Source organism: Aethalodelphis obliquidens, unplaced genomic scaffold, assembly GCF_003676395.1.
Source record: "Aethalodelphis obliquidens isolate GAN/ISIS:26980383/991018 unplaced genomic scaffold, ASM367639v1 scaffold49, whole genome shotgun sequence".
Taxonomy (NCBI): domain Eukaryota; kingdom Metazoa; phylum Chordata; class Mammalia; order Artiodactyla; family Delphinidae; genus Aethalodelphis; species Aethalodelphis obliquidens.
Window position 1 is genome coordinate 11,295,047 of NW_020837993.1, and position 72,089 is coordinate 11,367,135.

Sequence of the window (72,089 nt, forward strand, 5' to 3'; positions counted from 1 at the left end):
AGCTGGGGTACCCAGCACCCCGCGGCTCCATGGAGGGTCGTGGAGGCAGCCACCAGGGCAAGGTGGAGGCCAACCTGGCAGGCTTCCTGCCCCGTGCCCAATCCCCCTTCCCGCACACCCCAACTTCAGCCAGGCAGCTCTGCTCTTGTCTCTTTTATATATTGGAATTCTGAATGAAAGTTCACTGAATTCTTGCTGCTTTAAAAAAAGAGAGAGAAGAAAAATGGATAAATCCTGCATACTGTCTCATTTTACAGGTAAGTGGTACGCCCAAAGCGACTCGGTAAGAGGTATGTTCTGTTCTTCTTCCCAGACTTCAGGGCCTCAGAGAAGTGGAGCCCACGTTTAGTCTCCTTGTGCAGATGACCAGAGCCTGCTGTTTCCATTGCCTAAAAGAAGAGGAAGCTGACTTTCAGGACTGTTAAATCCCCCAAAGACATGCATAGGTTAGAGGGTGACCCGGGCTTGGCGCCCAGATCTACAGGGAGCATTAGGGCACAGAAGAGCCTCAGGGCCACTTAAAGCCTGAGTGACGTCACCCCACCCCCTCCCAGGCTCCTCTGGCTCTCTTGATTCAGATTTGCTCTGTCCACTGTCCATCAGTTGTTGTGGTAGGCAGGCACTGCGCTGGGCACTGGACCAGATGCTGCCCTCCTGGGGCTGAGAGCCCCACAGGGTAGCCAGACAGGGAACGATAGCAGATTTGATTTCACCTTTGATCAGTGCTTCCAAGGAAAAGGGACCCAGGTGGGGCCAGTAGGGACTTACAGTCTGTAGCTCAGGTTGCCCCCACTTCCTGCCCCCACCTGGGACCCCTCTGCCATCTCAAGTTGATAAAATCTGATCCATCTTTCACGTTCCATGGCAAGGCCCACTGCTTCTGGGAGCCTTCCCTGCGCCCGCAACCTCAGGACGCTGCCCCTCCCATGAGGAAGACCCAATTCCGTCTGTCCCCTCACTTTGCAAACTCCCTCTTCCCTGTACATGGGAGGGCCCAACACGCCTTCTGCTACATTGAGCTGCAGCAGGATGAGCCTCTGAGACTAATTTGAGTGTGACCACAGGGACACGTGTAACTTCTCTGGGTCCCCCTTTCCTTGGGTGTAAAATAGGAAGATAGCACCGGAAGGTCTCTCAGTGACCCCAGCCTAACCTCTGCAGCCCTGCACTCTGCCTCCTGTCCAAGCCCCGTTAGCATTTTCTCAGTGCCAGGAGGACCATGCTGTGCTTGGCCCTGGGGAGTGGGGAGAGGGGCTGCGTGCCGGGGCCACCTTCATGGAGGTTGTCAAGTCATAGGCCATGTGGGGACACTGGCGCTTGGGCCAGCTCAGCACCACTGTCTTTGGGAATTGCCTTCTTCCCCACAGAGTGGTTCTGGGGTTCTGCCATCCTAGACAACCCCACCCCCTGCAGCATGAGTACATATGAACAGAGTCCTTCCCTGGTATCTTATCCCCAGCACTAGGCTAGGACTGTAGGAGCTAAAGGCCGAGGGCAGTATGCCTCCTGAGTCTCCCCCGTCCCCTCCTCCCGGGAGAGCTTGTCTGCAGCAGGAGACTGAGGCCCACACGAGGGCGGGAGTGTGAGTCCATGAACCCTGTGTGGTGTGAGTCAGCTCTTAGTAAAGGGGTTTCAACCCTGCTCGCTGCCCATCAGCTTAGCTCTCCCTCCCCAGCCCCTCCCTATATCCACCTTCTCTGCATCTTCCCAGGATGGCGGCCTACCAGGTTTGGAGAGCAACACCCACTGGCTTTTCCGTGTTGCCCACCTCACATGCCCCATGCCAGGGCTCTGCTTTGGATGGCCTGGGCATTGGGCAGCAAGGTGAGACCACCGCCCATGGGAGAGGGACATTTACAGGAAGCAGAGCTGGATGAAGAGATCAGCCCCGCTGCTGCCCAGGCAGCCCCTGGGTCCCAGCCCTGGATGACCAGGGAGGGAGGTGAGATCGGCCACTGCCAAGCAGGAGGGTGTCCTCAGAGCCAGAGACCCCACAGAGCCATCAGGGTGGCCCCTCCCCCTCCCCCACCGGCTCAGTTTCCCAGGCCCCTCCCTATGCACCCACATGACCACTGGTTCTGCCTCCTGTTCCCTGTGCCTCGCTGGTCATGGGAGCACCTGGCATCTGCGCCTTGCCGGGTGGAGCAGGACAGCAGCCAGCCTGCAGCCTGGGCTCTCACCAGAAGCTGCGCTTTCCTGTCTCCTCCAGCTGGGACGGCTTTCTACAGAGAAGGTTCCCCAAGATCTGGAGTCAGGAAGTGAGAAGGTGTGGATGAAGAGTAGTTTCAGCACTGGATTCCTGAGGCCAGGGGCCACAATGGGGCCTGTCCATCCGTCACTGCTTATAAAGGCATGTTCCTAAGAAAATAGCAACCTTGTACTGAGACTTGAAACTTGGGTTTGGCTTCCTCTCGCCTCTTGAAGCACGTTTAGCCAAGTGTGAGTGCTTTCTCACTGGAGCCATCAGCAGCGTCTAACCCTGAACCCCTGAGACTTTTTCCTGAGTCATCCTGGGCCTTTGGGCTGCCTGGAAGGGTCAGGTGGCTAACGCAGGCTGCCCGGCCGCCCCCCGGCTCCACACACTGTGCAGGGGCCCAGGGGCACTGCATGACAGTATTTTATTTTAACATCCAGATTTCCACCCAGCTGCACCAGCTGTGTGATGACCCTCACTGTTAACGTTCACTGTAACGCTGACAGCAGGGCAGCTTCCCGCTTTGGGGATGGAGAGGGTACTGGCGCTGTGATTCCCCTGACTTTATCTTATCCTGACTGACTGCGCAGATATAAAGGTAGACCCTTCATTATTCCCCAAACCCGAGCTGGCCCAACACCGATGTCCCCAGACCCAGGCCGTGGGTCCCCACCTGGGGAGGGTTGGAGGCTCTTGTCCACCTCCCCAGCCCCCCACCCCAGCCTCTAAGAAGTTCTGAAATAATGAAAGGAGTGAAGGTGGGGGAGGTACCCAAAATAAAGGCCTCTGAGGATGAAAGCCCGAATCCAGTCTTTCCACTGAAAAAAGACACCCATTTGTTCTTCGGTAGAGTTTAAAGAACAGAGTATTGTCCTTGTGAAATGGTTTCATTTTAAGCCTTTACTTTGGGGGGTTTGTTCTGGTTTTGTGCTTTCTCTCCTCCCTGTGGCCGCTGCACATGAAAGGCTGGGGTCAGGCCTTTCATGGGTTGGCGGGGGCCAGGAGCTGCCTGTTCCTCTTTGATTTACCCGAGAACAGCAGGATGCTCGTTCTAACTGGAGATGTCTGGCTGTCTCCTTCGGGCCAGTCCTAGACTTTGCTGAGAATAATTCCTCCTTGAAAAAACATAACAATTCCCATTAAATGATTCACTCTGTCCACGCCAAACTCAAAGCTCAGAGAGAGGGCTTTGAAGGCTTTTCACTGAACAAAAATAAAACCCTTCGCAGACGCTGGAGAAATGTTGCTGAAATAACTCTCAGTTATGTGAAAGAGCTGAGATATGTGAGCAGCGGAACAACAGCCCAAGATGGGGAAGGTTTAATGAACAAATGGAAGAAATGAAGAACGTCGCTGGGAGACAGCCTGCTTCCTGGGAGATTTCGGGAGTTTTTGTGATTTTTTTCAACATTGGGCCGATGTTGCCACTGCTGATTACCCCCACTAATGAAGGAAGCAGATAATCCCAAACAATGTGTAATCCCCACAACGGAGGCAACTTCCAACAAGACAGCCCAGGAAGGAGGGGCCCCAGCCCTGGCAGAAACCCCATGGTGATATGGGAGAAGGTCTTCGAGGTAATTCTGAGCCTAGAGCCTAAACCAGACATACCCAAATTCATTCGTTCATTTATTCATTCACTCAGCAAACATTTATTGAGTGTCTACTATATGCCAGGCCTTGTTCTAGGTGCTGTAAATATAGCACTAAGCAAAAAGATTCCTGCCGGCCATGCTCCTGACGTCGGCTTCATGGTCCAATAAACCCAGATGGAACATAAGACTGATTTCTGGGGCGCACTTCTCAAACTGGAACGTGCAGATGAACTACTTGGGACCTTGTTAGAAGCAGAAGGTGATCGAGGAGTTGAGGAGGGATCCGAAGCTCTGCATTTCTAGCAAGCTCCCAGGTGATGGCATTGCTGCTGGTCCATGGGTAGAGCTTCAAGCCAGCTGGGTTCCACCCCAGCTCTTTTGTCTGCTGCGTGAGCTTGGGCAAGCGTTTCAAATACATTCTGCCTCAATTTTCCCATCTATAAAAGAGAGGTTGAAATAGTCCCCAGCATACATTTGCACAGAGTCTCAGTGATGCATCTTTGTAGCTTGCTCTTGTTCTGAATTTGCCTGTCTTTCCTGCCATACAGCTACATCTGCTTGGTTCAGAAGGCTCCTTCCAGACCTGAGAAAGTGGAAGGGTGCACAGCTTTGTGCTCAAATGCTGCCACTTGGGGTAGCTGGGCATGGGGAGTGGAGGGTTCCTCCACAATACTGCAGTGGGGAATCACATCCTGGGAATCACATCTCCCACCTAGCAGCTGGGAAACCAGAGCAGACAGCCGTGGACTGTGGCATCACACAGGCACTGTTGAGATCATCCAGAAAGACGAAGAGCAGAAAGTTATTCAGCACCCAGGATCTGGGGTCAGACTGCATGGGTGCAACTTGTGGCTCTTCCGCTGAAGCTCTGGGTGACCATAGGCAGAGTACTTGGTCTCTCAATGCCTCGTTTCATTCATGGGTAAAATGGATTCATCCTAGTTCCCACTCCCAGACTTGGTTCTTCCTCCATTTCTCTGCTTTCTTGAGATCCAATTTGGAAGCAGGCCCACAAGGAATATGTCGGGAGGCATCTGTCCCAGGCAGGTGGCATTTTGACTTGGGGATGCAACACCCTGAGTGGGTGGGTTCGTGATGTAGATATTGCTGGTCGTGGTCACATGATTACATCATAGGGATTGGCATCTACCTCAGTTCCAGCAGAGATTCGAATGTCTCCATGAGTGATGCTTCCAAAGGTGAAAGAGTACAAAGAGCCTATCACTGTTACACACAGGGCAAGGCAGATACATGTCCAGTGTCTTCATCTGAGCGGCAAGGAGCCTGAGGTCCCAAGTTGAAGTCAGGTGCAGGCAGTGCGGCTGCATCCCCCAGCCTTCAGCATCCTCCCGAGGCCACAGCAGGAGCTCTTGGTCTCCGTGGGCATCCAGACCTGCCACTGACCGGGTGGGCGGCTAAAGAGACTGGGCAATTCGTTCAAGCCCTCTGGTCTCAGGATTTTCTTGCCTAAAATGAGAACATTGGGAGGATGGTTTCTAATACCAGGGAGAAGCCAGTCTCTTGTGGACAAGCATCTGGAATATCATTGCAGCTGGGAGGTGAGGAATCACCTTGGTCCAGCCCCACCCAAAACCTTTGTGCAGGTTTCTTTGTCTGCAGCAACACCATGCAGTATCTGAGACATACTTACACCTAAAAACTATTCATTGTTTATCTGAAAATCAGTTTTAAACCAGCTTCCTATATTTTATCTGGCAGCTCTACCTCAGACCCCGTCTCTTCTCTAGTCTCCATCACTAGCCCCCAGCCCACAGGCACCTCCTAGGTTAGGGGAAGGGGATGTTTTGTCTTCCCTCTATACTATTATTAAGATACAAACTCTGTGCTTATCTTGGGCTTCCTTTTTGATTGCAAAAAGCTATCTTGGATTATTTTTTTAGCACATTGGCTGTTTGTTGCTGTTTTCATTCCCACTATAACTTTCCTTCTTCTGAAAGCAATGAGGGTCCGGCAGCCTCTGACTGACCACTAGGGGAAAGGTAGGGTGTGAGGACGAGGAAAGGAAAAGGATGAATCTTTTGAGACACTGTCTCCCTATGCAATGAACCACAGCAGATGGAGCTCCCATTACCGTGGGGTGGGGGTGGGGAACGGTGAGGGAGGGAATCGAGCTGGGAACCCAAAGGAGTGGACAGGGCTTAAACGTTCAAAGGGCATCTTGTTTGGAGTCTGGCTGTGTGCACCGATGAGGCCCATTTAAATATTTAAAATAATAAGTTTGTTTTTGGAATAGGAAATGCTTGCATGCTATTTTTTAATCCAAACAGTACGAAGTGGAGTTGGGTGCAGCCTCACTCCCACCCCATCCCCAAGCCCTTTATTTACTCCCTGGAGGCCAACACAAGGGCCAGTGCCTTTTGTCCAGCCAGACACAGATCATGCCCCCTTGGGCACATTTGTCCCTTGCCCTTGGGTATGTTTCATGCACGGGCTGGAGCTTATGGGTTGCCCTGTTCTGCTTCCTTCTCTTACCCTCCTATCTTGGAGAGCATTCCCAACCCTCCCAGCTGAGGTCACTCACAACAGCAGGGGAGGTAGGCCTCGGTGTCTGTCCTGGGAGAGGGCCTGTCACCAGATGTCTGCAAAACACTTGGAGAGCCCTTGGGAATACCACCTTCCTCCTGGAACTATAGGTCCAGATCACTAATTAATATTTACAAGAGCAATTCAAAACTTAACTTTGCATTCAGAAGAAAGTCCAGCCAGTGGCATAGCTTTGAGATTCCATCTGATCTTTGTTGATGTATTTAGAGCTGTTTCTACCCATTTTAATTAGTGTATACATGCCAACTTTTGTTTTGCCCCCCTTAATATCACTTCTCATAAACATTTCCCTGTACTAACATAAGATCATATCTTTTTGATTTGCAATGGAAAAACTGTGTCACTATTTTTTCCATCACTCAAGCATCTATGGAGTTGATCTTTTTGCAGTTCTCTCACTGGCGTTTGCATACAGAAAGGAATGTGAAATATGTCATCTGAAAACTGCTGATTAACTATTAAAATGGCTCAGCTCTCATGTGCTACACGTGTAAAGATTAAAATCAATAGTAGTCATGTATCCCCCTCTTCTCTTTCAGGAAAGGGCAAGCGGAGGAACTCCCCACCCCCACCCCATCTTCGCCACACATGCCCTTCCTCGCAGACTATTGGCATGGAAAGGATTAGTAAACTATGTCAAAGGCCAGGAGCCAAAAATCACTCCCCATGCTAGCCAGGAAAACACTCTGCTCCCCAGGCCATGGCCTCATCCCACCGGCTCTGACACCCCGGGCACCTAAAATCATGAGCAGGACAGTGCGTGCTTTGGTGGCCAACTCTCCCCTTCGAGATATTTGCTTAAATACTTACTGGACCAAGTTGGAAAAGGGTGCATGTGGTTCCTCTTTGGAGGATGATACGGCTGAATCTTCTCCAGCACAGATGTCATCAGTAATTTTACTTTAAAGATGAACCTTGAGCTTGGTGCAGACATAGGCAATAAGACATTTGACATCAGAACATTTAACCCGGTAACTGGAGGAGCGACACCCAAACAGAAGACATGGCAGAGAGTGGGCTGTGTTGGATCCTGGAGCCCACATCCTAGGGAAGGGCAAGTGTTAATTCTTTAGATGCTGAGTACCTGGGAGGGGCCCTGGAAAAGGGCTGGGGCACCAACAGTGGTAATTGGGCCATGGTCTGGAAGAATGACTGGGTTTTAACACCCAGTACAGCCATCACTGGAAGTACTGATTGAACACCAGGCGTAAGTATAACCGAAGGTGTGGGCTCCCACAAGTGGCCCTCATCTTCTTTCCATGTCCCCACCCTGGGGCCATCCTCAGTAATCCTCATATTCCTCAGAGAGACCCAACTTCACAGCAGGCTAATAAAAAGGGGTAACCTACTGAAGACTTTGGGGGATCCAGAGGAGATGCCACCCAGCATTCAACAGAAGCGCAACACAATTCCTCAGGAACCATGTCCCTCTCTCCCCATCAGCAGCTCCTTCTATCTTGTCCTCTTCTCCAATGCAGCCTCTAAATACTTTCCTAGGTGTCCTGAGCAACTCAGCCCTGACACAGTGACTGTATAATTTATGGTTTAAACTGGGGTGCTCTGAAAGTGAAAGGGAGGCTATTAACACATCAGGTCCAAAGCCAGCAAACCACTAGCTCTGACTTATGTACCCCACTTGGTGCAGAGCAAGCCAGTGGTTTGCTAAATCGGTTTGCTATTTCCCCCATTCTCCTTGGAAACAGGGACAGATTTCTCTCTGTGGGTCAATTTGGCTGCTAAGAAAATATTTGCTCCCTAGTCTTCCATGTAGGTTGTCAGAGGGAAGAAAGGACATTTTAAAATGGATATTTTATGGGCAGTCTGTGTACCAGGAGCTCCACGTTCAGTCTTATTTAACCTAAGCCTCACAGGCCTGTGGGGAAGGTGGGATCTTCCCCCATTTTGTAGACATGGAGATTGAGACTCAGGGAGGTCCCAGCTGGTTGGTGGCAGGGCCAGGATCCTAACCATCTAACCAGTATTTCTAAATGGGAAGAAGTGAGGTCTATTCAAAAGGCCATATACCCCTGAAATGAGTGTTCTTCATAAAGGACTCAACTTCACACTGGCAACACTTAACCTTTTCATTCACAGGCATTTTCCTTTTTCACGTTGGACCTTTTTGAGATTTTTCATCAGTGGGCTGTTTCTAGCTGGTTTTGATAACTACATTTTTATTTACATGCAAATTCATAGCAAGCAGCTCGCATATAAATATGATACTAATTATTAAACTTCTATGGCTCATCAGAATGCTGTAACCTAATTGGCTTCAAGATTGCTGATAACTTACAATAGCCTGATTTGGAGCCAGACCGGTTGTTGCATCTGCATGATAAAAGGAAGCAGGAGGCTGGGAGAGTGTACCCCTATTTTATATGTGTTTCTGCAAGGTCAAATAATCTTTTATTCCCTTTTCAATCTACATATTCATAAAGACCTTTGTACAATTAATGAGACAGAAGATTAAATGGTTGCAGATTAGGAACAAACCCTACTGTTCTAATTAGAGTAAAAGTTAGTCAGAGTAGAATTCCAAATTCAAACTAGCTAATACAGAGGTATAACAATGCCAACACACACACAGTCCCCCAACCAGCAGCTTGCACCAGCCACTGGATCCTGGGTTGGAAAGTCAGGAGCCCTGGTCATGATTTCTACCTATGCAAGGACCCTTCTCCTGGAGATGCACCCCAGTGACTCAGTGCCCACAATGGTGGAAGAAGGGAGGAGAGGGGATGGAATCCCGCCATATTACAACAAGGCAATGTTCCTTGACCCCCTGGTGGTAGAAGAAGTAATAAGTTCTCCCCATATTGACTGGGTTGTAGATCTTCTCCAGACTCCTCCTTGGGGAACCTTAAGGAGTTTTGACAATCAATGAGACCTAACCAGATGAGGTCTTGGGTCATTGGGGTTGGATGCGGAGAGATTTAAAATGCCATTCCTTTTGCCAGGGAGCTTGCAGCTTCCTTTGGGATGTCAAGACCTGTGTATCTGGAACTGCAGCAAATGGAGATGGGTTTGGAGCAGGGTCCTCACCTGCGCGCCATGGACTCCTCCAGCCGTGTTTCTCAAAGTGTGGTTCTGGAACCTGCATCAGAACAACCTGGGACCTGGGCCAGAGCATAGATTGCTCAGTCCTGCCCCAGATCAGCTGGTAGAGCCTGGATATCTGTGTTTTGGACAAGCCCCAAATGATTCTGATGCACACTATGGAAACCACTGGCTTGGAAGATCCATGGATGGACTTTGGAGAATCCACGCACTCCTAGATACTGAAAACAACATTTTATTTTTACATATGTTTATCTAGGAAGAGGTTGATAGCTTCTACCAGGTTCTCAAAAGTGGCCATGCTTCAGAAAAAGGGTAGTAAACCCTGGGATAGAGGAAAGAGATTAGGAGAGCAGAATTCAGCCAAGCAGCAGACATGGACCACCATATAACCTAGTTTAGAGGCTTCCCCTGTGCCATGAGGTATTGGCAGTTCTTCCCTTCCCATTCCCATGGTGCAGGTGACAGCCCCACAGGAGCTCAGGGGAAAGAGAGAGGATGACAAGATGGCCTGGATGAGCGCTCTTCCTGGCAGAGGAGGGCTCCTCTGATCCACGGAGGAGGGCCATTCGGGTGGGCACGCAGCCTGAGCACTGACACACAGGTGGGGGTCAGCACGGCTGCAGAGGAGCCAGGCGTGGTCTACCAGCCCAGGGAGCACCACCCAGCCAGTCTCCTCCTGTCCTGTGAAGCATGCCCAGTCTCCCCACCAATCCTCCCTTCATTTCCCCAAAATCTGGAGCTTGGTTCTGTTTGCATCTGGAGCAGACGGGGCATCTTCTCTGGCTTTGAGCATCTCCCCCAGCCCCAGGGAGCACAGAGTCCTCCCCCAAATTGATGTACGATCGCTAATGAGATCACATCTGCCTCCCGGGAATGGGCGATTATCCTGCTGCGCTGGGTTATTACCCCTCACAAGTGGCGCTCGGCCTGCCCAGCTGTCTGCCAGCCCCGGGCCACCCACACCTGGCCAGGCCAGGGTGGCTGCCGGGAGCCACTCATTGGCAGCTGGAGACAGCCTTCACAGTGGGCAGAGCTGGGTGGGGGACAACACCTGGGCCTGCCCTGGCCTCGGGGCCAAATCACAGGAGGAGGGTGCACCCCCCCGCTGTGCACCCCACCCCCAGCTCAGCCTGCAGTGGTAGGTGGGGACTCCCCAGGCCCTCAAGGCCAGGGGAGGATCCCCACCCAGGCCGAGGTCCGGGTGTCTCAGAGGGGAAGGGCCCTCATTCCATGGAAGCCCTTGAGCCCCCTGCCCTGCCCTGTATGGAGAACCTCTGTCTCTGCTGGTGGTCACAGGAGCAGTAAAGGGAAGCACTGACAGTCCACACAGGGCTGTCTCCCGAATTTGGTCAGCAGGTCTGTCCTCCACTGAGATCTGTCACTCCTCCAGCACGGGGACTCCAGTCACCACCCTTGAAGACACAACCCAGCCTTCCCAGATTCCCCTGCCTTTCCCTTGGTTTGGTTCGCTCCTACTCTGGGGTCAGGGTTGGGGACAGAGGAAGGGGCACCCAAGAGCATTCTCAGGGTGCGCAGGACATGCCCACCGTCCACAGGAGCCCTGCAGGCCAGGAAGACTGGAAGTGTCAGCGCCAGGACAAGGCTGTCTCTGCCCCATCACCCCTCCCCCACGTTAACCTCCAGCCACCCTTCTGTGCTGCCCACCCAGCATGGGACCCGGGGGGCTACTGGCTTCCTGCACCCCTACATCTGATCTTGTGCAGCTGTCTGCAGGCCCCTGGGGGTCTGTGGGGCCTTTCAGGAGTCCCACGTGGGCGTCCCCGCCCTTGCTTGGTGAAGGACAGGCCCTCACGCTGTGCCTGAGCACCTGTCCTTTGGCTTTGATCTCAGTCCAGACCCAAAGCCTCACATATTATCTTTCAGATCATTCGGTGGGGGGAGGGGAGAGCAGCAAGAGCAGCTGTCTGAAGTTGGGTCATTGTCTTCAGCAGCAGGTAAGGGGTAGACAAGCCACTGAGGTAACCCCACCCTCATGTGAGGCCCAGAGAGTCAGAGGACTGAACTGGACTGCCCAGAGCAGGCCCTTCAGAGCCCCTGCCTTCGTCTGCTGGGGCTGATGTCATAAAACACCACTGGGACCTCAAATGACAGACATCTGTCTTCTCCCAGTTCTAGAGGCTGGAAGTCCATGACTGAGGCATTGGCAGGGTTGGTCCCCTCTCAGGGCTGGGAGGGAAGTGTCTGCTCCAGGCCTCTCTCCTTGGCTTGTAGATGGCTGTCTCCTCCCTGTGTCTTCATGGTGTCTTCCTTTGTCTGTGACTGTGTCCAAATTTCCTCTTCTGATAAGGACACCAGTCAAATTGGATTAGGACCCACTTAATGACCTCATTTTAATTTAATTACCTCTTTAAAAAGTCTATCTCCAAATATGGCTACATTCAGAGGTCCTGGGGGTTAGGACTTCAACACATGAATTTCCAGCTTAGCCCCAAACAGGGTTCCAGGGACTCACAGTCCCTCTGGGGCTTGCCGATCTCAGGGGCAGAGCCTGCAGCCCTCTCCTGGGGACCCCCCACCTCTAGGCTGAGAGTCAGTGGTGGAGGAAGCAAGTATGTATCCAGGCCCAAGGAAAGCCCCTCATTCTTGGAGTTGGGCGACTGTGGATCTGTGAGTTTCAGCCTCCTCTCCAGCAGGCCACCAGTCAATCTTTCTAGTTTATCTGGAGCCTTTAAACCTTCTTTGGGTTGAGATGTGAGGAGGCACCCCAGAGAGAAGCACACACCCTATCCCCACTTTACGGAGTATAAAAGTGAGGGTCACTCAGGAAGCAGGAGAGCTGGGATTGGAACCCAGGCTGTCCAGCCCTGGAGCTCAGGCTCTTATCCAAGGACTTTAGGAAAACATAGGGGATATTTTAAAATCTCAAAATGGGAAAGGCTTTTTAAAGAATGACACAAATCCAGAAACATTAAAAGAAAAGACTGATATATTTAATATCCTACAAGGAAACTCCTTCATGGCCAATAATAATAAAAACAACAACCACCACAAAGCACAAAAATTCAGACAAAAGACAAAGGAAATACCAGGGAAAACCATGTGTAATATATGACAATTAACCATTTTCCTTAAAATGTAATGAGCTCTTCCGAATCAATAAGAAAAAGTCTAATAACCCAAAGCAAAAATGGGAGGGAAAAAGAAAGAAAAGCTATGAATAGACAGCTCACAGAAAAAAATAGAAGTGGCTACTGACACATGAAGAATCACCCAGGGATACTAACAGTTGAAGAAGTGCAAGTCAAACTCTGAATCTCCATTTTTTTCACCTATCAGAGCGGCAAAATGGAAAAGTCTTACAAGTTCAATACTGACGAAAGAGTGGGAAAGGGAAATTTTTCTATATTCTGGGAGGGAGTATAAACTAATGGAACAGGTTTTATAGGTGTCTAGCGTCTGGAAGGATCTAAAGAAAATTGGCATTGCAAATCTCATTCCTCTCAGCAATGCCACCACTAGCTATCTGCCCACAAACAGACTCCCTGATAGATGTCATTGTACCAGTCTTTGAAAATAGTAAAAACCTAGAGACAGCCTAAACGCCTCTGATAGGGCGATGGTTGGACAAATTACGCCCCCTCCCCCTGCAACAGAATTCCACGTACCGTTAGAAGGAATGAGGTTGATTCATAAATTCTGGCATTGGGGTGGGAGTAGGGGTCATTTAGGATATATTGACATTTATTCTGGGAAAAGGTGAAGTGCTGGGCGGTGTGTAGAAGGATATGCTCTCATCTGTGTGAGAATATGAACTGAGAAAGGGAGGAGGAACACGGAGAGCAGGAAGACGTTTACCTTCCATTGTCTCGTCTCTGTGTTCCAGGATTCTCGGGATCCCCTTGAGGGTCTTGTTTAAGCACAGCCTGCCAGGCCCACCCCCAGAGTGCTGATCCAGAAGGTCTGGGGTGGGCCCCTGAATGTACATTTTCAGCAAGTCTCCAGGAGCATCAGCTGGTCCAGGGCCCACATGGAGAACCCCTGCTGTAGTGTTTGAGTTATGGTACCATGCAGGGTACTGGTTTTAAAGTTTTTAGAAAGAATTTATCAAAATAATCCCTGGTCCAGGACCACGGCTAGCCTGCGCTCCTCTTCTCTGCAACATTTGCCCGTGATTAGTCGTCTTCGCCTTGTAGTCAGAAACTACCCACTGTGTCTAAACCCAGTCTCTGCTGCTTTAGTCTGCACCTCCTCTCCCCCAGTGGGGTCAGCAGCTCACAGGAAGGACAAGCCACATTCAGAACAAATCCACCACCACCTGCTGGGAGACAAGGAGCAGACGATGCCCCTCCAGCCGTCTCCTTGCTAAGATCAAAGCCCCAAAGCCCCTCACTGTTAGAACAGCCTTTTTCTGGTTGTGTGATCACAGATCACAGGCTCGGCCTGCCCTCTCTTCCCACCAAGTCAGAGGAATGCAAAAAAGCAAGGTTGACACCTGTCCTAGTAGAAAGGTGCTGACTTCCCTGTGACAAGCAGGAAAACTCTCAAGACGAACTGCCATAAAACGAACAGCAAAGTCCCAGGCTGGGAAGAGAGGCGCTTGCTAGGGAGATGGGGTCATCCTTCAGGTCTGTTCTGTCTGATGAAGGTCATCTGGACCATCTCTGCTGCAATGAGGAGGTCCGGGTCCCCAGGTCACCCCCAGGAGTGGGCGGCAGCAGCGGTGACCCAGATTCCCAGCCCAGATGTTAGTTAGGGTGCCCTCCTCATACCTAATAAATGGGATCTTGTCATGCCCACAGCCCCTCCCTCCCTGCGCCCCTGTGAGGCTGGCAACCACTGAGAGGCACGACCTGCAGAGTGCTCCGAACACCCACCTGACCGCATGCCTGCTGAGTGGAGTGGCCCGTCCTCAGCCACCCCTTCCCCTCGGATGCCCCTCGGAGGCCCCGCCCTGGTGCCTTCAGGGAGCACCCTCATTTCCCTCCCCTCTCTCCTCCTCCCTGGCCACCGAAGCTGTGACCTTGTTCCCTCTCTCGACCTGTCCATTCTTGCTCCATTCTTGTTTTCAAAAGGGGGAAAAAGCATTTTGATATGAAGCATTTCGAGGGCTGTTTAGGTTTGCTGAGTGCTGGGCCTTTTGCTTGCCTTGCCTCCATTATTATCGCCTCCTGACAGGTGAAGAAGTGCTGATGAGGAAGGCCCGCCGCGACCAAGGTCAGACCCCCTGTGAACCCACAGGGTTCGTGGTCAGACCCCACGACCCCATCTCCCCTGCATCGGCAGGCGGACGCTCAACCACTGCGCAACCAGGCCATGGCCACCGTGTGGAGCCTGAGGCAGGCACTCAGGGTGGAGCCCGCAGTGACAAGACCCCAGCCCAGAGGGGCCGGGCTGCCAGGCTGCAGAACCAGGACTGTGAGAGGGAGACACGGGTGCCTGCCAGGAGCCACAGAGGAGAGGAGGATGAGAATGCAAGTCCCACCTGAGCAGGGATGGAGAGATGGTGAGAAACTCTGGAGAGCGAGGCAGGGTTTATTGCCTGGCACTTTGACCGGACTTTTCACCCTTTCACTGTTCCCACAATGATCTCCTCGTTTGATTTGTAGAAGCACCAATGGGCAGGCAGGGAAAGTCATGGAAACCAAGGCTCCAGGGCACAGGGATGTGTTCCAGGACACGTGGCTCATCCATAATGGCCTAAGGGAGCTGTTCCCAGTCGGTGTCTTTATCCAATGGCACGGACCCTCGGGTTGCGTCCTGGGCTTTAGGGGGCCGGGGCATTGGGTGCGGAGGAGCAGGAAGCCCTGTTGTGCCTCTGGGGGTCTGAGTGACCCTGCTGTGGAATAAATGGCCAAGGAGAGGCACACCAGGCAAGTGTCAGAGCCACCAGCCCGGGAGCCCGTGATACCTCTTCCTCCAGCCTCACCCCTGTATTTTGTTCCAGGCAGCCCCTCTCCCCAGCTTCCCCAGCAGCTGGGCCTTGCATGTGATCAAGTTCACCAATGAGTTCCACATGGCAGGGGTCTGGCATGCTGGGGACGGGCTGGTTCCAGACACAGTCACCGCCCTGTCTCCTGGCTGCTTCCTACTCTTCCTGCCTGAATGCAGAAGCGAAGTCCGGCCGGGGGTGGCCATCCGGTGACTCTGAGGATGACAGAGCCCGGAATTCAAAGGATTCTGTATCCCTGGTGTCCCCTCACGCAGCTCCACCAGCCGGTCTGCTTCTGGCCTCGTGCTGGGAGAAAACGAACTCCTATCAGGCTAAGTGGCTGAGGCAGGGGTCAGGCAGGTGCAGCTGAACACAGGAGCCCCAAGTCTCAACAGTTGTGGAGCCCATTGGAAAAGAAGTCTCCTTGATTACCCATGGATTTTGGTCTTGGATGTGGCTCCCAGGACCTCAGGACCTGCCCCTTCCCCCACTGCACACCCCACCACCCGTTCCCGAGGAGCTGCGAGAGACACCCACCCACCCTGATTCTGCTCTTTCAGCCAAGGTTCTATCCACCCAGCTAGGCACTCTGACTAACTGTCAGACTAACTAACTGAGCTCAACTGTCAGGCAGACAGAGGGACACTCCAGCAATTCCTTACCTCTGTCCCACCACCCACAATGGTCAGTCCTGACCGACCATCTCTATGTGGTCTCAGGACAGCCCTGAGGTGACCAGGACAGTCATAGATGAAGTGACAGTTGATGAAGTGACCTGCTGGGGACACGTGGCTGGTGAATGGTGGAGATGGAAATAGAACCTGGTGTTCGTGACCTGAGGTTCTCAGAGGGGCTTCCTCAACCCCACATCCAAATCTCCAGGGACAATGCTCACCAGGTCCTACTCTAGACCTGCTGAATTAGGATCTCTGGGGAAGGTGCCCATGGAATCTGCATCATCTGCACCCCAGAGCCCAGGGACCTCTCCCTCCGCTAAGCTGCCTCCCCAGGTGTAAGGGGCAGAGTTATGAGATGTCAGGTACAGCCTCCACCCAAGGACCGACACTCTGGTCCCAGACAGTGACACTGAGCCACTTTCTAGTGCTTCAGAAAGCAAGTTTTTGGCTGGCAGGCAGCTGAAAATCCTGTTGCCCAGGCTGGACTTCAGACCAATGAAATCTGAATCTCTGGGGGTGGGACACAGGGATGGGCATTTTTTAAAGTTCCCCAGGTGATTCTAAGGCAGAAAACCTCCTGTGTCCATGCTGTGTGGGTCTCTCTCAAACTAGAGGGCATCAGAATCCCCTGGAGAACTGTTAAACACAGCTGGCTGGGCCCCAACCCCAGAATTTCTGATTCATTAGGTCCTGGGAGGGCCCAAGAATTTGTATCTCCAAGTTCCCAGGTGGTGCTGCTGTTGCTGGGCTGGGGACCACACTGTGAGAACCACTGGAGCAAAAGAAAGAAGGGGCAGAGGAAAAGCTAAGAGTGGTTCCCATTTGGCCATTGTCAAGGTGTGACTTGCTCTAGTGAACAGGTCCTAGTAAGTGTTACTTGTGGCTCCCAGAGATATGTTCTCCCAAATGTACCTGCTGAGGATGGAAACCTATCTCTTGTAACATAATTACCACCATTTAGATGGAGAATTGGGACCTTGCACCCAAAGCCCCCAGGGATGGTTGGGCAGGTTGTGCACTACACAAACCCAGGGACCGCCGTTCACATTAATGTGAGCTGTGCTTCCCTGTACTGTCAAGAGTAACAGACTTCCCACTCAAAGCTCAGAGTGTCACCATGGAGATTTTCACACGGTGCCTCAGAAATTCTGCGCCTACATTTGCTTTAACTTGTCTCTCCTCTGCCCCTCAGCGTTTCCACAGGACTCTCCACCTCCCTAGTGGCCACCCACCCCAGGTGACCTGGGCTGGGCCTGATATGACTTGTGCAGTATGGGGCCTCTCCCCTACCCGGGGCCACCAGAAGCCCCCATCCTGGGAGCAGGTGTTCCTGGACCACTGTCTGCTCTGCCTAGCGGACCTTGGCACCAGCCTTGGGCTGGGGCAGGAGCTCCTGGCCTTCCTCCTCTGCCACTTCCTGCTGCTGATTATCCCTCCTCCACAGGAGATAAACCTGCATGAGGAATTTGTTTTCTCTGGTAACACATGCTGCGTCCAATAGAACTGCAGGCTGAGTCACCAGTGCCGGTTTCCTCTGAGCCCACCCCACCCTCCCCTACCCCATCCCCACACCCCGTGGCCTATTGCCTATTCGGGCTTCTCCCTTTCATGAGGCACTTCCTGGCATGACATACGTGTCCTGTGTGTTTCTGTCTTGTGATTCGGACCCAGCTGCCCCCACATTCCTTCCATGACACTTGGCCAGTGTGAGTGGGCACCCATGAGTGGGCTGGGGCATCTTATCGGAGGGTGTTCTGTTTGGGACCCAAACACAGAGAGAGCTTGTGGGCCCAGGAGCCTGGCTGATAGGGGCAGAGGTCCACACCCTGCCTGCCAGCTTGCGACTCTGCAGGGAGAGAGGGCAGGTGGTAGGGGACCCAGGGGAGAGAGCATCCAACACATCACGGGGAGTGGGGCCTCTGCCAGGTATGAAGTAGTTGAGGAAAGAATGTCGGAGCCAGCTGATGCCTCCTATGTTTTTATCTCCAGCCTGGTCCTCTCCCCTGACCTCCAGCCTCGTAAATCCGACTGCCTCCTTCCCAAACTATCACTCCCAATTTCCACCCAAAAGGTACTCCTCCTAATACCTCAGCAACTCCATCCTTTCTTAGCTCAAGCCAAAAACTGTGATGATATCCTTGACACCTCACCTCTTGTAACCAAAGCTTCAGCAAATCCAAACTGCCTTTTTCTTTGCACACCTGAATTTGTCCATGTGACTATGAAATGTCACCAGTGACCCTGGTCAGGGCCATGTGGGCACCATGAGAGGCTCCCCTCCCTTTTTCCTTCTCCCCCATGAACCTACAGTCAGTAGGCTTCTCTCCTGGGAGGAAAACATTGCCCTCCAACCCCATCCACCAGGGCAGAGGCAGCTCGCGGGGGCTTTCATGGTCCTGCTGGGACAGAGGGCTGGCAACATTCTTCTCCAAGCCCTGCACTTCGGGCAAGGCCTGGAGGAGCCCCCTGGCTCGGCCAGCTCCAGAGGCTTCCTGAGAAGGGCACTCATGGAGCTGTGCTCTGGCTGAGAGGGTCATCTTCCGGCAGACCTAGGTCTGGAAAGACCAGACCCCATTGTGGCCTGGACTGGGCAAGGCAGGGCAGCTCACTCAGCCTTAGCTAACTGACCTAGCCAAGCGCTGACAGAGTGACGTCAGTCTCATGTTTGTGAAAAAGCCAATCCTGTAGTTTGCTCAATCCCAGGATGGGAGGTGGGAGTGAAGGGGGGGAGGTGGTGCACAGGTCAGGTCCCTTGGCAGCAGCTGAACATTGGGAGGAGCCACCAGCTTCAATTACTTGCTGCTGCCTTTAATTTCATGTTGAGAAGCCACAGGTGATGGAAAAAGAAATTGGTCCCCATGGGCCGAATGCTTTTCCGATCTGCAGTTATTAGCAGAGCTTCTGAAGGTGTCATGAACTGAACATGAGACAGCTGCCTCTGGAAGTGAGACCCACATGCAGTGTGGGAATGGTGGATGGGGGCTCCGGAGGAGAGATGCTTAGGAAAAAATTTCTGCTAGCAAGGGATCTTTCTTTGAGAGTTCTGAACAGTTTTGTAACTCTCCTCCTCCCCTGGCAACCTCCTCACCTGTCCCTCCTTTCAAATCTCTCTAAAAGAGATGTACGTAATGTACGCAAAATTGAAAAAAATCATTTAGGAGGTCAAGGGAGCCCAGGATGGAGTGCAGACTGTGATGAAGCAATGTAACTGTATTACAAATGTGTAAACAACCTCCATGAAGGGAGGGAAGAAGGTAAATAAGTTTGGAAACAAATGGAAATTTTGTGAGTAAAGGCAAAAAGAACTGTGCATAAGCACTGTACTCTCATCAACGGTTGTTTCCCACAGAGGTATGGTATGGGTTAACAATTCTGAAACAAATATCTATGTATACTGGGCTTGAACAATTAAGTAAATGGATGGTGAGTGTTGGAAGCCAAGTTTCTCACTGTTGGAACGGGAGGTTACAGACAAGCAAGGAAGAAGCCCAGAATGATCCACGGGTGATGGATTAGAGTTGGAGAAAAATCAGTGTAAACTCATGTTTAGCCTAATATTGATACAAGTGGATACATATAGAAATACAGTATTTATAGATATGTGTATGTACACAGGTTAGTACACACAAACAGGTTTTTCTGCTCTCTCAGCTGAGAGGGCCTAGAAGTAATGACATCCCAGGATCATACCTAGTACCCCAATCTTGGTTTCCAGTACCATTCTCCAATACAATTAATATCTTTGAGTCCGTGCTGCTATTTAAAAAAAAAAAAGATTCAATACATAAATAAATGGAGAATACAGACAAATCTCCCATGCAGAAAAATTTCAAATAATTTGTGTAGATACTCTGCCCTCAGGGAGATGGAACATCGCTCCTCACTGGGAATGAGACTGTGCATAATGACTTCCTTTCCAAGAAGGACAGTATGGAAGGGGAGAGGTGGGGGAGAGTAACTTTATAGTGGAGAAACCTGACAAACACCATCTCATCAAGGTGATAAAGGTTAACATCAACAATGAAAGATCATGTTGATAGCATGTACTACTGACATGATGTGATGAGAATGGCACTTTAACTCTGTGATCTTCCTCCCTAAAACCCATAACCCCAATTTAATTATGAGAAAAACATCAGACAAATTCCATTTGAGGGACATCCTACAAAATATCTTACCTGTACTCCTCAAAATTGTCAAGGTCATCAAAAACAAAGAAGGTATGAGAAGTCACAGAGAAGAGAATTCTAAGGAGACATTATGACTAAGTGTAATGTGGTAACCTGAATGGAATCTCAGACAGAAAAAACTAAGGAGATCTGAATAAAGTATAGGCTTTAGTTAATAATAATATATCAGTATTGGTTCATTACCTGTGACAAATATATTATACTAATGTAAGATGTTGGATAATAAGGGAAACTGAGAGTGGGGTATATGGAAACTCTCTTTACTCTCTTCACAACTTTTCGGTAACAGTAAATCTATCCTAAAATAAAAGGTTTATTTTTTAAAAGAAAGCAGGAGTGGTTATATTGTCAGATGAAGTATACCTCAAAGCAAAGGAAATTACCAGACACAGAGAAGCACATTATGTAATGACAAAAAGTTCTCCACCAAAAAGATAACAATCCTAAATGCATATGCATCAAACAAAAGAGCTACAAAAATGTGAAGCAAAAACTGATAGAACTGAGTGGAGAAATAGACAAATCCATAATTACAGTTGGGGAATTTAGCATTCCTCTCTCAAAAATTGATAGAGTAACTAGACATAAATCCAGCAAGAATATGAAAGAACTCATCAACATCATCAACTAACAGGATCTCATTGACATTTAGAAAGCATTCAAAGCCACAACAGCAGAATATACATTCTTTACAATAGTCCATGGGACATACACCAAGATAGACTATATTCTGGGCCATAAAATAAACCTCAACAAAATTAAAATAAGTGAACTTATGTAGAGTGTGCACTGTGACCACAGTGGAATAAAACTCTAAATACAAGAGAAAAAAAACGGAAAAATTGTCAAACGCTTTGAAGTTAAATACATTTTTAAGTAATCCCTGTGTCAAACAGGAAGTTTCAAGGAAAACTAAAACATATATTGAACTAAATAAAAATGAAAATGCAATATTTCAAAATCTGTGCTAAGGCATTGCTGAGAGTGAAATTTGTATAACATTAAATGTTATATTAGATAAAATGAAAAGTCTCAAATCAATAATCTGAACTTCTTTCTCAAGAATATATGAAAAGAATATCAAAATAAACCCAAACCAAGCAGAAGACAGGAAATAAGTTGAGTATAAGCAACGACATTGATAGCAGAAAAACAAAAGAGAAAATGCAGTGAAACCAAAAACCTGATTCTTTTAAAAGATAAGTAAAATTGACCAATTTCTAGCAAGACTGCAAAAGGACAAAAAAAAAAAAAAAAGATGAGACTCGAATTAACAATATCAAGAACAAAGCAGGGGAGACTTTCCTGGTGGTGCAGTGGTTAAGAATCCGCCTGCCAAAGCAGGGGACACAGGTTCGAGCCCTGGGCTGGGAAGATCCTACATGCCATAGAGCAACTAGGCCCGTGCACCACAACTACTGAGCCTGAGCTCTAGACCCCGTGAGCCACAACTACTGAGCCTGCATGCCACAACTACTGAAGCCTGCATGCCTAGAGTCCATGCTCCACAGCAAGAGAAACCACTGCAATGAGAAGCCCGTGCACCACCACAAAGAGTAGCCCCTGCTCGCCGCAACTAGAGAAAGCCCACATGCAGCAACGAAGACCCAACACAGTCAAAAATAAATAAATAAATGAATTTATTAAAAAAACAAAAAGAACAAAGCAGGGAATGTCATTACAAACAATGCAGATATCAAAAGGGATACCACAAACAACACAACAGACATATATTTAACAACTTAGATTAAATGAATCAATTTCTTGAAAAGAACAAATTACTACACCTCATCCAAAGTGAAATAGATCATTTGAATAGTCCTGTAACTATTAAGAAATATGAATTCATAAGTTAAAAATTCTGAAAAAGAAATCTCCATGCCCAGACAGCTTCACAGGGAATTCTATCAGAACTTTAAAGAAGAATTAACACTAATTCTACATAATCTCTTCCAGAAGAGAAGTACACTTTCCAATTCGTTTTATGAACCTAGGACTACCCTGATACCAAAACCAGAAAACGACAGCATAAAAATAAAACTACAAACTAACATCACTCATAAATATAGATGCAAAAATCCTTAACAAAATTTTAGCACATAGAATACAGCAATATAGGAAAAGAATTATATATCATGACCAAAGAGAATTTATTCCAGATATGTAAGCCTGGCTCAATATTTAAATCAATCAATGTTATTCATCATATCATCAGGCTAAAGGAGAAAAATTTTATGGTCACATCAATGGCCTCATAAAAAGCATTTGACAAAATACAATACTCATTCACGATTTTAAGGACTCTCAGAAAACTAGGAATAGAGGGAACTCCCTAAACTTGATAAAAAGCATCTACAGAAAACCTAGAGCTAACATTAATATTTAATTGTGAAAGACTGAATGCTTTCCCTCTAAGATCAGGAAAAAACAAAGGATGTCCACTCTCATCAAGGATATCTCACTTCTTATTCAGCATAGTACTGGAAGTTCTAATCACTGCAATAAGGCAAGAAAAGCAAATGAAAGGCATACAGTTTATAAAGGAAAAAATGAAAGTGTGCCTGACCTAAGAGTATTAAATAAAAGTGACACAACTTAATAATCACAAAAAAAGAAATAAAAATGTTGCTATTTGTTAGAATTTTCTATGTAGAAAATCCCAAGGAATCTACAAAAAAAATCGTCCTAGAACTAATAAATGAGTTTGGCAAGGTTGCAGGATACAAGATAACCATTCAAAAATCAATTGTATTTCTATATACTAGCAATGATCACCAGCAATTAAAAATACAATGCAATTTATAACCACTCAAAAAGTGAAATACAGGTAAATTAAATAAAACATAAGGACTTATTTACTGAAAACTACAAAATTCTAATGAAAGATGTAAAAAATGGAGAGAAAGACTACATTTGGACTGGAATGTAATGGATTGGAAGACTCAAAATAGTAAAGATGTCAATTCTGTTCAATTTGATACACAGGTTTAATGAAATTTCTATCAAAACCTTGTCAAGATATTTTGTAGATATTGACAAAATTATTCTAACATTTATATGGAGAAGCAAAGAACTAGTATAATTAAAACAATTATGAAAAAAAAGAGTAAAGTGAGAAGAACAGTCTGCCTGATTTCCAGACCTGTTATATAACTATAGTAATCAAGACTGTGCAGTATTGGCACAGAGATAGATACAGATCAACAGAACAGAACAGAGGACCAAGAAATAGACTCACACAAAAATGCCCAACTGATTTTTGACAAAGGTGCAAAGGCAATTCAATGGAGGAAGGATAGCCTTTTCAGCAAAGGGTGCTGGAGCAATTGGACATCTAGAGGTGAAAAGTGAACCTGGACCTAAACTTCACACCTAATTCAAAGTGGATCATGGACTTAAATGTGAAATGTAAAACTATAAATCTTTTAGAAAAAAATAAGAGGAAATCTTCAGGATTTAGGGTTAAGCCGAGAGTTTCTAAACTTGATACCAAAAGCACAATCTATGAAAGGGAAAACTGTTAAGTTGGACTTCATCAAAATTTGAAATTTTGCTCTGTAAAATACCCTGTTAAGAAGATGAAAAGACAAACTAGAGACTGGGAGAAAATACTGGCAAACCACATATCTGACAAAGAATCAGTATCCAGAATAATATATAGAGGGCAGAGTCAAGATGGCAGTGGGGGAGGACGCAGAGTTCACGTCTTCCCAAAACTAGGGCGCCTGCCAGATGCTCGTGGGGGAACCTTCATGCCCAAGGAGATGGGAGGAACACCCGAGTGACTGGGTAGGACATGGGGGGAGTGAGGGGGGAGGAGAAGTGGAGGCCGGACAGGACCAGCACCACTGAGGGGTGGCTGGGAGGCAGGGAGGGGTTCCCATGCCTGGAGGGGCCCTTGGGGACTCAGAGAATCAAGCATTTTTCCTGCCCAATTGGCCTGGGAAGCCTGTGGGGCTCCAAGGTCAGATCCCCTGCCCTCTAAGGCCCCCTCAATGCTGCGTTGTTCCTGGGGGCATAGGAGGGAAGCGGGGGGAAGAAGGGGAGGGGAGGATGGGGGAGAGGCCTTCCAGGATTGAGGGGTCGGGGGGGAGCACACCTAGCTTTTTACCCATCCACTCGGGCTCAGTGAGCCTGCTGGGGTCCTCCTGGTCCCCCACCCTCCAGGGCCAGAGGCACTCCTGGGTCCTTCCTGCTGCATTGAGCCTAAGCCTTCCCACCCCGCCAGGGCCTTTTCTGGCACTGTGGGTCCTAAGCATTGGCTCCGCCTACTGCCTAAACCCACCCCTGCCTAAGCCCTGCCCCCCCACAGCCTAGGACTTTTTCAGCTTTTTTTCTTTTTTTTCTCTCCCTCCTCTTTTTTAATGTTGTGGTTCTGTTTTACCTTCCAGTTGTTATTTAATCTATATATTTTTTATTATTATTATTGTTCTGCTCCTTTTTTGTCTTTTCTTTTCTTTTTTTTTTTTTGCACAGCTTACAGAATCTTGGTACATGAGCCAGGGGTCAGGCCAGAGTTTCTGTTGTGGGAGCTCTGAATCTGAACCATTGGACGAACAGACAACCTCAGACCCCAGAGAATATTCATCAGAGTGAGGTCTCCCGGAGGTCCTCAACTCGGCACCAAGACCCAGCTCTACCCAACAGCCTACAAACTCCAGTGAAGGAGCAAGATAAAATCCTACAAGACCAAATAAATGAAGAAGAAATTGACAACCTACCTGGAAAAGAATTCAGAGTACTGATAGTAAAGATGATCCAGATCTCAGAAGTAGAATGGAGGCACAGATTGAGAAACTACAAGAAATGTTTAACAAACATCTAGAAGAACTAAAGAACAAACAAACAGAGATGAACAACACAATAATTGAAAAGAAAAATACACTAGAAGGAATCAATAAGAGAATAACTGAGGCAGAACGAATAAGTGAGCTGGAAGACAGAATGGTGGAAATAACTTCTGAGGAGCAGAATAAATAAAAATGAATGAAAAGAATTGAAGACAATCTCAGAGACCTATGGGACAACACTAAACACACCAACATTTGAATTATAGGGGTCCCAGAAAAAGAAGGGAAAAAGAAAGGGTCTGAGAAAATATTTGAAGAGATTAGAGTCAAAAACTTCCCTAACATGGGAAAGGAATAGTCACTGAAGTCCAGGAAGTACAGAGTCCCATACACAATAAATCCTAGGAGAAACACACCAAGACACATATTAATCAAACTAACAAAAATTTAATTCAAAGAAAAAATATTAAAAGAAGCAAGGGAAAAGCAAAGAATAATATTCAAAGGAATCCCTGTAAGGTTATCAGCTGATTATTCAGCAGAAACTCTGCAAGCCAGAAGGGAGTGGCAGAATATACTTAAAGTGATGAAAAAGAAAAACCTACAACCAAGATTACTCAACCCAGCAAGGATCTCATTCAAATTTGACATAGAAATCAAAAGCTTTACAGACAAGGAAAACCTAAGAGAATTCAGCACCACCAAACCAGCTTTAAAACAAATGCTAAAGGAACTTCCCTAGGCGGAAAACACAAGAAAAGAAAAATACCCACAAAAACAAACCCAAAACAATTAACAAAACGATAATAGGAACATACATATCGATAATCACCTTGAATGTAAATGGATTAAATGCTCCAACCAAAAGACACAGCCTGGCTGAATGGATACAAAAACAAGACATGTATATATGCTGTCTACAAGAGACTCAGTTCAGACTTTGGGACACATAAAAACTGAAAGTAAAGGGATGGAAAAAGATATTCCATGCAAATGGAAATCAAAAGAAATCTGGAGTAGCAATATGTGTATCAGATAAAATAGGCTTTAAAATAAAGACTGTTACAAGAGATAAGGAAGGACACTACATAATGATCAAGGGATCAATTCAAGAAGAAGATATAACAATTATAAATATTGACAGCAGAAGCTAGAAGAACTACAGTCCTGTAGCCTGTGGAACAAAAACCCCATTCACAGAAAGATAGACAAGATGAAAAGGCAGAGGGCTATGTACCAGATGAAGGAACAAGATAAAACCCCAGAAAAACAACTAAATGAAATGGAGATAGGCAACCTTCCAGAAAAAGAATTCAGAATACTGATAGTGAAGATGATCCAGGACCTCGGAAAAAGAATGGAGGCAAAGATCAAGAAGATGCAAGAAATGTTTAACAAAGACCTACAGGAATTAAAGAACAAACAAGCAGAGATGAACAATAAATAACTGAAATGAAAACTACACTAGAAGGACTCAATAGCAGAATAACTGAGGCAGAAGAATGGATAAGTGACCTGGAAGACAGAATGGTGGAATTCACTGCTGTGGAACAGAATAAAGAAAAAGAATGAAAAGAAATGAAGACAGCCTAAGAGACCTCTGGGACAACATTAAACACAACAACATTCACATCACAGGGGTCCCAGAAGGAGAAGAGAGAGAGAAAGGACCAGAGAAAATATTTGAAGAGATTATAGTGGAAAACTTCCCTAACGTGGGAAAGGAAATAGCCACCCAAGTCCAGAAAGTGCAGAGAGTCCCATACAGGATAAACCCAAGGAGAAACATGCCGAGACACATAGTAATCAAATTGGCAAAAATTAAAGACAGAGAAAAATTATTGAAAGCAGCAAGGGAAAAATGACAAATAACATACAAGGGAACTCCCATAAGGTTAACAGCTGATTTCTCAGCAGAAACTCTACAAGCCAGAAGGGAGTGGCATGATATACTTAAAGTGATGAAAGGGAAGAACCTACAACCAAGATTACTCTATCTGGCAAGGATCTTATTCAGATTCGATGGAGAAATCAAAAGCTTTACAGACAAGCAAAAGCTAAGAGAATTCAGCACCACCAAACCAGCTCTACAACAAATGCTAAAGGAATGTCTCTAAGTGGGAAACACAAGAGAAGAAAAGGATCTACAAAAAATAACCCAAAACAATTAAGAAAATGGTAATAGGAACATACATATTGATAATTACCTTAAACATGAATGGATTAAATGCTCCAAGCAAAAGACACAGGCTTGCTGAGTGGATACAAAAACAAGACCCATATATATGCTGTCTACCAGAGACCCACAACAGACCTAGGGACACATTCAAACTGAAAGTGAGGGGATGGAAAAAGATATTCCATGCAAATGGAAATCCAAAGAAAGCTAATGATCAGGGGATCAATCCAAGAAGAAGTTATAACAATCATAAATATATATGCACCCAACATAGGAGCACCTCAGTACATAAGACAACTGCTAACAGCTATAAGAGAGGAAATCGACAGTAACACAAGAGTGGGGGACTTTAACACCTCACTTATGCCAATGGACAGATCAACAAAAATGAAAATAAATAAGGAAACAGAAGCTTTAAATGACACAATAAACCAGATAGATTTAATTTATATTTATAGGACATTCCATCCAAAAACAGCAGATTACACTTTCTTCTCAAGTGCGCACGGAACACCCTCCAGGATAGATCACATCTTGGGTCACAAATCAAGCCTCAGTAAATTTAAGAAATTGAAATCATATCAAGCATCTTTTCTAACCAAAATGCTATGAGATTAGAAATGAATTACTGGGAAAAAAACGTAAAAAACACAAACACATGGAGGCTAAATGATACGTTACTAAATAACCAAGAGATCAGTGAAGAAATCAAAGAGGAAATCAAAAAATACCTAGAGACAAATGACAATGAAAACACAACAATCCAAAACCTATGGGATGCAGCAAAAGCAGTTCTAAGAGGGAAGTTTATAGCTATACAAGCCTATCTCAAGAAACAAGAAAAATCTCAAATAAACCATCTAACCTTACACCTAAAGGAACTAGAAAGAAGAACAAACAAAACCCAGTTAGCAGAAGGAAAGAAATCATAAAGATAAGAGCAGAAATAAATGAAATAGAAACAAAGAAAACTATAACAAAGATGAATAAAACTAAAAGCTGGTTCTTTGAGAAGATAAACAAAATTGATAAATCATTAGCCAGACTCATCAAGAAAAAGAGGGAGAGGACTCAAATCAATAAAATTAGAAATAAAAAGGAGAGGTTGCAACAGACACCACAGAAATACAAAACATCTTAAGAGACTACTACAAGCAACTCTATGCCAATAAATGGACAACCTGGAAGAAATGGGCAAATTCTTAGAAAGGTATAACCTTCCAAGACTGAACCAGGAAGAAATAGAAAATATGAACAGACCAATCACAAGTAACGAAATTGAAACTGTGATTAAAAATCTTCAAACAAACAAAAGTCCAGGACCAGATGGCTTCACAGGTGAATTCTACCAAACATTTAGAGAAGAGCTAACACCCATCCTTCTCAAACTCTTCCAAAAAATTACAGAGGAAGGAACACTCCCAAACTCATTCTATGAGGCCACCATCACCCTGATACCAAAACCAGACAAAGATACTACAAAAAATGAAAATTACAGACCAATATCACTGATGAATATAGATGCAAAAATCCTCAACAAAATACTATCAAACAGAATCCAACAACACATTAAAAGGATCATACACCATGATCAAGTGGGATTTATCCCAGGGATGCAAGGATTCTTCAATATACACAAATCTATCATTGTGATACACCATATTAACAAATTGAAGAATAAAAACCATATGATCATCTCAATAGATGCAGAAAAAGAAAAAGAAATTATAAATATTTATGCACATGACATAGGAGCACATAAGGAATACATAAGGCAAGTGCTAACAGCCATGAAAGGGGAAATTGACAGGAATACAATAATAGTAGGGGACTTTAACACACCACTTACACCATGGAGAGAACATCCAAACAAAAAATAAATAAGGAAACACAAGTTTTAAATGACACAATCGACCAGATAGATTTAATTGATATCTAGATTTAATTGATATCTATAGGACATTCCACCTGAAAGTGGCAGAATACACTTTCTTCTCAAGTGCACACAGAACATTCTCCAGGATAGATCACACCTTGGGTCATAAGTCAAACCTCGGAAAATCTAAGAAAATTGAAATTGTATCAAGCATCTTTTCTGACCACAATGCTATGAGACTGGAAGTCAATTACAGGAAAAAAACTGTGAAAAACACAAATACATGGAGGCTAATCAGTGCACTACAGAATAACCAAGAGATAACTGAAGAAATCAAATAAGAAAAAAAAAAAAAAGAAAAAAAACGTAGAAACAAATGACAGTGAAAACAAGACAACCCAGAACCTATGGGATGCAGCAAAAGCAGTTCTAAGAGGGAAGTTTATAGCAATTCAATCTCACCTCAAGAAACAAGAAAAATCTCAAATAAGCAATCTAAACTTACAACTAAAGCAACTAGAGAAAGAAGAACAAAGATAACCCAAAGTCAGTAGAAGGAAAGAAATCATAAAAATCAGAGCAGAAATAAATGAAATAGAAATGAAGAAAACAATAGCAAAGATCAACAAAACTGAAAGTTGGTTCTTTGAGAAGATAAACATGGTCACCTAATCTATGACAAAGGAGGCAAGAATATACAGTGGAGAAAAGACAGCCTCTTCAATAAGTGGTGCTGGGAAAACTGGACAGATAGATGTAAAAGAATGAAATTAGAACACTTCCTAACACCATACACAAAAATAAACTCCAAATGGATTAAAGACCTAAATGTAAGACCAGACACCATAAAACTCTTAGAGGAAAACGTAGGAAAAACAGTCTTTGACATACACCACAGCAAGATCTTTTTTGACCCACCTCCTAGAGTAATGAAAATAAAAACAAAAATAAACAAATGGGACCTAATTAAACTTAAAATCTTTTGCAGAACACAGGAAACCATAAACAAGACAAAAAGACAACCCTCAGAATGGGAGAAAATATTTGCAAATGAAGCAACCGATAAAGGATTAATCTCCAAAATATACAAACAGCACATGCAGCTCAATATCAGAAAAACAAACAACCTAATTAAAAAATGAGTAGAAGACCTAAATAGACATTTCATTGAAGAAGACATAAATGGCCAAGATGCACATGAAAAGATGCTCAACACCACTAATTATTAGAGAAATGCAAATCAAAACTAAAATGAGGTATCACCACACACCAGTCAGAATGGCCATCACCAAAAAATCTACAAATGATAAATGCTGGAGAGGGTGTGGAGGAAAGGGAACCCTCTTGCACTGTTGGTGGGAATGTAAATTGATGCAGACACTATGGAGAACAGTATGGAGGTTCCTTAAAAAACTACAAATAGAACTACCATATGACCCAGCAATCCCACTACTGGGCATATACCCTGAGAAAACCATAATTCAAAAGGACACATGTACCCCCAATGTTCATTGCAGCACTATTTACAGTAGCCAGGACATGGAAGCAACCTAAGTGTCCATTGACAGATGAATGGATTAAGAAGATGTGGCACATATATACAATGGAATATTACTCAGCCATAAAAAGAAACAAAATTGAGTTATTTGTAGTGAGGTGGATGGACCTAGAGTCTGTCATAAAGAGTGAAGTAAGTCAGAAAGAGAAAAAAAGATACCATATGCTAACACATATATATAGAATCTAAAAAAAATGGTTCTGAAGAACCTAGGGGCAGGACAGGAATAAAGATACAGATGCAGAGAATGGACTTGAGGACACAGGGAGGGGGAAGGGTAAGCTGGGACGATGTGAGAGAGTGGCATGGACATATACACACTACCAAATGTAAAATAGATAGCTAGTGGGAAGCAGCCACATAGTCAGGAGGTCAGCTCGGTGCTTTGTGACCACCTAGAGGGGTGGGATAGGGAGGTTGGGAGGGAGATGCAAGTGGGAGGAGATATGGGGATATATGTATATGTATAGCTGATTCATTCTGTTATAAAGCAGAAACTAACACACCATTGTAAAGCAATTATACTCCAATAAAGATATTAGAAAAAAAAAGATGTGGTACATATATACAATGGAATATTATTCAGCCATAAAAAGGAGCAAAACTGGGTCATTTGTAGAGATATAGATGGACCTAGAGTCTGTCATACAGAGTGAAGTAAGCCAGAAAGAGAAAAATAAATATCGTATATTAGCACATATATGTGGAATCTAGAAAAATGGTACAGATGAACCTATTTGTGCAGCAGGAATAGAGAAGTAGATGTAGAGAACAGACATGTGGATACAGTGGGGGAAGGAGCTGGTGAGACAATTTGGGAGATTAGGTTTGACATAAATACACTACCATGTGTAAAATAGCTAGTGGGAACTTGCTGTATAGCACAGGGAGCTCAGCTCAGTGTTCTGTGATGACCTAGATGGGTGGGGTGGGAGGGAGGAGGGGATATAGTTATACATATAGCTGATTCAATTCATTGTACAGCAGAAAATAACACATCGTTGTATAGCAATTTTACTCCAATTAAAGAAAAATTGAATAATATATAAAAACGCTCAAAACTTAACAGTAAAACAAAGCAAAGCAAACTCCAGTTAGAAGATGGCATGAAGAGACATTTCACCAAAGATGTTCAACATCATTAGGCATACGGGAAATGCAAATTAAAACCACAAATATCACTACATACCTGTTAGAATGACTGAAATAAAAAATAGGGACAACACTAAATGTTAATAGAGAAACTCTGTCACTCATACGTTGCTGGTGGGAATGGAAAATTGTACAGTCACTCTGGAAAACAGTTTGGCAGTTTCTTATAAAACTAAACATGCAACTGCCATACAACATTTGCACTCCTGGGCAATTATCCTAGAGAAATGAAATTTATATTCCCACAAAAATCCTGTACAGAAATGTCTATAGCAGCTTCATTGGTAAAATCCCCAAACTGTAGATGTCCTTCAAAAGTGAATGATTAAATAAACTGTGGCAGATACATCCCATGGAACAGTTCTCAGCAATAAAAAGGAACAAACTACTGATACATCCGAGAACCTGCATGAATCTTCAGGGAATTAGGCTAAATTGAAAAAAATAAATCAACAATCAAAAAAACAAAAGGTTACATTCTTCACGCTTCCATTTGTATAACATTCTTGAAATGACAAAATTATAGAAATAGGAAATAGATTCGTGGTTACCAGGGGTAAAAGATGGGTTGGGGGAGGGAGTGGTGGTGAGGATGGGAGAGAAGTGGGTGTGGCTAAAAAAGGGCACCTAGAGGGACTCTTGTGGTGATGGAAATGTTCTGCATCTTGACTGTAGCAATGTCAATAACCTGGTGGTGATATTGCACTGACTGTAGTTTTGAAAGACGTCACCATCACCATCAGGAGAAACTGGGTAAAGTGTACATAATATTTCTCTGTATTATTTCTACAACTGCATGTGAATCTATAATTATCACAAAATGAAAACTTTAATAACAAATTTTTTTAAGGAAAACGGTTTAAATGTCTATTGTTAGGAGCCTCGCTAAATGAACTACAAATCATTCGTATACTGTAAGACAAGCAGCTGTTACAAAGAATAAGGGAATTCTAATGAAGGGGACGTCAGATCAGTTGGGTAAAAACAGCAAGGCATAGATGAGTGTGTATATGTGATACTTTTTCCACGAAATGGTATATTAGAAGTATGTTTGTAAATGCACAGAAAAAGTTTGGGTAGATAAGCTGTAAAGTGTTAATAGTGATTCCTCATGGGGAAAGAGATTGGTTGGGAGACAAACTTTTACTTGTAACAACAAATGTGTGCTAAAAAATAAAAAAAAGGAAAACACTTCATTTTATAAATTAAGAAATTGAGGCTTAGCAGAGGTGAAAGCAATGACCAGTGTCCCCAAGCTGGGAAGAGGTTCAGTGCTTAGCTCTAAACTCAGACCTTCTGACTTAAATCCACGGTGGCCAAGGCAGGAAATTGGCAGGACAGCTCCTCCGGGCCTGCTGCTGTGCGCTGGACCCTCCTCAGATAAGGAGCTCTCTGGAGAGGAAGAACTTGGGACAAGGAAGATCTGCAAGGATGTGGAGAACAGGAAATGGCCCCGGCTGGGATTTTCCCTCCTCTTGGTTCAGGCAGCACCAGGAACTCAGCAGAGGGGCAGGAGGGGCCAGCGAGCCTGGATTTCAGGATACATCCATCCACTGTGCCAGGCTCTGCAATGGGCTCTGGGCAGCCAAAGTGCCTGCTTTCCAGGACCTCACCATCCAGGCAGGAGACCAACGGCAGTCAAGTCACTAGGGTGCAGTGAGATCCTGCAATCACAGGTGCTGGGGGCCTGGGAGAGCCTCAGAGAAGAGACCATGTTTGACCGGGGCCTTGAAAAAGGATGAGTAAGAGTGAGCTTGGTAAAGCAAGAACAGGTGGTTTTCTCGATGAAAAGATCAGCATGGACTAAGGCATGGAGGTAGGTGATAACCTGTGGCTGAAACTGGAAGTGAGGGCATGGAGCCAGTCAGCAAGTTTGGGGTCCATGGTGACATTCTTTAGTTGGGAGCCATCGAAGGTTTCTGCACAGGAGAGTCACCAGGTCGGTGTATGTTTCCAGAGGTGAGTTCTGGCAGCTTGGTGGAGGAGAAGGGGAAGAGGCGGGGGACAGTTGGAGGACCACTGCTGCAGCAGCTAAGGCACCGTGTGATAAGGTAGAGGCCAGGGAATCAGAAAGGCAGGTATGGTTTGGAGAAATATATCTGAAGAATATTTTGTAGGCAGAATGAACACGACTTGGTGTGGGGCAACTTTGTTGGTTTTTGGTCACCCAGCAGTCATGGCCCTCTCTCTGGTCACAGGACCATGATTTCCCTTGGTGACATCTTGGAGAAGTTCTCAGCCAAAAGACCCTGCCCACAACACTTTTTGCAAGGTAAAAACTATCTTTACCTTGTGTCCTGAGACTTTGACTCTTGAGAGGGGCAGACAAACATGAATAGAAACGTTGGACTCTGCCATCCACCCCCCACCCCCACTTGCAGGCCCTGAGTCTGTTTCTCCAGTCTTACTTCAAGCCCATGACCCTCCCTCTCTCTGCAGCCCCTTCCAAAGGGCTTTGGTAATGGGTGGGCTGTGGCCATGTGGGAGACAGGATGGAAGCCCCTTGGCTCTTCAGAATCTCAGAAAAGATTCTTTAGAAATTCCACTGGGCCCTGTGGGCTTCTTTCTTCATTCTCTCTATGTGGTCTGAGTTCTGCTAGGTTTGAATCATCTATTAAAGCTGAAAAATTGAAGCGTTTCCATGGCCCAGCCTCCCAGAACCTGTCTCAGATGGTGGCTTCAGGGGAATGTTGTATCCATTCCACTCTTTGAGGCACTGGGTCAGGACGTCGTGCATGACTATAAATGGATGGGCCTGTGTAAATGTTTACGACACCCAATTCTCCCAAGTACCACACCTCAGTGGTAATGCCTTGGTCTCCTGTGGATGGCACTAATTGCCATTAGGACTTTGGCTAAAAGTTGCCCTGGTGGGGAAGGGGCAGGGAGAACAATGTTGTTGCCCTTGGATGACCTCAGGTGGCAGCAGGGGGGACCTAAGGGGACTGAGTTATACTGGGCACCTTCTACATGCCAGGAACTGAGCTAAGTGAACTAAGGCTCTGACATACATGATCTCAAGTTCTTACAACAACCTTGAGGGGAACATGCCACTTACTATCCCCATTTTACAGAAAAGAAGACCAAGATTTAGAAAGGTCAGGCTTTAGTAAGTGGCAGAGTGTGGGTAGGAATCCAGGAAAGTGCATCAAATTATGCACTTTCCACCACACCACATGGACCCCGATGGAAGGGAGGATTCAAGGGGAGAGGAAGTGATCTCAATGCTCCAAGTCCTGCATCGTGGCCCGGGCGAGGATGTCTGAGGCACATGTGGGAGACCCAAGCTTTGCATTGCATGAGATAATGACAAGGCTGCAAAAGGCCACTCCAGATTCCTTACTAAAGTAAGTTGTAATAAAGAGAGAGAGAGAACCTGAGAGTGTAGGGGTAGGCAAGTCAGGCTTCCTGCCTCCCAGGATTCAAACAAGCTGGTCCTGGCATCAGGGAAGTGAGGGCCATTTTAGTCTCTGGAGCAGGACACATCTCCTTTCAGGGTGTCCTCCCTGCTCACAGTGATGCTGTTCTCTGAGTGCTGAACCCTTCCACCAACCCACCTACAGAAGAGGGCCCCTGGCAGCAGTATCTACACACACAACCCTGTCTCCCTGACCCCAGAAGGTTGGACTAATTCGTTCTTGGGTGAAGCTGGTTGGTCCTGTAAAGAGAGGGAATATAAACTTAGGAGCTGCGCCGCAACCACCTTCCACCCGCTCTGTGCACAGGGCATCGCAGAAGGTGGGTTGGTGGAAAGAAGCAGAGGCAAGTAAGACAGATAGGGAGTAGCTTCCTGCATTCTCGGCACCTTCTAGGTCTGGTTCCCACCTCTCTTGGGGCCCAGTTGTCCGATTTCATCTTGATTTGAAGATATCACCCAAATTCCTCCCAGTAAATTTCACAGGCTTGTTTGACCTGGGCTTCTGTCACTTTGGACCAAAAGTGTCCTGGCAATTCCAGGTGAGAAGGATGTATCCTTTTGAATACCAGACTTTTGCTGTTCAAGGAGCCTCCCCAAGGATCCCAGAGGGGCTGAGGAGAGAAGGGACTAGTCTTATATCCAGTTGATGTTGAGATCCTCATTCCAACTCTAGGTGAAATGAAAGAGTTAAACTCCAAGGACGTTTATCACAATAATTGAGCCCTATCAGAATGAAGCAGGCATCACTCTCTCTATGATAACTGAACCTTTCAATGTCAACTCCAAGGACTCATACACAGCTTCTGGGTGTAATTCATCTGCCAAGACTCTTCGGTATTAACTCACTAATCTACATCTGACTAATGACTCAGGACTGTGTGTTGACCTTGACCTCACATAAAGGTTTTCATCATGCTGCCCTCCCAAACAGAGCAAGGATGGCAGGTGGCTGCCTTGTCATCACACTTGTTTCCCTCCACAACTGGACTCGCGTATTTAAAGCCTTCTGTTTTACCTTTGGCCAGTTTCCACAATCCTTCCTGGGAACCCGTTGTCTCTGGAGCTGGCCCTTCCAAGCCCTGCACTGTGACAGTGTGAAACCCTGTGCCCACAGGCAAACCAGCCTTCACCTGGCTTCATGGGGTAGGGCTGTCCCAAGAGCCCTGACTCCCCAGTACTGTCAGACCTCTGCTGTGTACAGAAGGAAGACCTGAGGAAGCCAACAGTGGCAAAAATCCAAGGGATGGGGAGTAGGTGGGAGGGGCAGGGCTGCTCTGCGTCCACCCCTCCTGCCCTCTTTTCTAGAGGAGTGATCGAGGGAGCACATATATTGCTGGCTGCAGCAAGGAGCCTTCCCCCTTTCCTGCTGGGTCCCAGAAATGGCCATGGTGCAAATGATCCCCAGCAGCTGCAAGCACCAGGGCTGCAGATCAATCCCCACCAGCACCGCTCATGCTGTGACCAGAAGCCCGAGGACCACCCTGGGTTCAGTGTGTGTAATCTCAAAGCAGAGACTTCGCCTTTTATTGGAAGCCCCACGCAAATCACAAGCTTCCAAAGGCATTTATGAAGTGCCTGTTTCTTCTTTGTCTGCTTCGGTGCTAGATCAAAGAGCTACATTTTAAAATTTCATTGACTGATTTATACCCTTCCCATTTCCAAAGCAGATGATAAAAAAACCACAGGTACCAGTGTGGCCAGGAACATTTACCCAATACAAAAGAGGGGAAAACAAGCAGAGAATTATGCCTAGCCTCAGCCTTTCAGGAAGGTAGAATCTAAGATTTCATTCTCTGGGTTGTGTTTAAACTTCCCCAAGATGTAAGGGCTACTGTCATTTCTTTCCGTAAAGCTCCTCCGCTCGCATCAGAAAGGCTTCCCCTGCTTTGTGGCTGTGCTCCAGTCCCACTTAGAGGAATTGATCTGTTGCAAGGTGGCCGGCTGCTGCTGAGGAGGCCAGGCGGGCTTTCTGCTGTCACTTTCCAGTCTTCTGCACTCTGCTGCCTCTGCCCTCTTGGCCACGGCTGCTTGTGTTTCTCAGCTGAGCCTCATGCTGCAGACAAGTCTTCCAAGCTGTGCCCTGGCCTGGTTTGCAGTGCATTCTCATTTCACTAATAGAAATAAAGGTGAAGAAACAAGAGGGGACCCCCACCCCTGGCAGTTCACTGTGCCTGGCTCTGTGGGACACCAAGATGAATGCCACAAGCTATGCCTTTGGGGGAGGCAGACGCAGACCTGAGAGTGTCCAGAAGTGAAAGGGGAAGAGGAAGGTGGTGGAAAGCACTGAGTGTGGGCTCCACAAGTTCCTGCGAGAGCCTGAGTGCAGGGACTACGGGTGGGCAGGGCTGCTGTGCCGGCCTCGCGATGCGGGCAGTGAGGCCAGAGGGGGGCTTTGTTTAAACTCCGTTCCCTGCTGTTGACTCTTCTTCAACTTTAAAAACAGGAGACACAAAAATTTCCTTTTGTGTCTCTCAGGGAGTATAATGAAATCTGTAATCGGACGAGGGGCCCAACTAATGCCCCTGCTGCGTCCTCCTGTTTTGTGGCCATTGCCTGAAGGCACGCAGAATGTGGGATTTGAACTTTTGTCCTGCCATTTGCTTATTGGACCTCCATGAGTCTCATTTTCCCTTACTTATAAAATGGGGACAGGCAACAGTCACTGCCCAGAATCTTGGAACATTAAATGAAATAAAATCTTAAAAACGTATAAGTTAAAGGAAGCACATGTATGTATGTATATGCGTTTATATAATTTGCATATACATGTATATGCACTCAGTGTCCCCTCCCTGCAGAGGTTGGAGTGCCCCAGACTGTGGCTCCCTGGCCCGAGTGTGGCTCAGGTTCTGATGGCGAGGACAGCTGCCTTGGGGCCTGCTTCTCTCCTCTCTTGCCCACCCCGCCCCTGCCTGGCAGCAGCTGCCTCAGCACCCCTGAGGCCAACTGGGATGCGCCAAAGCTCCGGCAGCTGGTCCTGGACGGGAACTTCGAGGCCTGACTGTGGGTACAGTGCTCCCTGTGTGGGCCCCAGGCCTGGAATGCCTGCTCATGAAACCCTAGCCAGCTGACCTTTGGGACACGGTGTGAAGTGAAGCCTGCTTATGCTTTGGAGGCTGGAATGCAGGGAGCAGGCAGTGGTGGGAAATGACAGGTCACCCATCGCAGTGCACCAACGTTACCCTGGCTTTAAAGCCATCTTCCTCCCAGCTTGCTGCATCCTCACCCCAAGCGCATTGCCCTGCGCATTGCCAGCTGTCAAATAATAATAATGTCAGCAGCGACGTTTACGGAGCTCCCACTGTGTGTGGCACAGGCGCTGTCCTGCTTCATGGTCGCTGTCTCTGATCCCTCCTGCCTTGTTGCCTGCATCAGTCCCCTGGGCTGGACCCCCTCATCTTCCTAGCCTCAGCCCAAAACAGCAGAGCACAAGGGCTCACCAACCCACATCTCATCTTCTGTTTAGTATTTCCCTCCGCCTGGCATGGTACATATGCACGCAGCTGTAGAGTGTCAGAATGTAAGTGCCAGGGGGCAGGCTAGGCCTGACATAAAGTGCTCTGAAGATAGTCATTGAATGAATGAATGGAAGAAGAAACAGAGGCTCAGAGAGGGCAAGTAACTCGCCCAAAGCCACAAAGCTAGAAAGTGGTGGAAAGAAAGTTTAAATTCCATTGTCTCTGGCTATTGGAGACCCCGGTATCTGAACTGCCATCTCCACTCCTCCCTGCTCTTTAGAGGCTCCCTTCCCTTGCCCCACACACCTCTGCTGTCAACTGCACCGATCCCCCATTCCCCACCCAGGGAGCATCAGGGGCCCCACCAGCCCAGCTTGTGGCCTTTCCTAACAGGACAAACCAGCAGAAGGAGAAAACGACCATGTCACCCATAAGAGGAGAAGGTTCAAGCAGGAACAGGAGAGAGCTTCATCCTGCTGGCTTCTTCCGAAACCCTGGGACCATGTGCACAGCAGCCTTCAGAAGACAGGAGAGCTGGCTCTACCTGTCTTGCAGATTTGGAATCTAGGTCATTCTGCTGCCTCCCCTCCCCCTCTGGAAGACAAGCTGATTTCTCCTAGGGTCTCAGAGCGGGAGAGGGGACGACAAGAGAAAATGTTTTAGTGGGACCTACACCCTGTGTGCTGCTGTCAGGAACATTTCATTTTGAGGCCAATATAATTTATGAGATGCAAATGGATTTAGCGTATAAAAAAAAACTTGGAAAAGGTACAAAGTGCACCTCACACCCTTGCGCTGAGGCGTGTTTGAGGCTCCATTAATCATCTCAGACAAAAGAGATTTAATCTGAGGCTAGGCAGTCTAGGGAGCCCCGGCAGCGCTCCCCAAACCCCAGGGCTGGCCGGGAGCAGCGGGTGTTGGCTGCGGCTCTGGCCCTGGGTGCTCGGCACTTGTGCTGAGCCCTTGTCTGAGTCACGCAGTAGATGAAATTACAGAGGTTCCTGCACATGATGAATCAGAAAGCAGGATCAAGCCAAATATTTGGACAAGCCTTGCCCTGAGTAGAGCAGGAGGGAGACTGTGCAGCCAGCAGCCTCCTGCCAGCTGCCTGCCCAGAGATGGTTTCTGACAAAGTGCCGCCGAGGGGCAGGCTGCTACTTAGAGGGGAATTAGCTCCGATCCATGAAGGCACCCTGCAGTCAGATCTCTTGGCCAGGCCAGCGCTGGGAAAGAGGCCCAGAAGCATCCCAGAACACTGAGCCGTGATTCAGTCTCACCCTCAGAGGAGGGGGCTTGTGTGGGTGCAGCGTGCTGAGTTGGGGGGGAGGAGACACTTTGAGTCACGCCATCCGCCTTCTTTTCTGGGAGTCATCCGGGCGGCAGGCAGCGTTTCCTGCAGCAGTGAGCCGAGGAGACTACGCAGCCCTCCCGTCGCTCCTGCCTAGGCCGTGGTGGGGATGCAGGCGGACGCGGTGGCCACAAAATGGGGAAGGAAGTGAAGCCCTGCGCCCTGTGCCAAGGCTTTACTGCTGCGAGGACTTTCAGGAGAGGCTGAAACAACAACAACAAACCAGTAAAAACAATGCTACCTTAGGTTTGTCTGGAATCTTTATTAATTTTTTAAAGTTAACTTCTGAAAGAGCTCAACATTCTTGGGGTTATTTTAAGCTACATTCTCCCCTTTGCAGGGAAGCTCCCAGGAACTAAACTAGTCCACACTGGAGAGAGCAGATAAATCCCTACAAGCAAAGAGTTGCTGTTGATGAATGGCAGGGATAGTGCCCATATGCTGTGGGCTGACTACGTGCTAGGCCCCAGCTCCATGCTTCCCATGAGAATGTCCTGGGCGAGCATCCAGAGAACCCCTACAAGGTGGGTGCTACTATTTTCCCATTTTGCAGATGAAGAAACAGGCTTGGGGAGGTTATATAACTGACCTAGACCATACAGGTAGAGACTGCACAGCCAGAATTTAAACCCAGGCAGTCAGACACCCAGATTATATTCTGCTTCCCAGCAGCTCTCCCGTTACAACCATCTGCAAAATGACCACGGGAACAGGGTCAAGTGATACCTACAGTTCTAACCCTCAACCAGGTGATCAGACCTTGGAAAGACCAGACATTATGCCTGCCTTTGGGATCCTGGCCTGCTCTCGGAACCTGAAGAAGGCTGAGGGGAGCTGGCTTTCTCAGAGGCCAGAGAGTCCTCATGGGTCAACCAGAGTCTAGCCCACGTGGGCCAGCCCTGCTTGCTCAGAGACAAGACTCAGCAAAAACCCTCCTACTCAGACACCCTCTGAGACAGCAAGGCTGCTGAGCTTGCTTCCGGAGAAGGTCTGCCTTCTGGAGTCAGGGAGCCCCAGCTCTGGCTCACTAGCTGTGAGGCTGCTCCTATTCCTGTTGCTCCACAGAGCCTCAAAACTTGCGGCCTAAAAACCCTATTTTAGGGCTTCTCTGGTGGTGCAGTGGTTGAGAGTCCGCCTGCCGATACAGGGGACGTGGGTTCGTGCCCCGGTCTGGGAAGATCCCACATGCCGCGGAGCGGCTGGGCCCGTGAGCCATGGCCGCTGAGCTTGCGCGTCCGGAGCCTGTGCCCCGCAACGGGAGAGACCACAACAGTGAGAGGCCCGCGTACTGCAAAAAAATAAAACAAAACAAAAACCCTATTTTATTATGCACATAGATTCCATGGGTCGAGAATTCAGACAGAATTTAGTTACAAGTAAGAAGGGTCCACTTGCTCCATGATATCTGGGGTCTTGTCTGGGAACACTCAAAAATGTGGGTAAACCCGGGGGTGGGGGGATCTATAGCTGGTGGCAGGAATCATCTGGAGGAGTCTTGGCTCACGTGTCCGATGGTTGATGTTGGCTGTCAGCTGGAACCTCAGCAGGGCTGTCACCAGAATACATACCTGTGGCCTCCTTCTGTGGCCTGGGCTTCCTAACAGCATGGAGGCCTCAGGGGAGTCTGCCTTCTTACACGACAACTGTATTTGTTTGCTATGCCTGCTGTAACAAAGTACCACAACCTCAGTAGCTTAGAACAACAAAAATGATTATCTCACAGTCTGGAGGATGGAAGTCCACATTCAAGGTGCTGTTAGGGTTGGTTCCCTCTGAGGAACATGATCGTAGGATCTGTTCCAGACCTCTCTCTTTGGCTTATAGATGGCTGTCTTCTTGTATCTTCACACTGTCTTCTGTGTGTGTGTGTGTGTGTCTAAATTTCCGTAAGGATACCAGTCTTATTGGATTAAGAGCCAACCTACTGACTTCATTTTAACTTGATTATCTCTACAAAGATCCTATTTCCAAAGGAGGTCACATTCTGAGGTACTGAGAGTTAGCACTCCAACATATGAATTTGGGGGTACACAATTCAACCTATAACAACAATTTAGGGCTCCAAAGGCAAGTGTCCCAGGGGAACAAGGCAGAAACCACATGGCCTCTTCTGAGTAGCCTTGAAAGCTGAGCTTCATTCTATTGGTCACAAGCTAGTCATTAAGGTCAACCCAGATTCAAGGGGAGGGGGCAGAGACCCCACCTCTTAGGTGGAGGAAGGTCAGGAAACTTGTGGATTTTTTTTGTTTCCCCTGAGGTGGGTATTATCTCTATTCCTCTTTTACAGGCAGAGAAAGTAAATTTTAGCATGCTGAGGTGGCCTGCTGGGGGTTTGACAGTCAGTGCATGGTGGAGCCAGGGTTGGATCTCAGTGTGGTAAGTTTTAGAACTCCCCCAGTGTCCTTGCACAGGTTAACTCAACCTCTGTAAGTGCCAAGTATCTATGAAATGGTGACAGTGATGCCCAATTCACAGAGTTGTTTTAAGGACTGAATGAGGTGAGTTGTATAAAATGCCTGGCACAGTGCAGGAGCTCAGTTAATGGTAGTTTTTCTCATCCTCCTCCTTCTCCTCTTTTTTCTTCTTCTTCTAATAAAATATAATTGACGTATAACATTATATTAGTTTCAGGTGTATAACATGATTTACTATGTGTAGATATTGCAAAATGATCACCACAATAAGTCTAGTTAACGTCCATCACCTAGCATAGTTAAATTATTTCTCTCATGATGAGAACTTTGAAGATATTCTTATCAGTATCATTAATCTTAGCTGTGGAAACATGATGTCAAGAGCTTTTGGGGGTAGGAATAATGGAAAAACATCAGACTGAAAGTTAAAATCTCTGGATCTTAATTTCAGCTGTGGATGGTTACAACTGCTAACCTTTATTGCAGCCTTATGATGTATCCAGCCCGGAGCTGAGCATTTCCCCATTTGATCCCATTTAACCTTCACACCAGCTAGCGAGGTGCAGAGCTCAAATCTGAACCTAGGAGCCAATGCACTGAACCTCTATGCTAACCCACCTCTGACCAACAATCTGTAAGACTTTTTCCAGCTATAAACATATGTAGCCTGTAGTAATGTCCTGACCCATGTAATAATGTAATCACTCATGTTCTCATGTGGCCAAAGAGGACTTTATTTTTCTATACCTGAACGTATTTCCTATCTTTAGGTTTCCTATTTCTTCCTGATAACAAAAATTATAACCTAGTCATTTTCATGAAAACCCAGTAGAATTCAGTGATTTCTCAATTTAGATTAAAGCTTGTTGCAATTTAGGGTTTTCTCCCTGAGATGACATCTCAGTTCTGCAGGGAAATTATGGATCATCATGTCCAGGATATGCTTGGTTCATGATGGTGGTAGAGACAAAACTAGGTCTTCCTAAATCCTGTTTCATTTCCTCCACCTGAGCACACAGGAGGACTGCATTTCCCAACCTCCCTTGTAGTTAGGTTGGGGTCATGTGATTAGTTCTGGTCAAGGGTCTGTATGGGGAGATAAGGTATGCCATTTATTTGCTAAGGCAATGAAAAGCCCTCTGTGTGACTTTCCAGTCCTCTTTTCTCCTGCTTGAGGCCACCCTGGAGGTCGTAACTAAGCATTTGAATCTCTGAGTCATCACTTGGAAGGAAGCTATCCAGGAGGAGGAGTAATGCATCGGACCTAAATGAAGGAGAAACAAACTTTCAAGGACCAAGGTACTCTGTTTTGGGGTCTGTTTGTTACTGCAGCATAGCTACACTATCCTGACCATAACAAGAGTCATCCTGTGCCAGCCCCCTCTGAGATACGCACTGTTCAGTGTTGACTATCAACATTGATTTCCGCTGGTATCTATTGAAGCAACCACCACTTCCTCATGTCAATGTCTATGGGATTGAATATACCTTTACCTGGCCTCTGGTTTGCATGGCTCAATCTGCCACTGATGACCGTTTTTGTCACACCCCCAGCACCCCTTGGGCCACCAGCTTCTACTCTCTTCTTACTGTCATATCCATCACAGGGGCATACGAGATTTTGGCTACTCTCCCAATCTCTGTAGGACTTCAGGAGATCCAACCCAGGCTCTTTCACTCAAGTATCACCACATCCACTTGTTCTCAACTGCTCTCCTCCCAGGAAGCTGGTGCAAGATTTCCCTACCTTAGATTTCCCCAAACTCATCTAGTGTTGTGTTTTTTTGTTTTTTTTTAATCTTCCCTTGATCCCAAGCCACCTTGGAAGGACAGGGAGAATCACAGGCTTCTCCCTTCAGACTCCTTCTCCCGTGCCCTTAGCAACCTGAATCTGGTCTGCATGGCAGGTGACTTATTTGGATTCTTCTCTTGTCCTCTTCCTTCTATTATTTGGGGGAATAAATTTTATGCTACAATTTCTTTAAAGTACTTTAGTTTCTCTTTGAAATCCAGCAAACATTTCTTTTTCAAAAAGCCTCACTCTTTGTGATGGTTAATTTTATGTGTCAACTTGACTGGGTCCCAGAGTGCCCAGCCTCTTGGTCAAGCATTATTCTGGGTGTGTATGTAAGAATGTCTTGCATGATTAACATTTGAATTGGAAGATTGAGTTAATTGTCCTCCCCCCACCCCCACCTTAAGGTGGGTGACCCTCATCCAATCAATTGAAGACCTGAATAGAACAAAAAGCCTGAGGAAGATGGATCTTCTCCAGCGGGACTGTTGTGCTGGGACACCAGTCTTGTTCTGCCCTCAGACTGGAAGTTACACCATTGTCTCTCCTGGTTCTCAGGCTTCAGACTGAGGCTAGAACTACACCATTGGCCCTCCTGGGTCTCCAGCTTGCTGACAGCAGATCTTGGGACTTCTCAGTCTCCATCATCACATGAGCCAATTCCCCATGTAATTAGGAATTAAGTAATTATAATGTACTACATTTTACTATATCATATTATATTATATCACAGCATATTTTATGTGCTATTGGTCTGTATCTTTCTTTGGAGAACCCTAGCAAACACTCTTACAGAGCAAAATCCTAGATTTATATGATTATTTTCTCCTTTATAAGTTTTAAAAGTAGATTTTGAAACTTCAAAGCCAAGAATTTGATTCCTTGGTATTTGTATTCTGTTGCATTTTCTCTTTCTCAGGAAAAGGAGACCTCTGGAAGAACCAGGGCAATAAGAACATGCTGGGGGGTGGAAGGAGGATCCTTAATTTTTATCTCTGAACAAAATTGTGCTGAATAATGAGGAACATTTGCATCATGCTGATGTGCTTTACTCCACTCACAGCTCACAGCAGCCTGTCATGTGGAAATTACCCATCCTTGACAGGTAAGGAAGTTCAAGTGCCTAGCCCAGGATCAAGTGGCAATGCCTGGGCCTGGGGAGGGTGGTCTTTCTTCAGGGCATGTGTCAGCACAGCTAGAAAAAGAAGCCTCTACAAGGAAAAACCAAAGGCAAATACATGGAGCCAGTGCACGCCAGGGCAAGCTGCAAGTGTGTGGCTGTGCCCAGTGAAACCTCAAGGATCCTCAAGACCAGCATGTTTACGGGCATCCATGCTACAAGATTCAAAGAGAAAAGAAGGTAAGCTCCAAGAGCATGGACCCTCTGTTCTAGGCAGTGCTGTGTCCCCGGGGTACTAGAGCAGCGTCTGGCCCACAGCAGGCACTCAAATGGTATTTGTCCAATGAGTGACTGAAGGAAGAGAAAGAAATGGGACCTGCTCTCAGGTCCCTCATCATTTGTCTGAGAAAACCAATTTCATGAAGAAGGAAAATAGGAGAGCAGATGAAGCACTAAACCAGGAGAAATAAACTCTAAGCAAATATGAATGCAGTGAAGAAAAACAATCAGTATGTGGGTAAGGCCACCTGCATATCATAAATGTCACATCTGTGTCACACAACTGACGTGGCTCCAGGGTTGTCTCTGTATGACTTACAGAAATCATGATGACTGGGAGTTCTGTTTTCTGTGTAGCTGGTATGAGAACTCTTAAGGAGAGGCTCAATTTGTTGGGGAAAGCTTGTTTTTAAGCAAATTGGGATAGAGTGAGTCTAAAGGGTATACACAGAGTATGGCTGCTTCAGAAAGGGATAAATGATTGGGCATTTCTAAAACCTCACGAGGGAAGAGAAAGCAGGGTCAGACCCCGAAAAGAGATGGGTAGAGTGTGTCATAGGGGAAGGTGTTCCCAAGAAGAGTCTTGTCTTTTGAGGCTTTTGTCAAGCAAAAAAAATGTGTGCTGTGTGATGTCCCTTCACCAAGGACCACTGACACCCCAGGGAGATGACAAAGGGCCTGGATAGGTTGGATTTCTGGGGGCAACAGTGAAGGATGCAGGACTTGTAGTTCCTGGTTGGAGTGGAGCTGAAACAGTCAAACACACGTGATCACACTTTTCCACAAGATTGGTGTGAGGGTTAGTAAAGTCAGTACGTAGTACCTAGGACATTTACCACCTGGACCAGGATGAGGTGAGATGGGGGGACTTAAAAAATTAGGCCCTGGAGGAACAGGAACTGAACATCAGTTCATTCTGTAGAATGACTAACCAGTCAGGGAAAACTCACGGCATAGATGCTGTCATTTTTTCAGGCTGTGCACATGGCAGATATTGCTAATGGATTTCAACACTTTCTCATCCAGGCCAGACTCACACTCAGAACCTTCTCAACATTGCACCCCAGGTAGCCACTACCAATGGAATGTTGATTTAGGAGATTAAGTCAATCCACCTTCCTTGGTCTGACCCAGAGGCCTCAGACAGGCAGGCAGCTGATGAGCTGCATGGGGACTGGAGATACAATGGGTTGGTTTTTTATTCCCTCACATAAGATTTGAATTAGCTGATGACATTTTTAATTGGGAAATTTCAAATCAATATCCAGATTTCTGGCTTCTCTTGAAAAATTAGAGTGTCTGGCAACGTTGCACTGCTGAGGAGTGGCTCTTCCCCCACACACCGTGAAGGGCTGTGTGCTGTGCAGTTTGCGTGTCCTCTGTGGCCCCTGTTGGCCTTTTGGATTGCCTGCATCCCTGCTTCTCAGCCTAACCAGCTGAGCATGGGCAAGAGAGTGGCTCTGAAGGCGGCCCAAGTTCGAGTCTCACCTCTGCCCCTTAGGCATCGAGTGACTTTGGACAAGTCCCTTATCTTTACTGGGCCTTGGCTTTCTCATTTGTGAAATGGGGGATAACAATAGTACTTACCTCATCAGGTGGTTGTGAAGATCAAATGAATTAGAACAGTGCCTAGCACACAGGAATCACTAAAACAAGCTTAGCTATCATCGTTAAGCCTTTGAAGTTTCTGTAAACACTGGAGAACCTGTCTACAAGTCCTGAGGAAATGAGGCACAGAAGGGCCAGACAGTGTCCCCCCATGCAGGAGGACTTGGGGTCCTTGCTGGGGGCAGGTCTCTACCACCCACCCCAGGTCTTGGAAGCAGCTTTCTGTATCTACAGCACTCAGAACACTTGCAGTGTCGAGTATGTATTTGAGCTCAGGAAAAGGAAAGAAAACGCTTGTTATTTGACCTCACTGTTTTAAGGGTAGGCCTGGAGGGTGCTCCTATCTGAGAGGAGTTACAAGATGAAGCTAATTAGTGTAGAAATGTTGGCTGGAATGTACACGCAGAGCCAGGGAAAGGGGTCCCTGTTTTCTCTAATGACATACTTTAATAGGGTAGAGATTCAAAACTACAAACACACAAAAGCAAAAATAAACACACAAACAAAACCCAGCAGCACCAAGGCAAGCCTGAGAGGCAAAAGTCAGCCACCTCTTACTTTTCAATCTGGGGGGTGCTCTTCATGCTGACGCTCAGTCTTCCCACCCCCCCGAAATACCCTTCTGTCCCACACCCCTCAGCCTGCGAACATCCCGCTGCAGCTCCGGGAAAACCAGAGCATCCACGTTGGCCTCTGAGACCACAGGGAACACTTTGGTGAGGACGTGCCTGGGGTGGGGGCCTGGGTGGCACGTGGTGGGGTGAGTAGTAGCTGGGGGCACACACAGATTACTCAGCGAAAGGAGCAAATCTCCCCTCCCTGGGGAGACTGAGCCCAGACTGCTTTTGAACTGCATACCTTGTTTCCTCTCTCCTTGAGAGAAAAAAAGGCCATTGGTTCTGCTCGAAATTCAGCCAGATGGGTTCCTGAATGCCTGTTGGGCCTCTCATTTCTCCAGTTTTGCCAGCCTCTGCTTTGGGTGTTTACAGGTGAGAGAGGGTAGATTTAGATACACCTGCGCTGGAGGGGAGGGGAGGGGAGGGGAGGGGGAGAGACACAGGGGATGGGGGACCCCAGAATAACCGAGGAGCTCACACCTAGTGGAGGTGAGAGAAATGGAGAGAGAATAGATGTGAACCCTACAGACTCTCCAAACCTCCAATCCCTGGAAGCGCCCAGCCACCTTCTCCCATGTGCTCTGTGGGCCAGTGCCCCCAGCCTGGCCCTGCACGCAGCCCACGTCCCCAAACCCTGGCCACAGGAATGAACTGCTCTGAGATTGCCTAGGCCTATGGACCCCACCTTCCTCCTCTTTGCTCCTTCTGTATGTAATTCATGGCAGGAGGGACATGCCATGTCAAAATATTTTTCCTGGAGCAGGTTAGAGAGTTGGGGGAGGGGGCGGGGGGGGGGGGGAGGGGGCAGGCGTTTGCAAGTGGGCTCAGCAGTCTGGGAGGCAAGCGGCTTGCCAGCGTGCCAGGAAGCACTGTCAGCAGTGCATGCAGCCTATGCTCCTGGCACACTGCCCAAGGGAAAAATCTGAACTTTCTATACGGAGCTCCTGTGCCTGCCTGTGGCCCCACCCAGCCCTGAGGCCGATAGCAGGGAAACCAAGGGTCGGACTCTAGCTTTGAACCCCTCAGGGAGAGGAAGCAATCTCTTGGGCCAGGTTATTTGTAGTGGGTATAAAACTTACAGCTCAGATGTGCAGGAAAGTAACTTTCCTTATTTTCTACAGTAGAACTCAATTTATTGAAGAGTTTCATTTCTACTCAGCGGTGATGAGGGATGAACCTCATCCCTCAGGAGAGCATGGTCACAGGAGTTTACAGTTTAGTCCAGTGAACTCAGGCTCTTTGGAGAGATGCTCAGTCTTCCCCGGTGGCGCATGGAGTGTGGGGACGCCCGTGTACAATCTTGTCTGGGCCCTCTGGTTTGCACGGTGTTATGGCTGGCGGGAAGCTGGGCAAGCGCCCTCCCTTCTGGGATTCCTGCTGGGGGTCCTTATCATTCCTCACTCCAGGAACAGGGAGGGGTGCAGAGGCCACACACATAAGCCTCAGCTCTCTTACTCTCCCTCTCTCTCCAGACTCTTTCTCCAGCCCAAGAAAGTGGGATGGGCTGCATTCCTGTGCGGCAGGAAAATTGCCCATATGTTACATCCTGCTCCTTTCCCATTTTACAGCTTAAAAACAAAACTCTCCATTACTATGAGGCTCCTAGAGTAGTCAAATTCACAGAGGCAGAAAGTAGAAGGGTGGGTGCCAGAGGCTGGGAGGAGAGGGGAGTGAGGAGTTGCTTAATTGCTTCAAAGTTTCAGTTTGGGAAGATGATAAAGTTCCGGAGAAAGATGGTGTTGATGGTTGCACAACATTGTGCATGTACTTAATGTTACTGAACTGAAAATGGTTAGGATGGTAAAAATGAGTAAGATGGTGTATATTTTACCACAATAAAAGCTCCATGTTTAGTCTTTCTGGATTTGGTTCTTAATATATAACAAGATGCTTTGGGAATTTAGAAGAGTTTTTTCTCTCAAGTACCTGGCTCTTATCATTGAAAGACTCAGTCTGGAATGGGCTTCAAGAACCCATCCAGGTTGTCAAAAAAGGGACATCGTCTCTTTCTCTTTTTAATCCAACTATGAATTATCTTAATCCTCCCCTTGCTGCACCAGGAGGCCACTGATAAGGAAGTGTGAAAAAAATTAAAACTCATTAATTAGTTCTAGATGATATCTCCTATTATCATTAACCATGTGATAGATGTACTGGGTTGGTCAAGAGATTTGAATTTAGTCTTGTCTCTAAGACTGGTTGAGGCATAAGAGGGTCTCCGTGTGGTTCACTGATGGGATCCCTGAGCTTTAAGAATGCAGAGAGAGGGGGCTTCCCTGGTGGCGCAGTGGTTGAGAGTCCGCCTGCCGTTGCAGGGGACACGGGTTCATGCCCTGGTCTGGGAAGATCCCACATGGCGCGGAGTGGCTGGGCCTGTGAGCCATGGCTGCTGAGCCTGGGCGCGGAAAGGGGAGGGGCCAAAAAAGGGAGAGGGCCGCGAACGGAAAAAAAAAAAAAAAAAAAAAAGAAAAAAAAGAATGCAGAGAGAGGTACAGGGTCTGGTAGCCAAAGTGGCAGCTAATCTCCTTATTTAGGTATTTAGAGTACCTCGCCCTTCTTTGATTCAGAACTGGAAAGATGCCATCCCATAGTCTGCTGACTTCTACAGTGTATTAGCTTCCTTTTCCTGCTGTGACAAATTACTGAAATTTAGTGGCTTAAAAGAGCACAAATTTATTATCTTGCAGTTCCAAAGGTCAGAAGTCTGAAATGGGTCTCACGGGGCTAAAATTAAGGTGTCGGCAGGGATGTGTTCCTTCTGGAGGCTCCAGGGCAGAATCTGTTGTTTTGCCTTTTCCAGCCTCTAAAGGCTGCCCACATTCCTTAGCCCATGGCTCCTTTCCAGCAATCACGTCGCTGTGACCTCTGCTTCCATCATCACATCTCCTTCTCTGACTTCCTGCCTCTATCTTATAAGGACACTGGTGATTACATTGTGCTCACCTGGGTAATCCAGGATACTCGTCTCAAAATGCTTAACTTAATCACATCTGCAATGTCCCTTTAGCCAAGTAAGGTAACTATTCCCAGATTCCAGGGATTAAGGCATGGATGTCTTTGGGGGGCCATTATTCTGCCTGCCATGCATAGTTTCTGTTGAAAAGCCAGCCGTACAACTTATAGTTACTCCCTTGCATGTAATGACCCTTCTGCTAATAATTGCTTTTAAGATTTTATCTTTGATTTTGGCTTTCAACAGTTTGACTATGATGTGGCTAGGAGTGACTTTCTTTGTATTTATCCTGCTTGGGTTTTGCTGAGTTGTTTTTTTTTTTTTTAAAGAGTGGGTTGATTTTTTTTAATTGGTTTTAGAAAATTCTCAGACATTATCTCTTCAAGTATTGCTTCTGCCCATTCTCTCTTCTCTCCCTCCAGGCCTCTAACGACGGCACATTAGATGCCCTTGGTGCCCCGTGTGTCTATCCCACTGTCCTGCTCTTTCCATTTTCTCCTCTATTTCAGCTGGAATATTTCCTCTTGGCCCCTCTTCGAGTTCACACATTGAGTCCTCTGTGTCCGTCTGCTGTTAAATCCATCCAAGAGGTATTGATTTCAGATACTCTCTTTTACAATTCTAGAATGCCCATTTAATTATTTTATAGATTCCAATTTTCTGTTAAATTCTCTTTTTATCCATTTTGTCCATCTCTCCCTGTACCTTATTTAATGTATTTATCATAGTTATTTTAAAGTCTTTAACTGCTAACTCCAAAGTCCTTGGCCACTTCTATAGTCTGTTTTTTATTGTTGGTCATCGTTTCCTGTCTCTGAAGTTTTTAATGTGTGCTGGACATTGTGTATAAAAGAACTCTAGAGGATGTAGAAGACTCGCCCTTTCCTCCACTCAGTTTCTGGGGCTGACTACCTCAGCCCACGAGGAACTGAGCTGGGTTGGGGCTGGGATGCAGGTTTAGACTCCCTGCACCACTGGTTTAATCCTGTTCCTCAGGTGAGACTCTCCCAGACATTTTACTGAAAGCCTGTCAGGTCTGTGCCCTTAGCCTGGAAAGGGTCTTCCTTCTCTCATATTCTAGGTTATCTAGTCTTCATTGCATACAGATCTCCAAGGTCTTTTCAAGTATGATTGTTCCAATTTATTTGTTTCTTCTTTACTTGTTGCAACAGCAGTATTGCCTGCTACTACCTACTACATCTTTCTAGGAAGTGAAACTCCCTTCCTCTACACTTCCAAACAGCAACAGGTGAAAACACCTGTGGAAAAACAAGGTAATGAAGAAGACAAGGGAGGAAATGGGTGGTGGTTTCTCCAGAGAATTAGAAGAGGGCCCGCTTTTTTTTTAAAGTCTTTTATTGAATTTGTTACAATATTGCTTCTGTTTTGGTCTTTTGGCTGCAAGGCATGTGGGATCTTAGCTCCCCGACCAGGGATCGAACATGCACCCCCTGTATTGGAAGGCAAAGTCTTAACCACTGGACTGCCAGGGAAGTCCCTGGCCCTCTATTTTGAGGTCGTTGAGAGGGTCCAAGAAATACTACCCTTCTTTCTCACCCATGTTCTGAAATATGAAGCCAGGAAGATGGTTCCACTGTGATGAGTCTGGACAGAATTGGAAAGATGATGCAGGTGTGGCAGTAGGACAGACATGAAGGAAAGCAGAAGAGGACAGGAGGACTGGATGGGAAAGAGACGTGGAGCCTGGAGGAGCCCTTGGAGCTGAAGGCTGGGGTTGCAGGGACTGTCAGCCTTTGGATGTGGCAGGGGAACTGGGAAGGCAGCCTCAATGCTGGGTAAATAGGTCCAGAGTTTTCATTGCTACAATCCTGACCCTCCATGACTATGACCTCAGGGGATCCTTTTGAAACTCAGATCTGACCAAGTCCAGTCAACAACCTTGGACATTTCTTCATCATCTTCAAGGGGAAGAATAACCTCTTTGGCATGACTTTCCAGGCTCCTCTCTGTAATCCAACCTGCTTTTTCAGCCTCATCCTCCAACATTCTCACCTTGTCCCCATTCCATATTTGTCCTCAATACAGGACTCTCCTCTAACACTGATCCCAGGGCAGAGCAAGGTGGGGCAGGCTAAGGCTGGTAGCTCTGGAAAGGCCAGGCCTGCCAAGGAAACCACTGAGGGGATTGGTCCTGAGGCCACGCCAGGCCATATTCCAAGCAATATTTAGAAAGGAGGATGCAAGCTTTGAGCCTAGAGACAAAGATGGGGGAGGGGCCAAACAGAACAGAAAGAACAGCGTAAGGATGGGCTGGGAAGTGGCCCAATCCAGGAATGACTCCTGCAGAAGACGGCTTCCAGCCACAGCATCCCTTCCAGATTAGGCTTACCTACCCCTACCTGGACCACAGCTGTGACCACCCATGGGCCTCCATGCCCTCTGATGTCACCACCCCTTTCCTCTGCCTGTGTGGCCTGCTGGAGTACCTTCCCTCACTCAATGAGCTGGCTCATCCTTCGAGGCTCAGCTGGTCCCTGCTATCACCACAGCACTTGTCCCAGGCCTCCTAGGTGCCTGTAGGTGAGTCTGTGCTCTCCACTATCTCAGAGAGCACAAAGCAGACCCACTTGTCCCCCAGCCTGTACCCGAAACGCAAGGGAAGCTGAGAAATGGATTTTTTTAATTCAACAGTGGAAAATATAGAAATGCAGGGTGGCCTGTAATCTGTCATTCACTACATCAGATTATTAGCTTCCCCTGAGCAATCACAATCACTGGGGCTTGTGGCCGGAACTGTGAAGACAGTGCCACCAGCCCAGGTGAGCCTTGCCCCGCTGGTGGCTCATGATCTCACAAGTGAAGAGATGCCCCACCTCCCCCAGGAGCCTTTTGTCTTCAACCAAGAGCTGCTATCGGCCCTGCAGGGGCACCACTGTGTCCGGTGGGATTGCTTCTCTGCAGACTCCCACTCTACCACCTCAGGACTGTAGGCCATGCGGTCATGGGGACTGAGAGGGTCTCACCTTACAAGCTGACTTCTTGGGAGCCTGTCCACAGGTCAGTGGCCTGAGCCATTACTCCACGCAGGCGCTTTGCCCACTGGCCTCCTTCAGCCATGTCCAGGGAGGCTAGCTTCCTCTCAGGAGTGGGGCCTTGCTGCTGCTGTCAGCAGATGGGACCAGGCCGGGGGCACGGCCCCTCACCAAGGACCCAGGAACCTTAGGTGAACAACAGAAAAGTAAGAAGTTCTAAGGAGATGGGCTGGACTCCAGGGCAGCCTCCACCCCCAGCAGGGGAGAGCCTGGCACAGGGCTCAGCAGGTGGACAGAGGATGCTATTTGTTCCCCAGATGGGGCCCAGCAGGAAGGATGGCAAGCCCTGGCCTCCAGCCCCAGGCAGGCCCAGCCTCACAAAGACCCCCAACAGAGCTTGGCAGTGGGGACAGGGACTGCATGGGGACAAGGCCTGGTTTGGTGGACTTCTCTTTTTGCCAGCTGGGGTGGGGAGCAAGCCTTGGGTTTGACTGGTGCTGGGTCGGTAAATATTTGGAGAACTTGAGCATTGGAAATTTCTACAGTAAAGTAGGCAGGGGCTCTGAACCACTGAGATTTGGACACTGATATTGGAGACCTTTGTCCCTTGGGGCTGGTGACGGGTGTGCACTGATTCTGTGGAAAGGGCCACTGTCCTGGGACCTGGTACACAAAGGAACCTCCACGCAGACCCACAGGCTGACGAGAGGGAAGAGCTGCCATTGTGCTTTCGGCAGGAGGGGGCAGAGGGGACTCAGCCCACTTTTAACAAAGTGACAGAGCCCACGGCCACCTCCTGTGCAGAGAGGGCCAGGGCCACGTGAGGGTGGCTGCCGCCAGACTGGAGAAACAAGGAGACCAGTCTGATCCTTCAAAACAAGGAGACATCCACATTTGTAACTGAGATGAGAGGAGAACTGCATTATTTATGAAATAGCTCAGCCCAGAGTTAACAAGGAAGAAGGAGGCCTTTAGAGGGGAAAGTGGTTTCCAAAGCATCCGTATTTCACTGAAAAAAACACACACAAACTATGATTTAGGGTGTGCTGAGGTTTAGAACCGGAGATGACTCTAGTGCAGTTAGACCATGGGAGAGGGGATGAGGGTGTGGGCAGGGGGGGCAGAGGGACAGAGAGTGGGCGAGGGGACGGGGGTTGATCCTGCAGGCTCCCTGTGGGAGGCGGGCACATGCAGGGGACACTCCCTGGGCATAAAAGAGAGTGTGTGTGCATGGATGTATGTGTGTGCCCGGTGTGTGTGAATACACTTCGAATGGATCAAGGGACAGAGGGAAGGTGCACCCCCAAAGATGCAGAGCCTTCTGGGACTTGCATGTTAATTCTGTTTGCCTGGCTAATCTGCTGTAAGAACTTGGGCCAAGACTCTGAGAAAATGGTATTTTTCATCAATTTTTTTTAAATTAAGGTATAATGTGTTCAGTTTGATGAGGTTTGGTCATTGTATATGCCCATGTGACAACCAATGATTGTTGCAAACAACATATAGAACATACCCATCACCCAGAAAGTGCCCTTGTGCCCCTGATCACTTTTTGACTTCTATCCACGTAGATCAGTCTGCCTGTCCTAGAAATTCATATAAATGGAGTTGTACAGTATATGCTCTTTCGGGTCTGGCTTCTTTCACTCAGCATAATGTTTTTGAAATTCACCCACGTTGTGGATTTAACAGTAAGTGGTCCTTTTTTTTTTTTTTTTTAGTGGTCCTTTTTATTGCAAGTAATATTCCATTAAGTGGATATACCATATTTTTTTTATCTGGTTGATTCTTATGAATATGACTACTATAAATATTCATGTTCAAGTCTCTGTGCAGACATATGTTTTCATTTCTTTTGGGTTGGCACCTAGGAGTTTAATTGCTGGGTCATATGTGGATACATGTTTCCCACTGTGAGAGGCTGCAGAACAGGTGTCCATGCACTGGATGGAGTTCCAGTTGGCTCACGTACTTCCCAGCATCCACTGTATTTTATTTTATTCAGTCTAGTGGATGTGAAATGGTATCTCATTGTAGTTTTCATTTGCATTTTCTAATAATGACTGATGATGTTGAGCACTTTTTCATGTGCTTATTGGCCATTCATGTATCTTGTTCATGAGATGCCTGTTGAACTTTGCGCATTTAGAAATTGGGCTGTTCTTTTTGTTGTTGATGATTTACAGGCATTCTTGATATAGTCTAGACCCTCCAAGGTTTTTCAAAGTAAAACAGCAGCTACTAGTCATGTGACCTCTGTTCCTTAGGCTGAATAATGTCACCCCTCCCTCCCGCTTCATATCATATCCTTTGGGTGTATACTGGGTTTAAAATGCATCCACTGTGATCCCATGGTGGAAATGCTAAATTCTACTTAATCAAACTCAGCTGTCTTTCAAGGCTCTATTCTGCTGAAAGTAGAAAACAAAACAAATGAACGAACAAAAGCAATCTTACTGTTTCAAAGTAAACTCCCATTTAAAGACTTAATCTCTTTCTCATAATTACTCTGGCAATTCAGGATTTAACTAAGTTAAAGTCCCTTTCATATTTCTATCCTCTCAAAAGTCTTTCTGTCCCCACAAAGGATGGTCAAGAAGTTGTTTCCGTTCCTCATGGCAGCAGGGTAAGCCCTCCTGGTCCACTCCCTGTCCTCCAGGTTCAAGTCAGACTGTGTGAGAGGCATGTGGGGTCAGCCATGGTCCCTGCAGGTCAGCTCCATCCCTGGACCCACGCTACTACTGACCATGACCATGCCTTGGCCTCAGCTATAGGGTCTTGTCTCCTAACAAGCAACTGTATTCCTCTCCCTCCACCCTCTTAGCACTGCTGTTCCCACTCCCAACCTACACAGAACATGTAGGATCTCACACAAGACACTCACCGGCTCCAGGGAACCTGGCCTATGGCATCTCAGACTCCCTCTCCACCTAAACGTGCCACACAAGCATATCCCTTCTACTGAAGCCACCCATGTGGGTGTAGGTCACCCTGCAGGGTGCTCTCAGCCTGGAATTCTAAACCAAAAGTGGAGCACAAGCTTGTGGATTCTTCCTCAGGCCATCTGCTATCTCCTGCCCTGACTACAGTGTCTTCATCTAATTTTGTTGACTAAAAATGTCTCTAGTGTCTGACCCCCACATCCCAGCCTAAGAAGAGCTGTTCTCTTTCCTGTGGGGCTGGGAACAGCTCTTAGGTTATGCTGCCCATTCTTCCCTATTCTAGTGAAAACTCCATGTTCATCCTCCAAGATTGTTATATTTAAAAGATATCTATTTGAATTTAGGAAAACCTTTCTTCTCTCAATGGCCTGATCTTGCCATTGAAAACCTAACTTTCGAGCCTATTGTTTTGGAGCTTGTTTGGACACGCGAAGCTGAATGTCCTCCCTTCATGCCAGTTTCTCCTCTCTCCTGTATCTCAGCTACTACTCATGAAAGTGTTGGAAACCATGGCTAAAGAAGGAAAAATCACAAAGAAGGAGTGGAAAAAGAAAGCACATTAGTATTATTCAAGGTATTAATCTTAACACACATTTAAGTGGCAACTAGGAAAGACTTATCTTTCCTTCAAAAAAGTAATGTATTCCCACACTCAGCTCCAGCTTTAGTTCCCACTCGGCCCTCCTACGTTGGACAGGCCACTAGACATTCCAAGGCTTTTGGCTGTCAAATCCCCTTCTTGGCTCCTGTTCATGGTAGCTCTGCACCCAACATTGCTCCACTTCATGCAAGGATTTTCTCTAGTATCCAGCTCCATGGGACCCGTCCATCTTGGGCAACAAAGGGGCGGGATATAGACCCCGAGGGAAGGCACTCCTGAGATCCTCATTTCTTGATAACGCAGGTGAGCGTAAATAAATTTAGACAGGGCAAACTGTGACAGCCAGCCTACTACACTGCTCTTGGGTAGTATCCTCCCACAATGCATCAGTGTTGCTCGGTGTGACTGATAGAATAAGGCCCAGTGATAGTATGTCATTTCTGAATCTAGGTTTTAAAACATGGTGGCTTCTGCCCGTCTCACTTGGGTCACTCACTCTGGGGGAAGCCAGCTGCCATGTTGTGAGGACACAGAGGCAGTGCTATGGAAAATTTTACACGGCAAGAGTGAGACATCTTGGAAGCAAGCCCAGAATCACAGCAGCAGTCTAGTGGGGTAGACAGGGCTTCTCCATCCAGATCCAGCAGCTCATAGGAGAGGAGGTAGAGGCTGCAATAGGTTGGATGATCTATCAACATCACACATCTGGTCAGTGCCCAAGCCACGCCTTGACTCACAGCCCCATTTTAGAGAAATGGATTGGTCTGCAGCTCACAGTGTTTCTCAGACTTCACCATTAACACTCCCTGTGCCCTAGATTCTCCATGCCGTGGAGCCTGGTCATCAGGAGAGCCCAGGACATCCTGTGGTGGGAGGTAGGGACTAGGGTGGGGGTGCTGGGCACTCCAGTTTGAGAAGACAATGTGGCTAACTGCACGGTGGTGAGAAAACGTGCAGCATTTTTGAGACGAGCAAGTTGCCCGCTGCAGTGGAAGGCTGGTGCCTCATGAGAAGGTTCCTTGAATATGGTACAAAGTGAGGCTTCCTGGAGCAAGCTGAGCCTACCTAGGGCCTGCACCAAGACCCTGGCCTTGTTCACAACTGGAAGGGTGTCTGTCCTCGAAAGTGGAGGGTACCAAGCAGCAGACACCCTGGGAGGATGCATATCATCAGCCCGAGCATTGTGGGGTCCAAGGAAGATGCCATGAAACAAGAGGCAGAGTGAGGGCAAACTGTCCACTCATACTTGATCAGAGATGTTTCTAGAACAATGTGAGACTGGAGGGTACAGAGGATGGGCCCTGCAATGGCAACAGGGGCTCCGGGGCTAGCCCCGATGACCCAAGAATGCTGATCTTTTGGAAGAACTTCCTCAGCGGGCTCTCAACAACCTCTGGGTCTGAGCTTCCAAAAAACAGAGGCTGAAGCAGTGAAGGCGGGTGGAAATGCATTTGGTTTTGTTTCACCTCGTTTTCATTCACTGCAGCATTTTTTCTTCCCAGGAAAGCAGAGAATTTCCCAGAAAAAGGGTCCTGGACCTTCTAGATTACCTACCTGTAGGCAATAGTTTTCAAGGCCAATTTGCAGTCATGTGTTTCTTGCCAGCAAGTTCAGAGATGTGACCTCATCAAGCTCAGAAAGCCTGGAATTCTTCAAGAGAAAGACAGAGCTGAGTTGGAGGAAGGATGGTTCTCTATCCTCGCTCTCCACCCTCTTCCAAAACCTACCACGTACAAAGCTAGGATAACCCCAGGAGGTGAGAAGCGTATATATTTTGCAGACTCATGCAAAATTTTTCTATTATCTAGCTTAACTTTGTTCCCAACTACCTGTTTACATTCAGTCACTACCAGATTTTTCTTAGTGCCTTTTGGTTAAAAACGGAATAAATTAGGGATTTTTGTTTCCCATTCCTCTTTCCCTCCCTTTTCTCCAGGTGTTAAGTGGGAGGAGGCTGCATTATGGGTGGGAGGCACTGTGTGGCTGTGACCAAGATGTCCAGTGCTAATTGGCCCCACGACATTGGCACCTATTCTTCTACACCTGTATCTATGCCCCCTCTACTCTCTGGCTGCCAGATCCAAGTAGATCCCTCTGTGTCCTCTTTATCCCACCACCAAGACTCCTCAGCTTGCTTTCAGGCACCTCACCCTTCCCTGGCACAGAAACATTGGTTGTCCCACCCTGAGGCTCTGGGAGACAACCTGTGGCCCATCTGCCCAGGTACCCTCCATGCTCTGGGCGCTCCTGCTCTGGTGTCATGGTGCACATGGGCTTCTCCAAGAGGCTTGCTTCCCTTCTTCTCTTCCCCTCCCCTTCAATTTATTTGTTGAAGAAATCAAAGCCTTGGCTTTTTTGAAGACTTTTGTCACTGTTAAAAAAAATCCATCAGAAATTCAAATGATTTTTTTCGTCTCTTTCTTTGTGTAGAGGCTGCAGGCCAACAAGGAAAATAGGATAAAGAAAGGAAATCTCAGGGGGAGGGAAACAGATGCTCTTCACAACAAAGTTCTTAGTAGCAATCAGCAGAAACCAATTCTGGCTAAATTACAAGAAAGGTCTTGTAATTTTAAGTCTCTTAAAACCATATAGGACAACTAACAGAATTGCGTGGAAGCCCAGAGGGCAGGTTCAAAGCTGATCTTTGAAGAACAACAAGTCAAAGCACACCGCAGAACTGGGCTGATGGGGAAGCCCCACCACTGGCCCTGAGCACTGCTGGGAGCCGTGCTGGGCTGCCACCTCCACTGCAGCCACCACCAACTCTTTCCTCCTGAGTCACTTCACTGGTACATTTGCCTGGCAATGAGACAAGGCCCCACTTTGAGCCCCAGATGCAAGGCAGGCTAGGAGGAGAAGTATCTGACCATCCCAGTATCTAGGAGTGGAGGTGGTTTTTCAGCTCACAGACTCATACAGTTGACAATTCTCCAAATAAAAGATGCCAGGAAACCCAAATGACCAGGTTCTCTTTTCACACGAGAAACACACGAGAGGTGGGTCTCAGATACTCCGCCCAAGGATTGGAGCTGGCTGGCAGGTGGGAGGCTGAGGGGACCAAGACATTCGGTCTCAGGAGGGTCAAGGATTCAAGGGGCTGGAAGGGGTGGTACAGAGATGAGAACTACAATGAAAGACACTCTCCCGTTGAGGAACCCATCCTCTGAGGACCCAGTATGGGCTGGAAGATATGACTAAACTTAAGGGAAGAACCGTTATGCCCAGGAGTGTTTGGCTGGCCAAGAGCAAAGTTATTTCATAACAGGCTGCATAGCTCCTCCCTCCCATTACTAGGGAGGCATGCAACACTGAGATGAAACCAGATTCTGCTGGAATTAGGTCAGGGCAAGGGAGAGACGTGAAGACCTCAACTTTTGGTTGTGAATGTGAGAAACCACCTTCCCTCCACCCATAGTGAAATGGGGAGGGGGCAAGGGCTCCAGGTGGGGTCACAAGGCAGCTCCCCATTGGTCCACACTATGACCTTTTTCCTGCGGCCTCTTGTCGACAAAGGATAGTGTTTCCACTTAAATGTCACCTCTCCCAGGGAAGCAGTCATGACTGTTTTGCAGCCTGTTGGGAAGGTCAGAGTATAAGCCATCAGATGACAAAGGAGAACAAATGTTTCAGGGTGCTGCTCTGGCCGTTCCTCCCCTGTGGAAGCACATGGTCCGCCACTGGAGGTGGCCCCTGCGATCCCCGTGTGCTGGGATTGCCTTTCTTGCTGATGCCACCGGCTGCATTTTTAAAAGAGATGTCGGTGGAACTTAACACACAGCTGGGGCCAAAGTAAAGTCTGGGTAAGTGCCCGGGCTATTCAGCTGGAAATTACATCCTGCTCAGGAGCATAAATGTCATGCTCCCCAGGCCCCAACACAGGCAAACTGCCTCACTGTGCTGATTTCCCAGGACTGCAAATGTTCTGACCAATGGCCCTGTGCTTGCCTTCAGACACAACCTGTCTCCATGAGGAAGGCCAAGGTGACAGGAAACACGGAGCACTATCATTGACCTAATCGTGCAAGACCTATCCAAGTCAAAATGCATCACTCCAGAAACCCTACAAAGGACATGATCTGATCTGTGAATCCTATCAAAGGTCATCTCAATATTTCAAACCGTACAACCAAGAAAAACTGCTAATCTAATGTGGTTGAAACCACCCACAGGCAGGTGCTTATTGCTGGTGAAAATTAAGACTTGCACATCTCTGGAGCCTTACTTCCAAAGATATTGGATGCACAGGGCTTGTCCTTTCGTGGGCAAATAACCCTGTGTCTTCTTCTACTGAATACAATCGCCTAATGGCAAATTGAGTTAGATCTTAAATGCAACCGAAAGAGATTTACAGACAAATGGAGATGCTTCATTTGATTGCATAAGTAAATCAAACCCAGAAATGCAGCAATCTGAGAAAAGACTCCCAGGCATGAGGAAGGAAGACTGAGTGTGGCCCTTGGCATCCTCAGCCTCCCCTTTCTAAGGCTTTCATATCTTGGGGTTCCCTTGGGTACCACCAATCCCACCACCCTAGAGCACAAGGGCCCAAAATTTGTTCTCAGAATCATTCACACGCAAGTGTGAGTGACTGATATCAACCAAACTGGGAACCAGAATCAAACGTGAAAGTCAAAGGAGGAAACCTCCAGAGAAACTTCAGAAATCCTCACGGGGAGATCTGGGGACCTGCATGGGGAAGGGGCTCTTCATACTCACCGTTTCCATGAAGGGACAGAATGACTGGACTCACTGGGTCCGAGTGGAAATTCCAGCTCTGCACCTTCCTTCGTATTTGGCCTTGGGGTAACCACTTGGAATGGTTGTGACCTTCCTTATTGCATCAACAGAAAGGGGAGACCCACAGACCTCTCAGGCTGGGGATGAAGTGAGGTCCTGTTTGTGGGGGGGTTGGCACATCAGGGTGTTCATAGGACTAAAGAACTGTGGCCTGAACACTGGCTCTTCCAGGCCATGGCCAGAGCAGACCAAGTTCTAGTGGAAAGATTTGCCTCCATCAAGGGCTGTCCAGAGGATGGTGCTTTGAGCGGAAAACCAACATCTGGTGAGCAACCCACACGCAGTCTCCGGGAGCTGCACGTGTCTCTTGCCCCTGTGAGTCCTGAGCACTAACTCTCTTAAGGAAGTGTTTACTCATTGGCCTCCTGGAGCTTGTGCCCGGAGGCCTGGCCTTGGAATGAGTCAGATTGTATGACAGCAAGCTCTTTTGTTCAGAAGTGATATAGGACACGGAGTTCCCATGCAATTAGCTCAAAATTAATTTAGCCACAATGGCTTATTATTAGATTTAATTATAAATTAAATGATTCGCCAAGGACTTTTTACTTTGTAAACAAGTACCTTGGAGTCAAAAGGGAATTTTTTTTTCTATTCTCTAGTCTCTCCACAGGTTTTCACAAAATTGTGGCCAAGGAGAAAAAGTGATTTGGATATAGCTTTGGATGAGAAGCCACTGCTTCCAGCCACCCTTCCAGGTACTCCTGCTTTTGGGAGGAGGGCGCTTTTCCCACACAGCCTGCTGGGCACAGACAGACAGGTGCTCTCTGCTGCAGTTAATACGTCATCCAAAAGTCACCTCGATTTTCTTCCAGAATCCCCAGTGCTTCTGCAGAAACATCGATTGCTGAAATTGAAGAGTCCAAAGAACAAGTTCTAGGCAGTCTGGGCTATAGTCTTCTCCAGAACTCCTATTACCAGTATTTCTTAGAACATGATGCTCTGCTATACCATTGTTGGAACATGAAATTATTGTAGGAATATACTTCTTATTTTAACAGTTATGTGTTCATTTTAAGGTGTATTAAAACAAAAATCACTCCTCAAAGCTGTGATTTCATGGTAATATCCAGATCTTGAAATTAAAAGGTAGGTCAGTTTGAAGAAAAGTATTAGCTAAATAATAAAATAGATGACATGTAACAAAAAAATGACTAAAGTTTGCTAAATAATGTGTGGGAGCCTAGCTCCTCAGAACGTGATCATCAGACAGCATCGTGGGCACCGCCTGGAAGCTTGTTAGACCTGCAGAATCTCAGGCCCCACCCCAGATTTACTGAATCAGAATTAGAGTTTTAACCAAGTCCCTAGGGGGTTAGCATGCACTTCAGACTTTGAGAAGCACAGCCTGAGAAAACCGTGGGGCAGTGTTCCCGGGGGCTGCTGAGATTGGATGAATCAAATACATCTAGTCGAGTGTCCATCACTCTGGCAAAATAGGGTGAAATTTTGCCCAGCAGAGACAATTCTTCTGAGAATTTGCAGCCCCTCTTTCACTCTCACAGCAAGGTGTCTGTGTTTCCATCTTGTGCGGAGCCCAGGGCCTCCCCATTGAGCTCCTTTGCCTACATAGAATCAGGGGCTCTGTTGGCCCTACTGACTGACCAAGCCCAGGGTGGTCTCATCTGCAGGTGAGTAGAGGGGCTCCTGGCAGAAGACAGCCTGGGATAGGCCAGGACGTGGCCTAAAGCAAATACCTCAGAGACCTAAGGGGATGCTGCCAGCTGCAGAGGCCAGAAGATAAGAGTGTTAATTTAGCTTGGCCAGCATCCAGAAAGCTGAGCAAAACTGGGCCTCCAAGCTAAGGGCATAAATAAATAAATAACACAAAAATAAGTTGGCAGATGTTTATGCTTCCCTTTGTAACACTGGCTGCATGCATTCAGCACATCCTATGTGCCGGGTGCTGTGCCAGAAACTCCGTCCCTCACTAAAACCTCCGCAGCTCAGCATTGTCACATCACTAGGACCACAGGCAGTGAAGTCCACATGGCTGGAGAGGCGTCTTGCCTGTGGTCGCCCAGCTCTTCGCTCTACTGTTTTCTGTTGAGACTAGCCCCGGGCAAGAAGTGGGAACAGGCTGGTTGTTTTCAGGGCTGCAGCCTGGCCAGTTCTCTCTAGTGGATTCATGACTGAAGAAACTCTCAGAAACTTAATAAGATTTCAGAACAGAAAGGAGTGTCTTTATCACTCAGTTTTGCCAACACATCTCATCCATCCTCTCTGCACTTTGACTCAGACATGACGGACTGTTAGCCACGAGGCAAACTCGGAGGCATCTTTTTTTTTTTTTTTTTTTAACATCTTTATTGGAGTATAATTGCTTCACAATGGTGTGTTACTTTCGTTTTATAATAAAGTGAATCAGTTATACATATACATATGTTCCCATATCTCTTCCCTCTTGCATCTCTCTCCCTCCCACCCTCCCTATCCCACCCCTCTAGGTGGTCACAAACCACCGAGCTGATTTCCCTGTGCTATGCGGCTGCTTCCCACTAGCTATCTATTTTACGTTTGGTAGTGTATAATGGGACCTAATGAAACTTAAAAGCTTTTGCACAGCAAAGGAAACCATAAGCAAGACCAAAAGACTACCCTCAGAATGGGAGAAAATATTTGCAAATGAAGCAAATGACAAAGGATTAATCTCCAAAATTTACAAGCAGCTCATGCAGCTCAATAACAAAAAAATAAACAAACCAATCCAAAAATGGGCAGAAGACCTAAATAGACATTTACAGATTGCCAACAAACACATGAAAGAATGCTCAACATCGTTAATCATTAGAGAAATGCAAATCAAAACTACAATGAGATATCATCTCACACCGGTCAGAATGGCCATCATCAAAAAATCTAGAAACAATAAATGCTGGAGAGAGTGTGGAGAAAAGGGAACACTCTTGCACTGCTGGTGGGAATGTAAATTGATACAGCCACTATGGAGAACAGTGTGGAGGTTCCTTAAAAAACTACAAATAGAACTACCATACGACCCAGCAATCCCACTACTGGGCATATACCCTGAGAAAACCATAATTCAAAAAGAGTCATGGGCTTCCCTGGTGGTGTAGTGGTTGAGAGTCCGCCTGCCAATGCAGGGGACACGGGTTCATGCCCCGGTCCGGGAGGATCCCGCATGCCACAGAGCGGCTGGGCCCGTGAGCCATAACCACTGGGCCTGCGCGTCCGGAGCCTGTGCTCCGCAACCGGAGAGGCCACAGCAATGGGAGGCCCGCGTACCGCAAAAAAACAAAAACAAAAAGAGTCATGTACCAAAATGTTCATTGCAGCTCTATTTACAATAGCCAGGACATGGAAGCAACCTAAGTGTCCATCAACAGATGAATGGATAAAGAAGATGTGGCACATATATACAATGGACTATTAGCCATAAAAAGAAACGAAATTGAGTTATTTGTAGTGAGGTGGATGGATCTAGAGTCTGTCATACAGAGTGAAGTAAGTCAGAAAGAGAAAAACAAATACCGTATGCTAACACATATATATGGAATCTAAGAAAAAAAAAAAAGGTCATGAAGAACCTAGGGGTAAGATGGGAATAAAGACACAGACCTACTAGAGAATGGACTTGAGGATATGAGGAGCGGGAAGGGTAAGCTGTGACAAAGTGAGAGAGTTGCATGGACATATATACACTACCAATCGGAGGCATCTTAAAAGAGAGTCTAAGCAAGTTGTCAAGATGCTAGTCTTGTGGCGGGTACCTCCATGACAAAGAGCCTGAGAGGCCGCCCCTCACTGGGAGGCCAGAGGAAGAGGTGGGGCCACTTTGGGAAAGTGCACATCGTGCACCTGGTACCCAGTAGGCACTCAGTTCACGGGCGGTGCCTTCCCTCTGCCCTACTCCCTCTGAACATGGCTGACATTTTAGCTCATATCCCCCCGCAAAGAACTAAAGAGACCAAGTGGGACTCTGTTCAAAGAGGAATGGATTCTGCTGCTGGTGAGACAGTGGGAGAAGCTCCCCCTTACAATGCTGTTTCTCAAATGTTTTTAATCCATGCCCTGTTTTTGATAAATGTGTGCCCTTCTTCAATATTATTTGAAATTTCAAATAAAATTAAACACTGGGATTCAAAGCAAATCAAATGAGGGCTTCCCTGGTGGCACAGTGGTTGAGAGTCCACCTGCCGATGCAGTGCACACAGGTTCGCGCCCTGGTCTGGGAGGATCCCACATGCCACAGAGCGGCTGGGCCCGTGAGCCATGGCCGCTGAGCCTGCGCGTCCAGAGCCTGTGCTCCGCAACGGGAGAGGCCACAACACTGAGAGGCCCGCGTACCGCAAAAAAACAAAAAACAAAAAACAAAGCAAATCAAATGAATTACGTAATTTAATATACTTTATGCAAACGGACTCCACCCGCTGAGATCCTGATGTGACCACAAGTAAGGACAGCCTGGCTGCTCTCTGCTGAGTTTTGATGGATCAAGCCATTGCCAGGACATGATGAAAAGATGTGGACAGTACAGCAGACCTATACAGTTATCACCTGCCCAGCACCGGGTAAAAGGCTTTGCCCCTCCTCCCCCATAGAGGGGCACAAGGCCAAAGCTGAGCTAATTGTAGTGCCTCACCTGACGTGGCTGCAGGGGTTGGCCCAGGAGGTGGGCACATGACTTTACCCTCCCAGGACATTTCAAACTGGAGGGGTGGGGGAGGGGAGAGTGGGGGAGGGGGGAGGGAATGGAGAGGCCTCTCTCCTCTGGTCTGGAAGCTGGACAGGAAAGAGCCCAAAGCCCAGGCACCGCATCTTTTGCCTCACGGAGAGAGAGGTCTGAGACAGAGAAGTCCACTCCCAAGATGAGAGGGAGGCAGCGTTGGAGAGAAGTGGGCTCTCATCTGGGTCTTGGCTCCATTTGCCTCCTAAGCGGGTGCCCACCTACCCTCCCCACGGTGGCTGCTGGAGGCAGTATATTTCTCTTATTTAACTAAAAATGGTTCATTTAAAGATCTCTCTGCACCCTCAAGTAAGAATGGCCTGACTAAAACAAGAGGTGTAGGAGAGGGTTCCAGAATATCCCTGGACACTGAGGCAGTTGTCTCTCAATGCCAGTTAATTTGCACTGGCCTTTCCCTTCACAGACATGGTTTTCTTCCTCTGCTTTTCCACACATCTCTCTAGATTCCATAGTCCCTCTCAGTCTTTCTATCCACCTACCTCCCCTAATTCTCTTCCTTCTCACTACATACTTTTATCTACCCAGGCCTCTGACTTCTAAGTACTTTTGGCTGTTGGCTCACATTTCCCATAGTATTTTTTTCCTCTGGGAAATAAGGGCGCCCACATGCCCCTAATCTTGGGGCTTTGCGAGTGCTCCCCAGCTCTCACTGTTGGGCTGCCAGCCTACCTGGACACTGCCTGTCTGCCAAAGCACACACTCTGGCCTGATGCGGGGGGGTGGAGGGTAAAGCCACAGCAGGCTTGACAAATGCACACAGGAAGCAGCCGCATTTCCTCAGAAGCTGCCCAACTTCTGCGATTCAATTTTAGCATCTGGCTAACCAAGCAAGTTGGGCCTGATACCTTTATAAAAATCATTTGTTGGAGCAATTATATTCTAGAATCCCATCTGTGATCTTTTACTTTCTGTTTGGTGTTACACATGTTTGGGGGAAGAAGTCAATAAAAATCATCATAATTTAATTTTAATTCACACAAAGACAAGAGACTCCAGCAAGTGACATGATATAAACCCTAACAGTTTAGGTAGCAAATGCACACTTGTATGAATGGCTGTAATACCCACTCTGGAGGCAGTGATCCAGGGTTTCAAAGCCCGTCCAGTTATATGAGCTCAGGCAAGTTCCTTAACTTCTTTGAACATCACTTTCATTATCTGTGGAATAGGTGATACGAGAGTTTGCTGTGTGAATTCAAGGTGAAGTAAGTCTCTGATACCATTGCTATTACGGCCCTGGGCGAGCTTATACCTTGTGCATTAGGACTGAGGGGCAGAACAGTGATATAGAAACACAACCAGATCCCAATCTGCAAATTGAAGTGGAGCTTGTTGGGCTCAAGTATGTCATAACTTGGGTTAAAATCTCAGTTAACCACATTGTGCTCTATTACAAAATACTTTTTAAAGTTTTGGGGAACAGTAACCATCCTGCTGTAATTCAGCCTGCAAAGAGTCACCACATTTGAATTAGAGAATTAGAGAACTTTCTAAACCACCTGCCATCCAAAAACTTCCCATTTGTGTGGGCACTTAAAAATTACAAATTCATTTGAGCTTTGCATTGCCTTTGGCACTTCTTTGCATCTTAATAAGAATGGGTTTTAAAATTTTCCAGTTGTCTAAGTAGCTAGAAATTTAAACCAATTCATTTTCCATTTTAAAAATTTTCTCCTAAGATAACTGTAAATAGTAAGACTAATTTTTTCACTATGGAGGAAAGGAAGGAAACCCTCCTTCTACCACCTCCCCTTTGTAAATTTTTTACAAATTTTGTAAAAGGCTATTTTCAAACCCCAAGGTTAGAGTTAGTGAATGTACCCTTTTTTTTTACAAAATATAATTTTGTGGTGAAATGACCAAATAGCATAGAAGGAGAAAAATAAGAACTTATGAAGAAAATATTAGACTTCTAATAACTTTCTCTAAGATACGTTCATATTGCTGACTTTTGTAAGTTAGATGCTGAATTCTAACCCACCTAAGTAGACCCTGACTCTATAAATACACACACATCTAACATACTTCTAAAAGAAAGTAAATGTGTGCTGGGAAAATATTGGAACAATGAAGTTCCTGAGAGAAGCTTGTTTTTTCAAGTTATTAAAAGAAGGTGGCAAGCATTCATGAGGATATGAAAAATATAACATCGTCTGAAGGAAACTCTTGAATATGGTTAATGTTACTGCCAAAAATCTGAGCTATGTTATGTCAGAATGTTCAATTGCAAGCTACACTTTAATGAATGGAAAGATAGGGTAAGAGCAGGAAGTTTCTGCAGCAACATACAGCAACCTTGAAAACCAAGTTCCCAGTGTTGAACTCAATCGTTCAAGGACTACACCGTCAGATTACGTGATCTACCAGTTTAATGATCAGGGGTGCCAGGTGCCTATGAGTGGGGAGTAGGGAACAGAGGGAACAGTCTGCCCCTCTCTACGTTCTCCTCCACAACACTTCGGTGGAAACAAAACTTGCTTTGCTCTTTCTGAAAAAGTGGGCACTCCAAGAGACGCAGCTCTGGAATCAGAAAAGGTCACGTGCTACCCTGCGTTGAATACTTCATTCCCATCTTTTCCACGCAGCTTGCTCACATAGTAAGGTTGCTATTTTTATCAGCTATCTTCAACCCAGCTGTTGCTTCATGTTAACATGGCGACTGGTGTGAAAATCCCAGCAGAGGCACATGAATCCCACAGGGCCCTGTCTTCTCTCATTTCTAGAACAGATAAAATGTCATGAACTTCAGTGGGGAATGGATCACGTTCATTTCACCAACAGAGGCAATGAGAACATTTCTGACATTTAAGTGATGTGGAGCCAGGGACCAAAATTCCCCCTCATCTGCCCCAAACAAAAGCACGCAGCGTGCACACACGTCTAGTGACCAATAAGGAACCATGAATCTGTGTAGAAAAACTGGAAGCTGGGGTCTTCCCATTTCAGGAGAAGGCCATGGCTGTCCCAGGTGCTGGATGTTGTGGCATCATGAGGTTTGGACAACTGCATAGAGTCCAGCCTGGAGGTTGCCCCAGAGAACCCACTTCCTTTTACTGACTTAAACTGTGACTTGTCATTTTAAACCCACTCTTTGTATTTCCTCTGTGAAAATAACAGCATTTTGGTGAGACTGTGTATGGGAGGAGAGAGTGCCACATAAAACTTAGACGATTTAAAAATACAACTCTAATTGCAGGTTTGTTTTCCCATGGTTTGGCAAATTAGGGGGGCAAATTGGAGGGGCAGTTGGAACTTGCCCCAGGCGCAAAAAGACTGCTTGGTTATCCCTCCAATGGTGTAGTCCTGAGCTCCTGCAAAATCTATGAAAATATGATTTTAAGAGCTTCCTTCTTGAACAGCAACTACTTTCTACGTGGAGATATTCTGTGTCTGAGTGCTGCAATTTAGAATATGAGCATCAAGGGCTTGGATTCTCTGAGTTTTCTTTCTCTGACTTTAATACGAGGACAAAATGATGCTCCATTTTATTCCAAAATTCTCAGATTCTCTTAAGTATAGATGGAATTCAGTGAAGAGATCAATACCTCACATAGCCCCACAGGACACTGAGGACAAGAGTTAGAGCTTCCAAATTTCTATACAAACCTGGATCCACTGTCATTCTATAACACCTTTAACATTAAGGAATAGTCTAAAGGGAGGCTAAGGTGTGAAGACACTGTGGATTGACATACAGTCCATTTTGACCTCCGAGTAGGCCTTTCTCAAGACTAACAACTAACAACCTCAAGTCAACAACAGCTTTTCCAGGATCCCTTGCAGCTCAACTTTTGGGTACAATTCCACTTGGGCTCGTTAAGTACCCTTGCACAATTCTGGAAGGCAGGAGTAAGGTGGAGACCCTGTTTGGGTTGTTTCTACTGACAAGTCACTGAAGTTGTGTTGGATTTTGTGACAGCATCAGCCCACCCAGTTTCACTCTTGACCTCCAGAGGCAGAGCATAAACAGAGCACTCATCTTTGCTTGTGTAGATGAATAATCACTACTTGCTTCAGAGCCCATGTTTCTGAGTAGCTTTCCGAGCACTGGGTTGCAGCTAAGGGAAAGTGGCCTACAGGCAAAGTGTCTAGGGCAGCTTCTAGACGCTCCTTTCCCCTGGCTGTGGCAGCTTCCCGGCACACCAGTCATGCCTCGATGTGTTGTTCATTGTTCCTCAAAGCCCATCTTGAGGACTGGGCTTGAAGCCTTCCTGTGAATTTTTAAGCACATAGTTCCTTGTATTAAATCCTTTGCTGCTCAAAATAACTAACAGGGGTAAACCCTGACTTAGAAAGCAGGCAACACGGAGCTGTAGAAAATTGGATTCCAGTCAGCTGTATCCTCACTAACTGGTACTGGTCGCCTTCTGCCAAATCCTTCCATGGACTCATGTCATAGCTTCCACCTTCACAGAGAAAACTGAGGGCATGAATTCCCTCAACTTTGACTTCTTACCTGTGACCAAATGCGTTTCATGTTTTTACATGTTCCTTCACATTCTGAGAGAAAACAAATGTGTATCAACAGAAATTTTTGTAAATAATGTACAACTTTACTCTTGGTGTTTCCAGAGAGTGGGTCTCTGAGGTCTCTCCCAGCACACACCACAGAGAGCTTCCCTCAAATCCCATTCAGACCACCACGGGCTGGCCCTAATTTGTCCTGTGCTCCTTTCCCACCACGCAGCCCCTTCCCTCTCTCCTCCCCTCCAGTGACAGTGAGGAGGTCCCCCACAACCTGTGTCATCTGCCCACCAGGCCTGCAAGTGGCTGGGATCCCTTGACACCATAGCCCCTGCTCCTCCTTTGCCTCCCAGTCAGGGAAGCTCAGAAAGGTCCAAAGGTTGAGAAGTAGAGTTTCTCTATTATTCTGACTGATTTTTTCATGAGAAAATTCCTGGTGAGTAACATTCTCTACCTGGCCATATAACTTCACACTGGAAGAAAAGACATAAACAAGTCAGGTCTTTTCCAAAGCAGATGGAATATAAATATAAAAAGGCAAGAGTATTCATCCATTTAAAAAATTGTATTGAGGTGAAATTCACAAAACATAAAATTAGCCATTTTAAAGTAAACAATTCAGTGGCATTCAGTTCACTCACAGTGTTGTACAAGGGCCACCTGACCTAGTTCCAAGACATTTCCACCACTCCAAAGTAACCCCCTTGCCCACTAAGGAGTTACTTCCCGCTTTTCCTGCCTCAGTCCCTGGCAACCACCGATCTGCTTTCTGTCTCTATTCTGGATATTTCATTTCAGTGGAATCATACAATATGTGTTCTTTTGTGTCTAGCTTCTCTCACTTAGCAGAA

At 46.8% G+C, this 72,089-nt stretch overlaps 1 long non-coding RNA gene across 4 annotated transcripts; it reads left to right on the plus strand.

Moving 5' to 3' along the window:
- Positions 1-39,732: 39,732 nt before the first annotated feature.
- LOC113607654 (uncharacterized) lies at positions 39,733-58,543 on the plus strand. Of its 4 annotated transcripts, none has more exons than XR_003428017.1 (5): positions 39,733-40,196; positions 40,291-40,474; positions 42,238-43,663; positions 45,079-45,519; positions 57,154-58,543. It is a non-coding gene; the product is annotated as an uncharacterized LOC113607654 (long non-coding RNA). The 4 variants fall into 4 exon arrangements; XR_003428018.1 differs by lacking the exons at positions 45,079-45,519; positions 57,154-58,543 and adding an exon at positions 44,567-45,052 and having other exon boundaries at positions 39,740-40,196; positions 42,238-42,326; positions 43,520-43,663; XR_003428016.1 differs by lacking the exon at positions 57,154-58,543 and having other exon boundaries at positions 39,734-40,196; positions 45,079-48,192.
- The last annotated feature ends 13,546 nt before the right edge of the window (positions 58,544-72,089 follow it).